The sequence below is a fragment of the Moschus berezovskii genome, chromosome 12 (genome assembly GCF_049115385.1).
Source record: "Moschus berezovskii isolate FMDL1 chromosome 12, NW_MosBer_1.0, whole genome shotgun sequence".
Taxonomy (NCBI): Eukaryota; Metazoa; Chordata; class Mammalia; order Artiodactyla; family Moschidae; genus Moschus; species Moschus berezovskii.
Window position 1 is genome coordinate 67803230 of NC_142471.1, and position 69935 is coordinate 67873164.

General features: G+C 51.9%; 2 protein-coding genes and 1 pseudogene across 3 annotated transcripts; 2 read left to right on the top strand and 1 right to left on the bottom strand.

Moving 5' to 3' along the window:
* Positions 1–10922: 10922 nt before the first annotated feature.
* LOC148776012 (uncharacterized) lies at positions 10923–11841 on the top strand (annotated as a pseudogene).
* A 434-nt stretch (positions 11842–12275) lies between these two features.
* LBX1 (ladybird homeobox 1) lies at positions 12276–16410 on the bottom strand. The gene is made up of 4 exons (XM_055424836.2): positions 16228–16410; positions 15979–16062; positions 14573–15281; positions 12276–13880 (listed from the first exon to the last, which is right to left on the bottom strand). The coding sequence occupies exons 3-4, from the start codon at positions 14895–14897 to the stop codon at positions 13360–13362; spliced, it is 846 nt and encodes a 281-aa protein (XP_055280811.2). The 5' UTR covers positions 14898–15281; positions 15979–16062; positions 16228–16410; the 3' UTR covers positions 12276–13359.
* LOC129555431 (uncharacterized) lies at positions 15229–28336 on the top strand. 2 transcript variants are annotated; one of them, XM_088842274.1, is made up of 4 exons: positions 15229–15873; positions 17639–17869; positions 20984–23174; positions 23398–28336. In XM_088842274.1, the coding sequence occupies exons 1-3, from the start codon at positions 15598–15600 to the stop codon at positions 20999–21001; spliced, it is 525 nt and encodes a 174-aa protein (XP_088698400.1). In that variant the 5' UTR covers positions 15229–15597; the 3' UTR covers positions 21002–23174; positions 23398–28336. The 2 variants fall into 2 exon arrangements, with proteins under 2 accessions (XP_088698400.1, XP_088698401.1); XM_088842275.1 differs by having other exon boundaries at positions 17786–17869.
* Positions 28337–69935: the final 41599 nt, after the last annotated feature.

The following is a 69935-nucleotide window of genomic DNA, read 5'->3' on the forward strand; positions in this document are numbered from 1 at the left end:
TTCCCTGGTGGAGGCCGTTGCGAGGGCCTGAATTTTGGGAGTGAGGAGGGTTCTGAATTTGCTTCCGAAGTCCCGGGTGACGACAATGGAGCACCTGGCTGGAGTAGGAACAGGGACAACTAGGCACTCATATTTCCCCTTAAGGCACTCGCCCAAAAGAAGAAGTAGCCTCTTGCGAAGCCCCAAAATGAAAGTGTGAGTCGCTCGTCGTGTCCGACTCTTTGCGACCCCAGGGACTGTATAGCCCGCCAGGCTCCTCTGTTCATGGGATTCTCCAGACAAGAACACTCGAGTGGATTGCTATTCCCTTCTCCAGAGAATCTTCCCGACCCAGGGATCGAACCAGGGTCTCTGTATTGCAGGCTCTTTATAATGAAGCCACAGTGAAGCCCAAGAAGGACCGTTTTTACGCTCAACGGCCCCCGTACCCCCGGCGCACCAGCAGAGACACGGGTTTGCGCCTTTCTCAGCCCTGCTCCATATCCAATCCCTGAAAGAACGGCCCTGGCATCTGTGGGTTCCAAGGATGTGCCCCTCAGTTGCACCCTTGCTCTTTTCTTGCCGTGGCCCTCTCCTAATGGATCAGTGCCAAAAGTGGAGGTGAAGCGTGCTCAAGTAAGGGCTTATGGTGTGAGGGTGAGACTTTGGGGTTCTAGGTGGGGTAGAGGGAAAAGGGGGGTTGAAGGATGAGGGCTGCTGTTGCACGTCTCCACAGATGCCACTAGGTGGCACTCCAAGCCCGCGTCTCAGAGAAGCGCAAGCTTTTTTGAAGAGCCTGGCTCCAGCGCTCCGGATTTAGGTTGAAGACTAGGGAGGGCTACAGAAAGGAGCCAGCTGAGTCTGAGGGTCCCCCTCACTGCAACAGAAGGACGGACCTGGTATTTTGGGGGGGACTGTGAAGCAACCATATTTCCCAGAAGGGCTTGGAAAGGGCGAGGAGAAGGGAGGGAAGGCATGGCACATATTGTGGGGGATAGAGGGTGAATCCCCCAGACTTTCCTCAGTAGCTGGAGAAGGGTGGGAGGATCCTCAGTTATTTTAATATATCTTCAGATTAAAACCTGTAAAACCTCCAGATTTATAGGTTTTGTTCCGAGACCACTGGGAGAATTGGGGGTTTTAAAATCTGAATTCGGCCTGGGAACTTAAAAAAAAAAAAAAAAAGCCCGATTCTGTCCATTTGTCTGCTTTTCTCCCAGGATTTGCGGGTCTGTTCATCACCTTCTGCCCTGGGCCTTCCATACCCAACCCTGTGCAACCGGAAGCTGGGGAGAGAAATCTCCGGATCTTTGGCCTCTTTGCTCTTCCTTCAGAACCCTCAACGGCTTCTACTCCCTCTAGGAAATCTGCCCCAAGCTTTGAAGACCTGCCGTCTACAGCCCTCCCCCGCCCAGTCCAGGATGAAAGGGGAAGGGGCTGTAACTGCATCTGACTCAGACGCATTCTCTGGGTCAGAATTGGTCTGTCCAGGACACCTCGGAGTCACTTGCCCCTTCCTCTGCTTGAAGTCTTCCCTGAACTGATCCACCGGGCCCCAGTTTAACTTCTCACCAAGACCTGCAAATTACTGAGACACTGATGTCCCAAACTTGGGGATCCTCCCCATATGCCGAGGCTTAACCCAGAGGTCTCATTCCCTCCCGGCTCTAGCACTCCGAGTTCAATCCGCAGCCGGTGTGGAGGGAAAGGAGGACCCGAAGAGGCCGAGGGCACAGTAAGCGTTAATCCCATCCCCGTCGTCTAGGAAATGGAGGTCCGATGAGGTGCTAGAAACCGTCATGCGCTGGCAGCCTCTCCAAGTGCAGAACGAGGCCTGGCCCGGCGAACAGGAAACTCTTAGGTGAGACCCAGACCCACCGGCTTCCTCTCTTAAAGGGGCGGGGCGGGGGGTGGCGGGGAGAGGTTGCGTTCTCCTTAAGGGGAGATAGAAACCTAGGTTCAGAAAGTGCAGAGAGCCGGGACTGGGACGTGGAGCAGTGATGCTTCCCCTGCGACCCAGATCTACCCTCCAAGCTCCAGAAACCTTCGCATCCTCAGAGGCTGCCAGCCTCCTGGGATGGGGTAGGTGGGCTTGAAAATGATGCTCGATCTCCCTTTAGGCCTGCAAAGTCCCCTCGACAGTCTAGGCCCTCACTCTCTGTCCCCACCAGTGGCAGCGTGGTGGGGGCTCCAAGGCCGGAGCGCGGGGATATGGGAAAGTGGGGGCCTGCCAAGTGGGTGGCCTGGGACAAAACGAATCCAGGATTCTGGGAGAAACTAGGAGAAGTGGAGGTTTGGGTGACCGCCGCCCCAAGGTGACCCTTTTCGAAGTACCACGCGCTGCCAGGCCTCCCGGGGAATAGAGCTCTCCCCTGAGAGTCCCCTCCTCCCCAAGACCAGAGGTATTAGTGCTGCTTCATCAGAGCTCATTTCCTGCGAAAATGGAAACATATCCAGAGTCCCTAATAAAGTGAATGACGAGGTTTCGGGTGTAATTGGGCTTCCGGTTGGTGGCTATGTCCTTCAATTGACAGTGGAAAAAATATAAACCCACACCTCCCAGATATAATTGTATGATTGTCAGAAAGAGGTGCAGGATGAATTCGCCCAGACTTGGAGGCAGTACCTGAGAAGTGGGCACAAACCCTCACCCAGGCCAAAGGGCCCAGGAGACCCCGACCCCGACACCGACCCTGCATCCCAGCCCGAGCCTCCGCAAGCTTCTTCGGCCTCTCCTCCCATCCTGAGTTCCGCCCAGCTCTGCCAGCTGAAAACTCCGGATCTTAAGACGCTGGGGCGGGTGGGTCTTTTCCTTCCTCTGAAAGGAGTGTCCTACGGTGCCGGGGGCGGGGTCGGGGGTGGGGGAGGTGACTGAGAGTCCCCGGACCCCTGTCCCGGACCGCGTGCGCCGGCTGCATATTTCTATGCATAATCCAATTTTCTCCGTGACTATCTAGTTAAACTCTTTAACAACAGCTACATAATTAGAATTTGGATTCCCATTAATTTTCCCTGGGCCTCGAACCATTTGCAGCTCACACTGGTAATTAATGCGATACATCACTAACTTTACCCAGCGCCGGCCAGCCGGGCTCAGGTCGCTCAGCCCGCTTCAGGCGCCCTTGTGCGGCGAGTCCCTGACTCCGGACCCGGCTTTCCGAGTGGGGGCCGTTTTCCTCCCTCCAAAGCCAAATGCCTCGGCCCGCGCAACCAAAGCCTTCTTCCCAGGAAATTTCACAATTAAAAATATTTATCGGGAGCAGATTTACGTTTCTGGGTTTCCAGTCTCGGGGCGTCTGGGTAGGCTATTAAGAGTAATTAGCATCTTTTGCGCATGCAGATTTACTTCGCTCATTGCCACATAACTCATCCCTAAAAGCCAGCGTAGTCGAACACTGGCGCCGCCGCCAGAGCTACCGCCCCCGCCTGAGTCTGGCTAGGGCTCCCCGGGTCCCGAGCCCCCCGTGTGCTGCCCGCTCCTAGTTCATTTGGCCCAGAGACTTGCTCCAAGCCCAGGAGGCTGCGCGCCAAGCGAGAAGTTTCCCACCCTGGAGAAGACTGACGCCAGGGCGACCTCAGGCGGCAGGGGAGAAGGCTCAAGCCAGGCTTTTCCCCTGTGCCGGGGCCCACGGTCTGGACCCGAGGCTTGCGACCGTGCGTTTGTGTGAGCAGCGTGTAGGCACGCCTGTGTATGCAAGATAGCGTGCGCGCGAGTGCACGTGCATGCGGTTGCTAGTGCGCGTTCCTGAAAGTGTACGAGGTGCGCGTGGAAAACCAGCGCCTCGACCCCCACCTCTAGCCCAACCCTTCCCAGGACCGCAGCTCAAAGGCCAGTCCTAGGCCACCCAGCTAGGGCACTGAGGTTCAGAGGGAGACTCGGGCCCCTACCTTGCCTTGATTTCCCTTCTACAGAGCCGGCCCCTGCCAGCCAGAGGGCCCGGAACGCGCAGCGCGGGAAGAGAGGGAAAATGGGAGGCCTGACGGCCGCTCACATCAGAGCGCAGTTTGCCTGGTGCTGGCGAGAGGCCGCCAGAGAGAGGGCAGGCGGAGCTGGGAGTCACTGAACTGCGGCTGGCCGGATCTCTGGGGAGGCGCGAGAGGTTGGGGCTAGGTGGGGATCGGGGGTGGAAGGGATGGGAGTGGGGGCGGGCCAAGGTGCAGAGTGGTGGTGGGAGGACGGTGGCCAGGAAGCGCCGGGGCGGCTCCCTAGCTCCCTGCCGAGGCACCCACTCCGGGTTGGTTATTAACGTGCTGGGAAGTCCTCGAGCCGCCCAACTTTCTTCTCTTTAATGAGCCTAGAAGAAGAGGCTGCCCTGAAGGGGTTTGTTCATTAAAGATGTAGCTGGAGGAATATTGTCTCATTAATTATCTGGTTTTAATTACACTCCTACCCTTTGAATCCAGAGATGGGAAAAGTTGATTCAGTGGCGCCGCCCCCTTTAGCTTAAAGAGTCGGGCGGGGCAAGGGGACCAGGAGGGGCCGGTGGGGACTTGGAAAGTGCCTGGGAAGATGGGAGCAGGCCTTGGGTGTATGCGGCTGCCTGTGAATTCCCCATGCAAGAGGGTTCCAAGCCTGGGTATGTGTGTGGATGAGGTCGGCCTGTGGATCTGAAAATGTACGTGTGTCTGTGTGTGAGCATGTGCGCTTGAAAGGCCATGTGGACGTGACTTGGGTGTCTATGTGTGCTTCCCGCCTGTGTGGGGTTCTGTGTTTGGGTGTGTGAGGGAGTAGCTGAGTGTGTCTCTGGATAGGCCCCAGAGTGGGGGTCTAAGTGAACAGGAGTGTGACTGCGCGTGTCTAAGAGGGTGGCTTCCTGCCCATCAGCTCAAGTGACAGTGTCTGACCGTGTCTCAGGGTCTCCACTGTGCCTGTATGTGGCCCCATGTGTATGTGTCGAGGGGGCATGCTTCATGGCTAGAGCATCCCAGGAGCCAGGACCTCTCCAAGGACATAGCTTGGCTTTTGAGGGTCCCCAGAGCTAGGGTATCATCTGGAAACCACGCTTCCTCTGGAAGGGGAGTTATTTAAAGGGGTGCTCTGTCCTGCCTCGTCCCTTGTCAGGCTAGCCCGGCGCTAAAGCGGGGGCCGTTTTCCCTTTAAATCGCGGACACTTTGACAGGGGACATTAAGGACCCGGCTGCTCAGGCTGAGCAGATCATAAAACCGGACAGGCAATTTCTGCTCCCGCCAAATAGCCGGGCAAACTCGTTCTGCATCTTTGGTTTTAATGCACTAAACTGGCAGCTAAGCAGGGAGCGAGCAAAGAGGGGGTGGGGAGCCCCCCACATACACTGGGGCGCACACACCGGCACCTGCACAGGCGCCAACACCCCTTCACACCCTCTTGAACCCACGCCCCGCCCCTGACCCCCCCCACCGGTGGAATTATCAACTAGAATTTGATTAATATGCAAATCGCAGGCAAACAGCTCCATATAATTCTTTCAGTGGAGAGTAATTAATCACCAGTTAAAGCAAATTAATACATATATCAATTTTGTCAGAAACATGCTTAGTTCAATCGCCCGTAAAATTGAAGTTTGAAGTATTAAGAGGCTCTGCAGAAACGCCAGGACTAAAACTTTCAAATTGATCCTATTTAGTAATCAATCAGGCTCTCCCCTCAGGTTAATCTGCCTAATTTTTCATCTCAAATCATACACTTTACTGACACGCCATCTAGCAAACAGTCGATAAAAAGTTAACAAAAATGATAACGACTCCAGCCAGAGCCATTGTGCAGGGCGGGTGGGCGGTGGGCAGCTTTGATTGCATTTCTGGGGTGGTTGGGGACTTGGTTTTCTCCTAGGCCAAGGGCTGGGAGCCCTCCCAGGCAGCCTCGGCCTCCCTGCCCACAACCTTTGTCTGTGACTTGCTCTCCTCAGTCGCTTTTGGACTCTGCTCAGAACAGTCAGAACCCTGGCAGCTTTTCCCCCAAAGTCGCCTAAACCAACTAGCTCCCTCTCCACGCCTTGGTTGCACAGAATGTCTGAAGGCACGTGTGTGCTTGTGGTAACTGTGGGCTGTGCCTCTGTCTGTATTGTGTGTATAACAGTGGGGCTGGTGGAACTCTTTCACAGCAAAGGTTTCTCTGTTTAACTGTTGTGTGTGCTGCTGGCTACCTGTATGTCCATGAATGTGTGGTGACTGCACTGTTTCTGGGCATTCCATATGTCTGTGTCCCTGTGGGTGTGTTTTGGGTTTCTGCATTGGGAGTCTGTGCAACTTAGTGCCTGCCTTGTGTGTTTGCTTTGTTTCTAGGATGTCTCTGTGACAGTGTGTGTCTGTGTTATATGTGCCCTGGATTTGCCATGGCAGGCAGCCATTACCCAACAGCATACAGAGGACACCCCCCCCCCCAACCAAAAACGCAAAGGCTGTGCTTCTAGTGTTTATTCACTGCCTCAACTTCCTTCAGAGCAGACTCAGGCTCAGACTGAGGTTCTCGACTCCTCTCACGTGGGCAAGTGATCCCAGGGTGTCCGCAGGCAACCAGATCAATAAGCACCATCACAGACGTCAGGAGAGAGGGAACGGTCCCTATGACCCAGGCACTTCACTTTGAGCAGCCTCTCAGACATGGGAGGGGTCACTTCTTCTCCACCCTACCCTCCCTCCCAGGCTCTATGTTGAGGGGAAAGATAAGGACGCAGGGAAGGTCTATTTCTTGGCAGAGGAGCCTCCCAGCCCTAGATCCCTCCCCACAGAGCCCTAGAACCCACTGCTTCTGACTTGAGTCCTTGAGTTTTGAGCACATTTGGGTTCAGATGGCACAACCACACCTAGATGTGGTGACATCTCTTCTCATCTCTATCTGTACATGCTGATAACTAAACCCACAGAGGCCCCAGGATACTCACAGGAGGCTATTCTTCCATCCCTGGCACATCCACATTTACTCACAAACAACTAGCCACATCCAGCTCTCCGTGAGGAAGCCTGCACATGTCTACTTGCACACACCAGTGCACAGCAATCCCTGAACACATTACACACACACACACACACACACACACCAGATTCCGAAGCAGGCAGGACTCATTCAGTCCCGACACTGCCAGCAACATCACTTACCACTATACACACACATCCACTATACATCTATTATACAGTCACTATACACACTATACATCCACTATACACACACATCAACATTGCCATTTGTACCCTCCCCATTTGGAACAGGAAGGAGTCCCCACAGGGAGGAGTAACCTAGCTGGGGGACGCTGGGCAACCTGGGACTGGTACAGCCAAAGCCAAATTGCACTAAGGTTCAGCCTGGGGACCAACTTGAGTAGGAGGGGGCAGGCTGTATCCTAGCCATTACCCAACAGCATACAGAAGACATCCCCCCATACCCCCCCCCCGCCCCTGCAACCGAAAAAGCAGAGCCTGTGCGTATAGAGTTTATTCACTGCCTCAACTGCCTTCAGAGCAGACTCAGGCTCAGATGGACGTTCTCCACTCCTCTCATAAGCCTCCCTCCCTTCTGATCATGTGTTCCATTCCTCCCCACCCCCCTCCATAACTCTAAATTTGAGAATTCAAGTAGCCAGCTTGTTAAGCTGTTTGGAGCTAGGATTCTGTTTGTTTGCAGCTTCAGTTCCACATCAGTGTTCATTCTCTCGATTGTCTGCACACACTCGCTCTCTGCACACATCACACACCCAGAGCAGGATCACTCACTCACCCACTGGTCACTCCCTCCCCAGTGACAGCTTTACTTCTTTTCTGTCCATTGTACAAACTTAGTCACACCTAGTCACGCAGCAGCACACACTGTCACCCCCAGCTGCACATGCTCCGCTTCCATCAGTCAACTGTACATGCATGGTCTCTCAGTTGCACACGCTCTCCTGACACACTCACTGACACACCCTGTTGATGCTGGAGAACCTGGCCACACACACACACACACCCACCCCCTCAGCCCCAGGGTCTCCTCCTGGACTGGCAGCTGTTAGTCACCAAGGTGACTTGCTGATGGCAGCCCTGAATCTGGGGGTGCAGAAGTGGGGCCCCAGGGAAACTCAGGTGGGAATTCTCCTCCGTCCCGAGAATCGCTCCCTCCTCAGACACGATGCACAGGCCCAGGACCACCACCTTCCTTTGCTCCAGTCCTGAGCCTCATCTTTGGCAGACACTGTAAACCCACCCAGGATCGAACTCCCAGCTCCCCCAGGTCTGCTGACCTCTCCCCAGGACCTCACTGGCACAGGCGCACAGTCTAGGGAGGCATCCAGTTCCCACACAAACCAACCATCCATAGTTCTATAGTCTAACCATCACCACCCAGCACACCCACAGGCTCCTCCCACAGCCGACCAGGGTCCTCTCCACCTTACTACTGCCGCTTCGGACCTGCTGACCCTCATGACCCCAGTTTGCTCAGATTCCGGGTCCCCTCACCCACATATCCTGCAGCCCCCACCCCTGTCCACTCTGGGCCCCTTACCTAGCCACTCCCCCTACACCTGCGCTCCCTTAGGCCTCTTTCCCAGGTGTGTGTGTGTGTGTGTGTGTGTGTGTGAGGGGAACATCTGTATTCTCAGCACAAACTACTTTCTGCGCCCCAAGAAAGAGGGTTGGTTATCGGGGTAGGGAGCAAAATCAAGGTGCCCCTGGGTTCTAGCTGTTGGAGACATGCAGGGCGGGGTGAGTGGACTTCCCTGGACCTGGAGGCTCAGAAGGGTGGGGAGGAGGGGGTCCCCGCGGCGACTGGCAGGGGCGGAGGGGAGGCGCGCGGCCCCAGCCCGTCCCTTTCAGGGGGGACTCATGCATCAAACTTCAATTTTCCGGACGATTGAATTAGTGATTTTTTTCCTCCTGAACTAAAATACACTTAAGTCTTTGGGATTAATTACCACGTTCTGGTCCCTCAGACTGGAGTATTACTTATCGGAGCTGCGTCTGACACCGGCCCGACACCTCGTAAAATAAGGAACTGCGTCTCCTGGTCTCACCCGGCGCCGCCCGCCGGCCCCCCGGGCCGGGAAGGCGGAGCGGGGAAAGCAGAGCTAACCGGATAGAGCAGAGGGGTCCAGCCGGTCCGCGCGCCGCGGGGTCCCGGGCCGGAGAGCAGAACCTGCCCGCGTCCCGGGACTTGGCAAGTAGGGCCGAGGCCTCAGACCCAGCCGTGAAGGAAGAGGCAAAGCCAGGCCGCTTCTCCAGGGCAGCGGGGAAGCGAAAGTGGGTCTGCAGAGAGGCCAGAATCCTGAGTACGCAGGCCCGCGACGGCCCCGGGCGGTAAAGTAACTCGGGCAACAGGGCTGGCGGCCCGGAGGGTCCCGAACCTTAACGAACCTCGCCCCGAGAATGGGCGCAGGGCCCACAGCTCCTCACACGATCCAGGCCACACTTGCACGTACACTCACTCTCGGAGAATAAACACATAATGCACGCGCCCGGCCCCCACAGAGCGCACACATGCAGTGAACACACCACGCACAGCCGCACCCGAGGCCCGCCGGGCCGGAGCCTGCGAGACCAGGGTCCGCACTTGGGTTGGAGGGCCTCTCGCATCACAGGTTCCCGCTGTAGTGCCCGAAGCTCGGCCAAGGCCATCCCAGCGCCCGGGGCGGCGCGCGGGTAGCTGCTCTCAGCGGAGCCGGGATTGCCTGGGAGAGGGTGAGCTAGAGCCCAGGCCTCCCTGATCCCAGCTCCCCCTCCCGTCCCCAGACAAGTCCCTCAGCCCTTGCCCTCGGTCGCCGCCGCCTCCCTGCGCGATGGGGCCAGGAGACTAGCCCCGCACCACGCCGCCTGGTCGAACAAGTGGGACCTCCAAGGCCACGCGCGCGGTCAGCGAGGCTCCGGAAGCCCACGGGCAGCCTGGCGGAGGCATGGAATCCAGCGCAGCCGAGAAGACTGCGCCAGGGCGGCTTGAATCCGCTCCCCAAACGGTGTGGGACCCTGCACGGCGCGCTCTCCCCGGGCCTCCTTGGGTTCAGCCCAGGGCTCAGCGTTCGCGTCTCTCCCCTTCCCTCCGACGACTGCAGTTTCTCCTTCCGCCCGCCTTCTCTCTGGCCTATAGAAACAACGAATTCCTCCTCGTCTTCCCAGGCCTGGGTCCAAAGCCACCTCCTCCCTGAAGCCCCCTCTACCCGGAGCCCGAAGTCGTTTCTCCGAGCTCTGCAAGAGGCGCTTCCCTGCCCCTCGGCCTAGCCTCCTCTGTCTTCGCTGGGGTACGGCAGGCCCCGTCCGCTAGACTGGGAGTTACTTGAGGGCCGGAACTGGATCTGATTCGTTTTCATTTCCCCAGCCCCCAGCGTGGCCTGGTGCAGAAAAGACGCACAACAAACATTTGCTGAATTGAATGGATTTTCCCCTTTATTTTATTAATCCTTTCCCTTCCTTCTTTCCTCCTTTCTTTTCCTCCTTCCTTCCTCCCTCGTTATTTTTTATTTCTTGGTTATATTCAATTGTCATGTTTTTCAGGCTCATTAAATCCATTTAGAGACAAAAGAATAAAAGGCAGAAGGGGAAGGAGGGGGAGGAGGGAAGGGGGATGGGAGGGGGAGGCCAGGGAAGCAAACAAATAACCCGCTTTAACTAGACGGGCGGATAAATGGCCCCGTTTCTCCTCAGCCCCGATGCGCCTGCTTAGCTGCGCGCCCCGCGGGCCCCGCAGCTCGGGTGGGCTTAGCCCCGGGGCCGCCGCCCCCAGCCCGAAGGGACCCAGCAGCGCCCGGCCCGGGGCCGCGAAGCGGGGAGCGGCCCGAGGTGCCAGGGCCGCTTCATTGGGATTCATGGGCGTGTTGGGCGGGCGGCCTCGGGCTCCGGGCGCGGGGCGGGGGCCGGGCGGGGGCGGGGTGCGCACGGCGGGCGCAGATGCCCGAGTGACCGCCGCGCCGCGGTCCCTGCGCCGTCTTTGTGCCGGGGAGGCGCGCGCGGGGACCTAATCCATCAAATTGTCTACAAATTGTGAAGAAAATTCAAAAACCATATGGTCGCCAGCGCCGGCGCGCTCTGGGCTGCGGAGGGCCGTGGCCGCGCCCGCACCCGGAGCCGCGGGGGGCTGGGCCCGGCTATTGTCGCCTGTCAGCGGCCGCCCGGGTCCATTCGTCCCGGCCTTCATGGTCCGCGCTCCGAATTACAGACCCATCCATCCTGAGAGGGCGATTTATGTCGCCCGGGAGGAAGCGGCCTCACGCCGGCGCGGCTGCCCGGCCGCCTCTTTCCTTCTTTCGCTCTCGCCGCTCCTCTCTTTTCCCCATTCCCCTTTTCTCTCCGTCTCTGTTTCTCTCTGTGTGTGTAGCTTTTCCTCTTTCTCCCCTCGTCTCTGTGGCTTTCCACTTTCTCGATCAGATTTTTGAAGTGTTTTTTTCTGTTCTCCTTTTTCTATTTTTCTCCCTTAATTTTCTCGTGGACTCGCACGTTCCGGATTCAGGCCCCGGGGCCCCAGCGCCTGCCCAAGAACAGATGCGCATTTCTCACATCAATTTTGCTTAGAAAAAGAGACGAGTGGCCTGGAGGCGGGACCTTCCTCTAGTGACAGCGGCCACTCGCCAGCCCAGTGATAACAAAAGCCCAGAGAGAAACCCGGTCCGTTCGGAAAAGTGAAAGCTGCCCCTGTTCCTGCCCCAGCCGCACTCGGGGCGCTGGGACACCCCCCCGACCCCCCGCAGAGTCCTTGGTAGATTTCTCTCTCTGTCCCCAGCAGCGTTCGGGGCCCAGAATTTGTGAGCGTTACCAGAAAACCATCCCAACCCACAGACGCCTCGGGCTCACATCTTCCTGTGCCCATGTCAGCAATTTAGTCTGCCCTCGTGACTTTGGCTTTATTTCTTCCCTCCCCCAAGGCTGAGGCCCTCTGGTGAACCGAAACTTGGGAGCCCTCAGGCTCCACCCCGCTGTGGGACTGAGCTGTACCACCCAAGGCTTAGCCGGTGTCCCGGGGAGCGCAGGAAGAATACCCTTGGGTCCCGGCTGCGATGCACGAACCCCAGGGCAAGTCCCCCCACCCTCAGCCTTTGCCGCACATAAATTAATTTTGCACCCGTGGTGCCCTCAAAGTACGCACAGATTTCCTCCCAGCGTTGTACGCCTCACTTTTTACCCGGACCTGGCGAAGCCCGCTTCTCTCGCCCCCTCACCATTTGGTAGCTGCTGCGTGTTCGTGGGCAACAAGCGCCTCCTCTCTCTCACCACTTCCCCCTCACCCTTCATTCTCACGCCTGCCCCGAAACTCCTCCAAATCGCCAAGGCCTAGGCAGCCCAAGAGCAGGAGCCGAGAGACACCGAGTCTGCCGCGGCTTCACTGAAGAAGGTCCACTCATTCAGACACGGTCACCGCCGGTTCTAGTAAAATGGCAAAGACTTTATTTATCGGAGAAAGAGGCCTTAGGTACAGTCCGGGAGGGAGAGGGCAGGGCAGGAGAAGGGGAGTGGCACGCGGGACCCACCCTCATCCAGCCACCCTTGTCTGGCCAAGACGAGCTAGGAACAGGGCATTGGAGACTGCAAGACAGACCCAGAGCTGTGGAGGAGGTGGGGTGAGGGTTTAGGTGGGCCTCCTCTCAGTCTCTGTCACATGCAAAGAAATTCTAAAAAGAGTAAAAAATAATGCTTGGACTTTGGGTTCCGTTTTCGTTGGTTGATTGGTTGTTGGATTTCCCCCTGCTTTGTCCCTAAGACCCGGACCCCAGTAGTCAATCCAAGGCAACCAAGAGAGGGTGGGAAGGAATCTTTAAAATAACGTTTCTGGGCATTAGGAGGCAGAAATGGCATCGAAAACAGACTTCTCCCCGGGGGTGTTGTGGGGGGAGATTTGATTTGAAACTTTCGAGTCAGGACCCAGTTATCCCCCTCAGTCCCTTCCCACGCGGGGCGGGGGGAAATAAAGGCAGAAAGGAATAAAAGAAATCAACTGCAATAGGTCTAGGGAGGTGAGGAGGGAGAGGACCGGTGCATTCGCCACATGCAGAGAAAAATCAAAAAGTCGGGGCGGCCCCCTCCCCCAGACCTCGAGGTTAAGTGTTTGTTACCCTCGATTCTGCCTCGCCCTCAGCAAAGCCGGCAGCCTGAGCCTTGAAATCAAGGAAATCTCCGAAACTTTAACAAATAAAAGAAAGGAAGAAGTCGGGCTGCGGTGGGAAGAACCCGATATATAGGCTTAAATACTTATACAGAAGCCATACAGAATTGCACGGCGAGGGCTCCCGGGGCGGTGGAGGCCGCGAGCGGCGACCGGCTCCGCCGGCTAGCCCGGGTTTATTGCTTCGAGAGGGAAGAGGCGGCTGCCGGGAGCCGAGTCCGGGCCAAGGACGGGGAGAAGGCGGGAGTTGCAGAGGAGGTCCCAGCTCCCCTCGGCGGTCCGGTCCGGGAGGCGGCGGGCATCCGGCGCTCGGAGCCCGGGGGCGGTGGAAGATGCCGGGCACCGCTCAATCGTCCACGTCGATTTCTTCGTCTTCCTCGTCCTCCGAGCAGTCCTGGCTGCTGGCTGGCTGGTCTGTGAGCGGGGAGGCTGGCGAGAGCTGCAGGGGCCCGGCGCCCGGGGCCTGCGGGGCGCCTGGGGGGAGTGCCGGAGAGCCAGGCCTTGACTTAGCCCTGCCGCAGCCGCCGCCGCCGCCGCCCGCGGCCTCCGAGTTCTGCTCGAGTTCGGCCAGCGCCACGATGTCCATCTGCCCGCTAGGGCCCAGTTTCTTGGCGGACTCCACGTCGGCCTTCATCTCCTCCAGGTCCCGTTTAAGCTTGGCGCGCCGATTCTGGAACCAGGTGATGACCTGAGCATTGGTGAGGCCCAGCTGCTGCGCAATTTGGTCGCGATCGGCGGGGGACAGGTACTTCTGGTAGAGAAAGCGCTTCTCCAACTCATAGATCTGGTGATTGGTGAAGGCTGTGCGCGACTTTCGTCGCTTTTTGGGGGTCTGCCGCTGCCCAAAGATGGTCATCCCGTCGCGGCCTGCGAGGAAACCAGAGTATAGGCTTGCGCCCGGGGAGAGGAGACCCCACCCCGGCCCTTACTCACCCCACCTAGACCCATCCGGCCATCAGTCTGCCGCTGTTCCCTTCTCGGATTAGATTCGGCCACCTGGACTAGGGCAAGCCTAGGCTATGGCAAGCCCCCTTCGTCCATCTCTCGACTACCGGAAGTCCCTAGGAAAAAATGTTTTGATCTCTGCCCCGTCACCTGAGAGTTCGTTTTGAAAGACCCGAAGTCGGTAGAACATAAGAGAGCCATACAGGGACGCTCTGACTGGGTGTGAATGTTGGCTCTCCACCTCGTCGCAATCAACACGACTCAACTGCTACCCAAAAGGTCCCAGCAAAGGCTCTCCATTCCGCACCCAAGGAACAGGGCTAGGAGTTACCAGGCCACTGAGAACGGGAGGGAGCCAGGCAAACTGCGGAGAGATCTTGGGTTCCCACCTCCCCTCCGCGGTCACTCGACTCTAGCTTATCCCGAGGTCCCTAGAAGACAGGGTTTGGGTCCTGTTCCACGCATCTCCACTCCCAGTGGTAGCGGCTTGGGTTGGAGGGCCCTGACGGCCGGCGTGTGGGGTGAGACGGGAAGAGACACAGGGCAGTAAGCGTGGGACACACGGAACAGGGCGCGGGGTGCTGGGCGCGGGGGAACCCAGTGGCGGCGCCTACCTTCGGCTGCCTGCAGGACGCTGACCTCCAGCCCCTTAAAAGTCTTGCTAGCGAGCTCCTCAAGCGCGCACAGCGGCGAGGTCTGAGAGAGCAGCGCGCGGCCCGCCAGGGGCAAGCCGCCCGGCGCGTGCTTGTCCGCGGCCGCCAGCAGGTGCGCCGCCCCGCACAGCGAGTAACTTCTCCGCACAGACGGCTTGTTGAGGATGTCCTCGATGCTGAACGGCGTCAGCGGCTTGTTGGAGTTGGCGGGAGGCGGCAGGTGGTCCAGCGGGCTGCGCCGCCTCTCCTCCCCCGGCGCCGCCTTGCTGTCCTCCTTGGAAGTCATCTCGGCCTCGTTTGGGGGCCCGGCCCGGGCGGCTCGGGCCTCGGGGACCCAGCCCGCGGGCAGCTCGGGCGCCGGACGGCGCGGCGAGGAGCAGGCGGGAAGGAGGCCGCGCCGGGCAGGGCGCGGGCCGGGCTCGGGGCCGATTAGCGCAACGGCAGAGGCGAGCAGAGCCTCACGGGGCCCCAGGAGGAGGGCGCTGACGCGGGCGCTGCCGCCGCCGCGGCTTCCAGCAATCCGAGGCCCGAGCCGGGGCGCGCCGCGCGGGTCTCCAGTTTCGCCAGCCCCGGTGCTATTTAAAGGTGTCAGGTGGCTCCGCGGCGGTTCCTGGCCCAGGGTCCTGGCGGCAGCAGTTGGAAGAGCCGAGGCGAGGGCGCCGATCCCGTACTGCGAGGGGAGGCGGAGAGATGGGGCAATTGAGTATTGCTAACAAGTTAGCCTTGATCGAGGAGTAATCAATTATCTGCAGCGGCACTTCTCTTTCTCCGTCTTTCTCCTCTCTTCTTTCTCTCTCCTCCCGTTCTCTCCCTCCCTCTCTCCCTCCCTCTTCTCTCTTCTCTGCTCCCCCCGTCTCTCTCCTTCTCTCCCTCTCCCTCGTCCTCTCTTCCACTCTCTGTCTGTCCAATGCAGGCGGCTCTAAGTTGGGAAGCTCATTAATTAGCGGGCCTGGGGTAGGAGGAGCCGGCTGGAATTAGCCTGCCTAATGCGCCTGTCAGTCCGGGCGCTGCGCCGCGCTCGGCCCGAGCTGTTTGTAAATTACATTAGCCGCGCCTTTATTGCACCCGAACCTCCGGCGACTGAAAAGCCGCCGCCCCCACCCCAAACTGCGACCTGCGCTCCCGGAGCACCCGCCTCCCGCCGGCCTGGCTGTGATGGCAGCGCTGGCCCGGAGGTCTCGGGCTCTCCAACCCGGGATTTGGCGCCCGAGAAGGGCGACAAGAGCACAGCCGGGGAGGTATGCAGCCGCCGCGCGGGCCAGGTAAGACCGGGAGCCTGGGTGGGCCCCGTCGCCACCCAGAGCAGACTTTGTCGAGCTGAGATCAAGGACGCAGCGCCCCTACCCCTAGACCCACTTACCCCTCACCCACGGCCTTGGGCGACGCGCCTGGCGGAAGGAATCTGCAGCCCTCGGGGTGGCCCGCGGTAGGTCCGAGGAGGTTCTGCAGCCCTGGGTGAGGCGACACAGGACACAGGGGTGAGGGAATCCCAGGGGTTGGGGGAGGAGGCCAGTCCGAGGACACAGCCTTACCCAGCCGAGAGGTGAAGGGGTGGGGGTAGTTCTTGATGGCTCTAGGCACCTCTCCCCTGGCCGGAGCCGAAGCGACAGCCTTACCTCCTCCCGCAATTTTGCACACTCGTTTCCGGCCTCTGCTCTCCGGGCCGACTGGGGCCACGGCCCGTCTAGTGATCGGCGTCCGACCGAGGTAGCCGGGCCGGGTGCCGGGGCTAGGCTCAGGGCCTCCCAGCTGCGCTCTGCCGGGCCCCGGCCGGGGCCCCGCTGCCGGCCCCGCCCAGCCCAGCGCCCGGCTTGAGTGCACCACCAGGCCGACTCCAGCTGTTCCGGATGCGGGGCGGGGGGCCCAGAGGAGGCCGGGTCACGGCTGGGGCTGCGCTCTCAGGAACCCGCAGGGAGCTGGGGTTCGAGTGAGACTGGACACTGGCAACCCTATGGCCCGAACTCTGCGTATCAAGCGAGCATTTGTGTGCATTGGTATTTGAATGTGTTTTTGTGTTCGAATATGTATGTATGTGTGTGGTTCTCCACGGATATATTTGTGTAAACGCATGTGAACTTGTGGGTATTTGGGCATGCCTATGTTTTTCAGTCCCCTGAGGCACCCAAGGGGGTTGTGCCCCTAGTTTGTTTTTTTTTTTTCTCTCTCTCTTGAATCCTTCCTTTGGTTTGTATGCAGCTACTTGCCCTGCCACCCTAGTTTTCTGTTTCTGCCCCTGTAGAAAGGAGGGGAGGAGGTGACTGGCTGCAGCTGAGGGAGGAATAGCTGCTGTCCTCACACACAGCCCCAGCTCTTCCCCTGGCTTTGTTTGTAAACTCCGGGGCAGGCAGCGCAGTCTGGCAGCCCTGCTTGGTCCAGAGACGGCTCCAGAGAGGCCAGTGCAGAGGACCGTGGCCCAGCTCAGAGGCTGGGATGGGAAGAACAGGACCTCTTGGGCTTCTTGCCCTGTCTTACCTGCTCCAGAGAGAAAACCAAGCTGGACTGCGGGGCAGGGGACAGGTTCTTTTCCTGGATGCCTCTAGCATAGGGACCTCTGAGCATCAGAGATCAGTTTCTTTATCTCCCGGTTAGTTGTTTGTTTGGAAAAGGGCTTGTAGCTCTCCAGAGTAAAAAAGGATAGCGTAGGGAGAGAGGATTCTCGTTTGGGACCCCAGTGACTGCCCCAGGCCTGCCTGGCAGTGTTGGGAAGAGCTATTTACCCTCGTCCTGTCTTTGTCCTGCACTTTGGGGAAAGGACAGGTACTTTAGAAGCAGGGATGGTGAGAATGTTCCCCCAGAGATGCAGAACTATCCCCCAGGCAGGCGGGTCTCTGATGCATCAGTGCTACTCTGGGAGCCATGAGGTGAGGTTGGGCCTGGGGTCAGAGTCCAGAGATGGTGAAGAGAGACCCGAAGAAGAGGGCTCTGGGGAGCTGAACCCTGCTGGCTTGGAAGCTCTGAGATGGAAAGGGGTCTTCTCTCTCCTATCACTTCCTGCTCTTAGGATTCCACCTCACCTCTCGCCCACAGCCCATTCCTGCCATAACCCCCAAAGCCATGACCCAGAGCCTCAGGCAAGCCATATCCAGAGGAGGCCCCTTCACATCAGGCAATGGGAACTCTTTGGTCCTCATCCTCTGGAGGAGCTCTCACCCCTACTCTTCCTCCGCAAGACAGGATCGCAAGGACAACCCTGCTCCTCCTGTCTCCCAGTCCCTCAGGACCAGCAGAATTCAGGATTACTGTGAGGTTTCCAGGAAGGTGAGGAATGTGAATTGGGGAGCAGAGGGGTGGCAGCATAGAATGCCTCCCCCTGGAGCCCTGTTTCCCTGGACCTTTGGTCTATGGCCACGTTGTGTGAAAGTGCACAGGACATTCCAAAATCATCTGCTGCGTTACCCCTTCTAACCACCGTCGCCAAATCTTCTTCCTTTCTTGGCAGGTACCTGCTGTCCAATCCCAAGGTTTTGGGGGTTTTGGCCTAATTGGTTGTACTCTCGGCTGGCCAAACAGCTCTGGCCAGCATAGCTGGGGAATCAGGGGGCACATGGTATCACCTGCCCATTTTGTTCAGGGTCCCCTAAATTCATCACCTCATCGAGATTATCTTCAAAAACTAGTCCACTGTTACCCCCCACCAACTCACTCCAGACCTCAACGTGTAGGAGGGTGGAATCTTCTGAACTCACAAGAGCCCAAACCCACCAGGAGAGCCCAAACCCTTCTGCAGAGCTAGGGGCTGTGTTTGGAGTTTGCCCTTAGCCTCATTCCCTCTCCTGCCAGAATGGGAGATCCCTTAGGGCAGGCAGGGTCCATGATGTGGGGGTTGTCCACTTCAGACAGTCACAGGCTAGGCAAGAATGAGGACACCCTCAAGTATTGGTTGAACGAGTTTTTGTCAGGCAAATGGAGTATAGACAATTGTGTAGAGGGGGAAGGCTTGGGCTTTGGTGGTCCCACCTCAGAGGAGTTTTGGAGATCATGAGATTTGGAAAGGGAAGTAACTCAGAGACAGGTAGGGTAGGGGTTGGTTGGAAGGAATATACCATTGCTCCAGGATCTCACCTTCTGCTCAGCCCCCTTCCAGGCATCCAATGCTGGATCTGGAAGGCTTCATAGGGTTCCGCACTTCCCAGTCAGCTGAGCCATTGTCTTCTCCCCTGGAGTTGGTCCCGGAGTCTGTTCCACAGAGGGAATGCCTGTCTTCAGAGCCTGGTCAATACTGCATCCTGACTCCTGAATTCCTGCTTCTGTCTATACCACCAGGGTATTCCAGTCTTATTCCATCTCCACTGCAAGGGGAAGGGATTATTCTGCCCCAGATCTGCTTTTCCCCTAGTTTCCCTCCTCAAACAAAGAGGAGGGAAAGAACATTGCATGAATTGTGAGGATAAGGGGAACTGTAGACTGACACACAAGGAGTTATTCCTTAGCATGGGAGAATAATTCAGATAAATCCCCAAAGGCTCTGTCAGCTTTAATCCAGATTGTTCTGGTAGCCCATTCATTTCCAGATTATTTGTGTAAGCATCATGTTGGCCTTCAGGCCAGAGCTTCCCTGAGAAAAAAAGTTCTGACATTGCTGGAAATGACCACCAAGTGGGATCACTTTTGTCCCCCAGGGACCTGCTACTGTGACACTCCTCATGGAATTCAGAGAGTATTTCTTCTGCTGTCGAAGCAGACTCCTGCCACCCTGGCTGAACCAGAACTGCCCACTTGGTTTTTATTTTCTGCCCTGGGCCACCTTCTGCAGTAACAACAACAATAATAACCATGACAATAAACACCATAAGCCCTTACCATGTGCTTGGCTTCTGGCTAAGAGTTTTATTGATTTCACTTATTACTCACAACACTATGAGATAGTTACTGCTATTACCCTGATTACATATAAGGAAAATGAAGCCCAGAGAAGTTAAGTAACACAGCCAAAGTCACACAGCCTGTTTGGGATTAGTTAGGACTTAAAGACTGTTTTTTGTTTTTTTTTTTCTGACTCAAATCTTAATCCTAGAACCATAAGATTTTTAACTGGAGTTCTTTGAATGGACTTTAGGGGCTCTGCAGATCCCAGACATTGTGTGTAAAATTATGTATATGAGCCCAAGTGTTCATATTTTTCAGGGGCAATATTATGTAACACACTGGATTCTCAAAACGGGTTGGAGATCCAGAAAAGGTTAAGGCCAGAAGCAGACCAATAGGGAAAGGGAGAGAGAAGCTGCCTCTCTGCAGGCCTAGGGAGCAGGGAGCCAGCTGCTCTGAAATTCATGCCAGGCTCCAAGCCTGCTTCTGGACCTGTCCTGCTGTCTCTGACCATGACCAGCTCTCAGGACCTCTTCTGGCAAAGAGAGATGGGGGCAGGCTCTAAGACCAGGGCATTTTTTTGGAGAGCACCCTTCCTTCCTTCTCTCTTCTCACCTCCCCAACTTCTTTCATGAACTGAACTCCTTTAGAGCCTAGTGACTGGTGGTCCCACCACATGAGCCAACCTCTTTCTGGCCCTTTAGTCCTGCATGGGGTAACTGATTGCCCTTTGGAAGTGTAGGGGGATCAACAGACCACTGAGTAACATGGACAGATAGAGATGAGACAAGATGCTCAAGGCCCAAGTGCCCATATTCCTGCAGCCCTCTTTTTGGTCCCAGGCCTTTGCTTCCCTCACCCTGAGGCCAGAAGTAAATCTATTGCTACCCCTCCTGGCACTTTTTTCCCCCCTACACTGCATGCTTATGGGATTTTAGTTCCCTGAGCAGGGATCGAACTTGGGGCCTGACAATGAGAGTGCAAAATCCTAACCACTGGACCACCAAGGAATTCCCTCCTGGCACTTCTTGCTGTTTTTAGTGCTCAACTCATCTTGGGGAAACGTTCCTGCCAGTTCTGTCCTCTGTGCCCCTTCAAACATTCCCCACGGAGATACTGTCAGATTGCCAGGAACTGCTGGTTGTTGTCTGTCCTTCTACCTCTTCACCTGGCTGTGAACTTGGGAACCTGAAACTCCTCTCCATGACCTGTGCCAGCCTGGCATATATGAAGAACTCTCAACGCATTTGTTGAATGAATAAACTAAATGAACAAGAGATAAAAGGGAGAACTAGGCAGGGACCTCTGCCTGTGCCCCCTGAGAAACAAGAAGGGAGTAAGGGAAGGGTAGGTGCATTGCTTTTCCAGCTGCGTGCAGATGTGTGAGGCACTCCTGTGGCTCATACCTCCAATATACATGAAGGGGCACAGAGACCCATTCTTTAATGCTTTTTGGCCATGGTGGGTGGGGAGTGTCCTAAGTTCTGGACCCAGCTGTGGTATGGCCTGACTCAGGAATGGAGTTTGTTAACCTTCTCTCTCTCTTTTTTTTTTTAAAAAAAACAGGCTCCCATCCTATTTTGAGCCCAGAAGCAGAGAGGAAGAACAGACAGAAGGAGGAAAGAGATGGGCCAGGAGTGGCAGGAAATACACCTCCTCCCCAGTAGCCCAGGGGACTATGAAGAGGGTAAAGGACAGGGGCCGGGGGTGGTGGGGTGGGGGAGTAGTGTCTGGTTCTGTCGCACAGGGAGTAGCATTTGAAATGAGCCATGAAAATCCAGAAGCACTGGGGTAGGTGCAGAAGTGAGGACCACTTTCCTGGTAAGCAGAGAAGCTGAGCAGGAGGCCAGAAGTGCCAACCCAAAGGGTGAAAAAGAGTGCCCCTCACTCCCTGGCCTGGGCATCAAGCTGCTGAGGTTGGTTGGTCCCTTGTGCACCCTAAGCAGGTCTGCCTCCTGGGGCATGGGCTGGTGGCTCCTGGTATGGTTGTTTGGGGCTCCAAGGGGGAGTTGGGGACAGGCTGCACCCCAGTCCTTGCCGGTCCTGGGTCCACAATAGGGGTTCCATTCTCTATGCTGCTATGCCATCTACGGAAGCACCAAGAACTGATCTCCTACTAAACCAACTCCTGGGTCCCTGAGCTCCCTAAACCGCTAATGGTGGTCAGGCTACCACAGAGGTCTCTGCCTGTGGGCGGGCGCCAGGCAGAGGAGCCTGGGCCAGGCCAGGTGGATCGGGGGAGGAACCTAAGCGGTGAGGGGGGAGGAGACCTCGGAGCCGGCCAGCGAGCGTGGTTAGGCGGGCTCCAGAAAGGCCTGAGTCAGGCTTCTCATAATAAACTGCACGTGAATAATTCAGCAGCGGCGCGGGGGCTCATTGCATTAGCGCCTCACCTTCCGGCTGAGGGGAAGGGGGGGTCACTAACGCGCTTGACGAGGGAGACAGAAGACTCCTGCCCACTAGCATCCTGGGTTCTGCCCGGCCCAATCCCAGGAGGCTCATCGGTCCCCCAAATCCCTCCGGCCCCACCGGTCGGAGGGTGCCTACTGGGCAGGGCTGTCCCAGCGAAGCCGCTCTTAAGACCCCAGGCAAGAGAAAACAGGCAGCGGGATCAGGGTAGGAATAGGGGAGGAGGGGGCCCGACCTGTGGGCAAGCGAGCTTCGGCAATGCCCAGTGGCACAGAGAACGTGGGCGGGGTGGCTCTGAGCAAAGAGAAGAAGGCGGGCTCCAGTGCTCAGAGCCCGGGGATGCCCAGGGGCTGCTTCGTCTGGGCCGGGATTTTTCTTGTGCTCAGAATGGAGCTCCAGGGAAGCTGCGGGACTTTTCACCCACGGTGGATGCCCAGGTTGTGCTTCTTCCCCCACCCCACCCCCACTGACCCACCGACCCACCCACCCATAGATCCAGTTCTCCAGGCGACAGCCCACCCTCCCACAGCCACCTCGCGTCTGCCTGCGCTGAAGGGAACACGGGAGGCCTCTAGGCCTGTTGTTCTCCGACTCTTTGCGACTCCATGGACTGCAGCACGCCAGGCTTCCCTGTCCTTCACCATCTCCTGGAGCTTGCTCAAACTCATGTCCATTGAGTCGGTGTTGCCATCCAACCATCTCATTCTCTGTCGTCCCCTTCCCCTCCTGCCTTCAGTCTTTCCCAGCATCAGGGTCTTGTCTAAATGCACACCACCTTCAACCTTATTTCGTTTGAGCAAAGCCAACTTCCTCTGACTTTTCCATTTTCCACCAACCCCTGGGCTTCTGATTTTGAGGGTTCGCACTCATCCCATCCAACAGCCACTGCCGCTTGATTCCTCCGGCTCTCCCCCAGAACCGTTCACTTCCAGACAGTCGGCCCCGCCCTCTCTCCAGCAGCCTCTGCACTCCTACGAAGTGAACCTCGGGCCGCCGGAGACCCTCGCGCTGACACCGCTGGCCCTTCGGGGCCGGCGCGACAGAGGCCCCAGTCTGGTCTCCGGAGGTCTTGGGCAGCCCGACGAGAAGTCCGGCCGAAGGAACCTCGCGTCCCTCCTTCCCTGCTCATCCCTCCTCCCACCCCAGCAGAATCCTCGCCTTCTGCTGCTGCCGCCTCCTCTTCCTCCGCCTCTACGCATTTGTCTTTCTTGGTTCGGTGCCTTGGGTTTCCGGAGGCCAGGCCGCTGGGGAGGAGGCAGGCTGGGGTGTCTTTGCAGAGGCAAGTGAGATGGACTGACGGCACCTGGACCCCAGACAGCTCCACCACTGCCCGGCAGTGTGTTCTTGGGTAAGTCTCTTAACCTCTCTGAGCCTTTTCCGGGCAAAGGTCAAGAAATTTAGGGAGACTGATGGATGAGAGATTAAGTTATTCGATTTGTTTGGGAAAAGAGGTTGCCTGCTTTGGGGCCTGAGAAAGTGAGTTTCGGGAGTATACTAGGTCCGAAACGACCATTTATTTTAACGAATATTTCAAGAGCAGTTGGTAGCTGCTTATTTTTCTTTTTTTACAGCTGATGGGTTCCCAGGCATTAGAAACGTCTCCAGTCCTCACCACATCTTGGTTTTACTGAAGAGGAAACTGAGGTTAAGACTGCGTCCCGCTGGTCAACTGCACAGGTGGGATTCCAACCTGCCTCCGTTTAGGAGGCGCTCCTAAATTTGAGCCAGGCAGCCTCCCTTGGACTGGCAAATCGAGCCCTCACAGGGCTGGCCACCACCTGAGCGAGGAGGGGTTGGGCTGAATCGCTAAGCATTCTCCTTTTTTTGTGTGCCGGAAAAGCTTTGAAAATTTTTTCAGGTAAACGATTTTGGCCGCTCCCCGGGAAGGATGGAAGGGACACCCACGGAGGGGACCTCCAGCTTGTTGTGGGAGAGCCCCTAGGGCAGGACAGGGAGGGAAGCTCTTCTCTGAGGCAGAGCCCAGGTTGAAGCCTTCGCACCTGGATTTTTCCTCTTTCGAGTTTATCCATATGCTCAGCCTGTCCTGTGTAGCCCACGTCTTCAGAAGACCAGGTCTTGGGGGGCGGAGGAGAAGGCACAAGGCCCCCTCCAGGGCACAGGTATGGCCAGAGGATGCCCGACTCTTTCACCCCCTCCAGGGGAGCCTCTCTGAGGGAAGGTCCTCCTAGCGGCAGAGGAATTGGCTGGGGCGAGTGGAGAGAGGCAGGTGGGGACCGCTGGCTGGGAAAGGAAGGCTGGAATCCAGATTCCCCAGCGACCCCGTCCCAAGCTCCCGCTGCAAGGTCGCGGCATGGCAGCCCCGACAGGCCACGCGTCCCTCGACACAAGTCCCATTACATTGTATTTATGTTTCACTTTATTGTTTTTTTTTTTTCTCCTCGCTTATTATTGTCTCACTCTGGGGGAGGCAAAGGATATAATATATTCATCTTTATTATACCAAATCTGTGTGAAGCATTTAATAAAACGCTGTTTCCACACAGCCAGGGATTAGTGTGAGCTATTCTTAAGTTAATGCTCGGGTACGGAGGGCGCCTCCGCGGCAACGCCTGCTGCTGGCGGCCGGGGGGAAGCGCAGGCCCTGGATGGTGCGCCCGCGCCCACCCCCAGCACACGGTGCCCTTACCAGACCGCCGTTTCTCAGTGGCCCCTCGGGCCCCAGCCTGGGGGAGGGGCTCCGAAACAAGCTCCCTCCAGCGTTTCTAACTCGCTTCGGGCCTCGGTCTGCGACTATCAAAGTGGGAAGAGAAATCCTATAGCCGCTTGCGTCTCAGGGCTCTGTCTTGGCAGGCTGAAGAAGCCGCGGGGGTAAACTGGACTTTATAAGCTGGAATGGAAAAAGAGGAGGATTTGTCAGGACAGGGGTTGATGAGGGACGGAGAGAAACACGGAGGCCACAGAAAAGTGGTTCTCGGCAAAATAGACCCCCAGGCTGAACCCCAGCCCAGGCTGGGGAGCAGAGTGCAACTCCAGATTGAGCAGAGGCCAGGTTTTGGCCTGCCTGGGCCTCACCCTGAGCCTGATAAACGTGACTGACCGGAATCAGGATCCCCACCCCACCCCCACCCCCCAGCAAGCAAATTGAGACTCAGAAGTTCAAGTGGCTTGTTTGAGGAACCCAGCTGGAAAGTCGCACAGCAGATCGTCCTGCTCAGTAGCTTCCCTGGTGGCTCAGATGGTAAAGAATATGCCTGTAATGCAGGAGACCTGGGTGCAATCCCCCAGGGAAAATCCCTGGGTTTGGAAGATTCCCTGGAGAAGGAAATGACAACCCACTCCAGTATTCTTTCCTGGAGAATTCCATGGACAGAGGTACCTGGTGGGCTACAGTCTGTGGGGTCACAAAGAGTCGGTCACGACCTAGTGACTTTCACTGCTCAATGTACTTTAGAACCCGCTTGCCTTGTGTGTGTTTTTCTGGCACAGATTTGGGCACACCAGCCTTCCTTTAGTCCCTTGTTCCCTTGTTCCAGGGCTGTGGGAAAGAGTTGGGGGCAACCAGGCCAGGCCAAAAGGAGGTGTTGCGCAGGAAAGGATTGGGATGGGCAGATAAGTCCCCCTAGTTAGAACTAACACCCTCCTAGAATTCTCAGTCCCCATCTGCCCCTATCACCCCCTCCTGTAGGCTGCTGGTAGGAGCTTCTTTGGAGGCTAAGGGTACTTGAGAAATCTGACAGTTCCCAGCCTGGGGCTGGCTGGGGAAGGGTACCCACTCACTGTGTGGTAGGCCTGGGACTAGGATGAGGCAAATAAGGCACTTAGGGAACACAGTTTAAGGAAGTACTTGTTCTCAGTGTTGTGTACAACCCCTGAAATTTTGTGCTTGGGCATATCACTTGTCTCATCCTAGTCCCAGGCTCTTTGTGGCCCCAGAGAATGATTTCACCTTACCCTTATGAATGAATATGTAGAAGTGTAAACAATGGAATGAACTGCTGGGCGTGGGGGTGGGGGTGCGGGGGGAGGGCAGTGAGCTTTCTCAACAGGTAGAGTATGCATAGAACCAGCTGGAAGGCTAAAAATCTGTCTTATTGCCATCATCGTATTCTTCATCATTTTATTGGGTTGGCCAAAAAGTTCATCCCAGTTTTCCCATAACATCTTATGGAAAAACCCCAACAAACTTTTTGGCCAACTCAGTTCCTCATGTATTTTGTGCCAAGTAAGAGCTTTACCCACATTATCTCAAGCAATGTATTAAATGTCTTTTGGCTGAGGATGGGTGTTAAAGTCTCTGACCTTCTGGATCCTTTCCATCTCTGACAGTCTATTGTTGCATAAGATAAAGGATACTTCTGTTGATTTTGGTTAGTTAATTATAGTTCAAATTATAGTTATTATTTGAACTTGTGGCCTTTCCTAATGAGTAAGCTCATTGAGGGCAGGCACTATGTCTAATCTCATGTTTTTTTTTTTTTACTCTTCCTTCTCCTCTATGATCCACACAGGACTAAGCATGTAGCACGTGTTTAATAAATGTGTACTAAAAAAAAAAACACATGAATGATCAAAAGCTGTCTGTCTACCTGGCCATTCACTTTCCATGCTGTGCCCATCAGAGCTATGAGGTGGCCCCTGGGAGAGCCAGTACCACCTCTGCAGTCATTGTTCCCCTTTCCCTGCAGCTGTGCTGAGTTCAGGCTGGCACTTATAAAGCCTCCTCCTCACTCACGCTTCCAGCTCTATTCTAGTCTGTGGGCAAGACAAAGGCCAGCCCAGCTTCCACCTGTGCAGAGGAATCCAGTCTCATACTGAACAAGCCTTGGAAGAAACCATTTGGGTTGGGGAGGAGGCCTCTGGAAGATCAGAGCAGGCAGGGGACCTGTAGCCAGAGAAGTCTGCCTGGCAGAGCTGGGACTCGAGTTCAGTCTCGGAAGATGGGAAGGACTGAGAGGTTAGAGGGAAGAAATCGAGTATTCCAGGTTAGAGGGAGGGGAAGCAGGGGCAAAAGGACAGAGGCAGGCGGGACTGCTCATAAAAGTTTTGGGAGACAGTAAGCTGGCCTGGCTAGGGTACCAGAGGACTATAAGTGGAAAAGATGTCTGTGGAGTGCCTTGAGTGTCCTGATCCAAAGTCAGAGACCAGAAGTTGGGGTTCAGAAATCAGAGTCTAGAATTCTAAGCCCAAAGCCACAGTCCAGAACTCAGCCTTGAACAGAACTGTCTTCTAGGTTGACGTAAGATGCCATCATGGGTTCCAGACTCAAGAGGCATGAGTGTCCTGGGTCACAAGATGGACTCTTCTGATTGGCTTGGCCCAGGAAATGCAAGGCCTGGTGTGGGCCCAGAGCCAGCCTAGGCCCACCTGAAGCCCCATGCCCTAGGCCTGGCATGAGTAGCTGTACTGGGTTCTCCCAAATCAGACCTTAAGTCTGGCATCATCTGCCACCCAGGAGCCCTGAGCTGGGGCCAAGAGTCACCCACCAGTATACACCCTTCCACCCGTCCCCTTTCCTTCCCTCCATCCTCTGATATAGGTGGAATCTAGGGCTTCTAGGTTGGACCCAGCTGGGCTAGGCCGCTGGGGGGTGGAGCCGTGATGCCAGCCAGCGTGTAGGCGTTGCTGTGCCGGCCTGTCATGGAGCACAAGCCTGCCAAGGAGCCGGAGCGCTGTGCCGCGTGGAGGGTGTCAGGGGTGGTATTGTCGGCGCACAAATGCTCAACTTTATGTACTTTTAACTAGAGGTGTAACAGATGGCCCCGTTTCTGTCCAAGCCAGGGAGACTGGTGCCCATTCCGGCTGCAGCCAATCAATCCCGCCACTCTGGGGGGAGCTACAAGCTGGGCTGGGAGGCCTGGAGCCAGCAATCGCGCAAGGCTGTCTGCTTGGGCTGGCCCAGTCCTGCCTCTGCCAGCCGCTCAGCCGTGGGCCTGGGGAGGTAGGAGGGCAGGAGAGTGGCAGCCATGCCTGGGAGCCCAGTCAGAGGCCTGTCTGGGAGAGAGTCTGGATCCACCCATCAGGACCCAAATGGCCAGTGAAGACATTCAAGTACCCAGCCCACCCCACTTTGTCCTCATTCTCCTGTGGTTCCTGCTTCGTCCCTAAGCCCCAAATCTCTAACCCCAAAACACTCCAGACTCTTAACCCTGCCGTGTCCTGCCTTGTAGACACCAGATGTCGCTTGGGACTGTGGGTAGATAGAAATGCCTTTGGGAGAAACAGTTCACAGAATTGCAGATGATGTCAAGATATCCAGGGAAGAAGAGAAAACAGGATCCATCTGGAAGAAACTGTTACCCTGTTCATACATTCAACCAGTCAACACTTGATGAAAGCCTACTATGTGCCAGATCCTTTTCTAGACACTCGGGGCACAATGATAAATAGGACAAAATTCCTGTCCTTGAGACCTTCTTGGGGAAAGACACACAAGTACATGGGTAACTGGAGTGATGAGCCTTGGCTCATAAAAGTCTCCACAAGGACCATAGAAGCACAGAGCAGGAGCATTTAACCCTATCTATCTGGGAGATCCACGGAAGATGCCAGCAGGAGGCCAGCTCTGAACTGAGTGTTAAAAGACTGGTAGGGGCTGGCGTGCGGGGATGACCCAGAGGGAGGATGAAGGGAGGAGGGAGATGGGAGGGGGGTTCAGGAGGGGGAACTTATGTAAACCCGGGGCAAATTCATATCAATGTATGGCAAAACCAACCAATATAATATTGTAAAATAATTTGCCTCCAATAAAAAATAAATTAATTACCTAAAAAAAAATAAAAAATAAAAGACTGGTAGGAGTCTGGTTGAGGTACAGGCAGGGAAGGGTATCTGAGAGGGCAGGAACAGCATGTACAATGACATAGTAAGAAAGAGCATGGTAAGGGAAGGGTCAGAATAGATTTGAGTGTACGGGGTAGGGAGGGGAGGGGATAAGGCTGGTAGGTGATGCCTTGGCCCTGTTTCAGCAGACTGGCAACCTGACCCAATGACTCTCTTCCCCAGTTGCCCCTCCTGTGATCCCACAACTCCTCCTTCTGGGCCCAGAGGGAGTGAGGAAAGGAAGAGGCCAGGCCTAGCAGCATGCAGGCAAGACAGGAACTCAGTGAGGGCATCCTGCAGCATCAGTCCTCCAGAGTGATCCTGGTCCTGGCCTGCCTTCTTCCCTAGATTGAGGGTTGAGTTCATGAACCAGGGGGCTGACTCTCCCCCAGATGTGTATCCCTGGCGTTTCTAAGTCCCTAAAGAACAGCTTTTTTTGTAGGTTCCTTCGAGATGACTTGGAATCTTATTCGTTTGTTCACCAAGCATTGACCATGAGTTGTGTTCAAGGCCCAGGCAGGAGTATCATCGAAGACTGTGAGGAGCTCAAGTCCAGACCGAGAAAAAGACAGGAGTCTGGGCAGGGGTCCTTCTGTTTACAAGAAACAGATTCTCTCAAGTAATCACAAGAAAACGGAAGGTCTTTCTGTGGAAGCACATGGCCCCAGGCAGCTCTTGGCACTGACTTCTCCCTCATGGTAAGGTGAAAAGGCACCCCACTGGGTCTTCTTTTATCTGTTTGTCTCTCCTCATTAATGTTCATTAAACTGTTGTTACAGGAGGAGAAGGAATGACAGCTAACAAATTCTGAATGCTTACTGAAAGCCAGACAGATTGGTTTTCTTTCTTAATCCTCTTAAGAACTGTGTGTCAGCTAATCTCGTTATCCCCATTTTACATGTGAGAACACTGAGGTTCAAGGAGGTTAGGTGCTTTGCCCCAAGTTCAAGCCAGGAAGTGGAAGAATCAGGATTCCCACTCAGGTTGGCCCCCAGGGCCCCAGCTCATAACTGCTTCTGACCCCCGTGCAGCATCAAGAGCTTCCTGGGTATCCTCATAATTTCTCATAACTGTGACTTGCATTTGACCAGCCGGCCTCTCTGAGTCTCTCTCTACATCACCTCTGCTAACTGCTCTAGTCTCTCTGTATTTCATAGTTCAAATTCCCAGGAGAGGATGTCGGATTGGCCCAGCTCATCTTTTAATGCCAGGCCACACTGTAAGCAGCTGCCCAGCCAAAGAGCTGGTCGGGAGTGAAGCCACGTGCAGCCACTGTTCGGCATTTTTGATAGAGCCAAGAGTAGGAATAATATTCTATGAAGGAGGAAATGCAAAGTGCTACAGGAGAGGTGCAAGAAGAGGATGAGGGGAGACTTCGTGGAGGGTCATTTATGATTTCAGTCTTAAAACGAATAGGATTGGGGGGGCAGGGTTAAAGGCAAGGATTTCTGGACAGCAGAACAGGAACACAGGCATGTGACTGGGATGGCATGAGTCATGGTCAAGGGCCAGTGAGTAGTTCTTATTAGAAGAAGGGTGTGCATGAGGCAGAGGCTGGAAATGTAGGACTTGAATGCTAGCATGAATCTAAATTCAGTGAGATTTATGGAAGGTCTTTGAGCAAGAGAGGAGTGTGGTCAGATGGGTAAGATGATCATGTACCCAGGGCAGTTCCAATTCATGCCTGTTGTCCAATTGTCATTGCTATTTTTATTCTTAAGTTTTCACTGTTGCCATTGTTATTATTATTTTACAGAGCCCCCTTTGACTCTCAAAAGCATCCTAGTTTGGATAATAAAGTCTATGGTTGCCCCAGCTGTAGGGGCTATAGGCTGTTGCTCTGCTAGGATTGGGTGAATGGGGCAGGATGAAAGGCAGGATGGTCTTGGATGAGGATGTTGCCATAGTCCAGGTAAAGAAAGTCAGAACCAGATGGGGGCAGAAAAGAAAACAAAAGGCTGTGAGCAAGAGAAAGGGCTAGTGTAGAATTTCCCAGACCTGACCAGTGAATGGATTTGGAAGATATGGAAGAGGGAGTGTAGAGTCCAAGTGACTTTCAGATATTCAGCTTGTTTGAAAGAATAGTAGAGGTTTGAAGGTAGCGTTTGTCAGGGATAGGGGACAGAGAATATGACTGTAGTTACAGTGAGTTTGAGGTGCTCTGGAACATCCACTCAGAGATGCTCAGCAGGAAGTTGGATATTCTAGATGAGAATGCAGAAGCTGTAAGTTAGGGATTCTTCCAAAGAGATGGCTAGTGGAAGCCAGGGGAGTGGTGAGCTTGCCTGCGATGGGGCAGGAGGTGGTGTAAGATAAGATGAAAACTATTGGGTTGGTCAAAAAGTTTGTTTGGGTTTTCCCATACCATCTTATAGAAAAACCAGAAAGAACTTCTTGGCCAACCTGATAAATCCCAGGAGATTCCTGTACTTAGAAAGTTGAAGGAGAGAAAGAAATCAGAAGAGACTAAAAGGAATAGTCAGAAAGTTAGGAGAAAAACAAAAAGAGTTAGTGGCCTGGAGATGACAGAAGTTTCTAGGAAAGAAATTGGTATTAAATCCTGAAGCGTGATCAGTGAGGAAGACAGAGTCAGTGGCCAATGGGTTTGGATATTCTCAGGTCACAGTTAACCACAAGTGACTACAGAGTGGTGGGATATTGCAGGAAGAGTTAATGACAAAGAACTAGAAGTAATGAGGGTGATTCTCATTCATAAAGTTTATCCAGGAAAAAGAGGAAAGATGGAGAGCCAAAATGGACAAGATGTGGAAGATGCTCAATGGAGAAAACTCTAGGAAGAGGCTGGGGTGATTGGGTCCTCGGTAAGGAGAAGGAGAGAAGAAAAAGGATGAGTGATTATCCAGGAAATTTCTAGGGTGGACTGGTGGGTTTGGGGGTAGGTGGAGAGGGGAATATTATTTGAAGAATGGGCTTTGTATTCTTGGTAATACGAAGTATTCTTGGTAAGTTAGAGTGGAAATCTTGCAGAGAAATTTGTAATACTTGTGGAAATGTAATGAGTTAATTATAGATAAAGAGAAATTTTTTTGTTCTGTTTTGAACATACTGGTGTAGGATGAGTTGAGGCCACATGAATGGGCTGGGTTTTTTCTCCACCTGCTCCAGAGTGTCCAGGAGTAGGAGCCAGAAAAGTAGATGGTCAGTGCAGCTTAAGGCTGAAGATGGGTAAGCAGGATAGCAGGAAGCATGTTGTTCAAATAATTGATATGGAGCCAGGGTAGGAAAGGAGCAAGAAAGGCCAGACTGGGGGCAGTGGAGTGGGAGAAGGTGGAGGACTTAAGGGACCAGAGAATGAGCTAGTAGGAATGGGGGGAATGAGTGAGGTTGGAGCATAAGAGATTGGGATCAAAGAAGAGAATTTCAGATCCTGAAATTCTGGAGTTTCCAGAGGTGAGGGGTGGTCATGCCGATTAGATTTAGAAGTAAAGGAAACTGTCCATAATGGCTGAGTTCAAGACCTTCAGAGGACTAAGGAGACTGGGTGGGTTCACTGGGAATTGAGCTGCTCTCAGAGTCCCCAGGGACACTTCAGGTTTGACCTTGTTTTATTTCACCAGTTGGTACATGTTCCTTTATTAAAAAAAAAAAAAGAGATCTGAGGATCTAATGCACAGCGTGGTGATTATAATCAGTACTCTATTGTATATTTGAAAATTGCTACTGGAGTAGATCGTAAATGTGAGAATAAAAAGGAAATGGTAATTGTGTGATGTGGTGGAGGTAGAGCTAAAGTTGCATGCAGTGTATCCGTATATCAGATCAATGCATTGTACATCGTGAATAATGTTATATGTCAATATAACATCAATAAAGCTGAAAAAAACATTCAAATGATCAAAATTAAAAGTGCTCATAATCCCACCCCTCAGATATAACTAAGGTTACCATGTTGGTGCTTATTCTCTAGACCTTGATATATACACTATGTTTTTAAATTCAAGTATAGTTGATTTACAATATTGTGTTAGTTTCAGGTACACAGCAAAGTGATTCAGTTATGTATATATATTTTCAGATTATGAAGTTATTGAATATAGATCCCTGTGCTTTACCTTAAATGCTTATTGCTTATCTCTTTTATTGACATATATATTAAAAAAAAACAAACTAGAGGATCACATTATATATATCTAATGCTTTCCTAAATAAACTTTTAATTCTGGAGTAATTTTAGATTTACAGAAAACTTGTAGAGATAGTACAGAGAGTTTCAATATGTCTCTTATCCTGTTTCCTCTAATGCTAACATCTCAACATTACCATGGTACATTTTCCAGGACTAGGAAAGCAGCTTTGGTTCAATGTTATTAACCTAACTCTAGACTTTATTTGGCTTTCACTAGTTTTCCCACTAACGTCTTTTACTTACTCCAGGATCCCATCCAGGCTCTCACGTCGTGTTTAGTACGCATACTGTTTTGCAACCTGCTTGTTTTACTTACCATTATGTGTGAACACCTTTCAATGATGCTAAACATTCTTCCACACCATCATTTTAATGGCTGCGTGGTTTTCTGTTGATGGCTGTGCCATTGCCAATCCCTACTGTGGGATGTTTAGGTTGTTTCCAATTTTTCACTCTTATGAACCAGGCTGGGATGAGCCCCTTGAAGCTAAATTGTCTGGACTATGCCTGCTTATTTCCTCCTGATACATTCATAAACATGGCATTGCAGGGCAAAAGGCATACATTCTGTAGAGGCTGTGGATACATCTTACCCAACTGGCCTACTGAATGGTGGTACCAGTTTACCCTCACAGCAGCATCACTCAGCCTTTTTTTTTTTTTTAAGTTCATGACGGGGAGGGGGCAGATACAGAAGACCTTTAAGATGTGCTGTCCCTCAATGCCATACCCCTCTCTCTCTGCCCAGCTCTTCTCTAGGCCACAGGGTACACATTGGCCCTGAATGCAGCTAGCAGCTGGGGTGGGGGTGGGGTGTGGCCAGGCTATGGCCCCTGGGCTCTGGGGACACCTCCTGTGCAGGGAACTGAGGAGGGGGCCTGCGTGGCTGCCTGGGCTTTGTTCTTTTGCCAAGAGCTGAGCTGGCAGGGAGGAAAGGATGAGGAGAGGCTGTAAGGGGAGAGGGAGCCCTCCTCTCCCCCTATGAAAGCTGAGAGGCAGGAGGGCAGCTCCCTGAGCCAGCCAGGGGGGCAGCAGACGGATTGGGAAAACGTAACCTCCTCGAGACGCATGCTCCAGTTCAAGCAGGAGGCATTAAGGATGAAATATCTCCCGAGCAACAATTCATCTCTAACTGGGAGGAGAGGGACTCGCTGACATTTAGCTGTGATCAGGGGCTGCACATGCCTGTCTCCAGAAGCCTAACAGGAGCGTGGCTGCCTGTGTGTGCGAGAGAGTGTGTGTGTGTGTGTGTGAGAGAGAGAGAGAGACAGGGTGTGAGGGACTCTGCAACTATAGTGAAGCCATAGGTATATGGGTGACGGTGTGAGAGAAATCATGTGTGTAACAGGTGAAGGATGGTGGGTGACTGTAGTGAGACTGTATCTGTACATGTGGCTGTTCAAGTGTGAGAGTTTGTGTGTGACTGTGAGGGCTCTTTAAGTGTGTGTCAAAGTCAAGTCTGTAATGAGGTGTTGGAGCCCCTGTGAGCCTGTGTGTGATGGTGCAAGTGTAGGCTAGGGTACTGTGCACTCTGTGAACATGACATTGAGATTGGCCTTGAGACATCATGAGATTGAAAATGAGGTAATAGATGTGAAACTGACCCCCAGATTAGGTTAGTCTCGGGCCACTGCCAGCCCCTGAAGTGTGTTTGTGAGAGCTGGGAAAAGCTGCCCTCTCCTCCAGAAGACACAGCCCCCAACCATGCTGCTCTGCAGCTCTCCTGAGCAGGGTGCCGACTGCAGTTCTCCAAGTGGGGGCCCACTCTCTTTTCTTATTGTCCAGTGGAATTTTGTCTTATTTCACTTATTATTATGTAATGTCTTTACCATGTTTGTCAAAGTGTGCGCCTTTCCCCAGCTAGACGGGAAGCTCTGTACAGGTAAGGACCACTTGTTTCAATCTTTCTTGTTTTTTGTCCTAACGCCAGCATCTAGCCCAGTGCCTGGGACAGAGGAGTTACCCTATAAATGTTTCCTGGATGACTAAAGAAATAACCAGGATGGGGAGTGTGTTCACATGTGTAAATCAGCCTGCAGAAGTGCAGGCCTGAGCCAGGTGTATGCCTCTACTGGGTGAGCATCATTGTCATTCCCAGAAGGCTTTTCTCCTCTCTTCTAAACCTCACTCCCAAATTGGCCAAGGACAGGAGTGGCCTGGAGACAGAAGGACACTTGAAGAGGAGCCCCACTTCTGCACTGTGTGTGGGCCAGGGTGAAGGGAGCAGCAGGAATGGGCTCATTGGCTAGAGGGACAGCAAGGGTCAAAGCCTAACCCATGCCCTTGGATGCTCTCCTGCCTCATCTTCCAGGCCCCTTTGAGGCTCAAGAAATCTTCCCAGGGCTGGACTCAGAAAAAACCGCCACCCAGGCTGTGCAAGCCCCCGTCCCCGGTCAGCCCTTGACATACCATATACCCCACCCTGGGGTTCAGACCACCAGCCCTGCTTTGGTCCCCACATGACTTACTCAAGTGACACAGGACTCTTTTGCCTCCTGAAGGCAACAGAGTGGCTAGTGTCACACTAGCCTCACCCACTAGGGCATGGCCTAGGTCCTGAGAAGAAGCCAGTGACTCCATATTTGAGGGAGGTGTGCACAGGGCCGGGTCTAGAGCTGAAAACGGTCAAGGTGGGTGGATTGGGAGAGGCTGGCCAAAGAGCAGAGAGAATGAGGTCAGAAGGCATGAAGGGGCAGAAACTCATAAGTTCTAGTGGGCTGAAAAGATTGGGCCAAGAGGAGGTGAATGGCTCAGGACAGAGGTCCAGGAGTGTCCTTGTGGAGGGCAGGCAGGGGGTAGAAGACGCAGGGTGCCTAGAGCTCACCAGAGTCCAGGTGGCCATCAGCACAGCTAACCCCACCCCTGCCCCTAAAATCTGAAATGGTTCCCAAGGTCCAGTCACACTGGCACCCTCAGGACAGAGGAGGGGACTTGCTCAGCTGAGGATCTGTGCTCAGAGTCCCCTGGAGGAGAGATGCTGTGTGTCAGAGCAGCAGGAGAGACCGCCAGGCAATCCAACAGAAGAGACCCGAGCTGGTGGTTGTCCTTACGTGACCAGAGCCTTAAGTCTCCTCTAAATGACAGAGGATGACCATATGCTCTGCCAGGGTTTCTCCAGCTCAGATTGTGCCAAAGGGACTCTGGTTATGTGGCCAGATCTCAGGGCTGTACTCACTGGTCTCAGGGCTGTCTCTGGCCTCTACTTTTCCAGCAAAGGCTCAGACACAATGTCCCAGGGCTGCCTGTTAGACCCTAGAGGCCCCTCCTCTAGACCATGAGGACCCTAACTTTTTATCCTTCTTTCCTGCCTCCACGTCCAACTTTTCAGAGTCTGGAAAGGCAGATAGCTTGCTGTTTGCTCTGGAATCTGACCTCAGGAGCAGACCATCCCCTGCCTCTGACCTCTGCCCTCTCTCCTAGGACCCTCAGTGCTTCTTCCACTGGGAGCAGTTTCCAACCTGTACAGAGACCAACCTAGCCAGGAGATGAGGTAAAAGGTATTTGCTCTGCACTGGCCCTAGGAGACCACAACCTGCTTCTCCCTGGAGGCAGGGATCAGAACAGACTAGGGCCTGCTCTCCCCCTTTACTATTCTCCCCCCATTTTCAAAGCTGCTTGGCTTCATGGTGACTAGAACCAATTAACGGGATATTTCCCTGTCAGGGCATAGCTACACTTGTCCATTGCCTGATGGAATCTCACCCACTGCCCTCTCAGGGGCACCAGCTCAGACATGTGGTTGACCCTTGATGAGCTGGAAAGGACAGGGACATGTTTTTCCTTCCTCTCTTTTCATGGAGGAAAAACCCATGACTATGGGTTCCTTAACATTAAGAACCAAGTCTTGTTTATCTTTGTGTCTCCAAGGTCCAGCTCAGTGATCAGCACATAGTAATTGGTCAATAAAAAAGTAGAACAGATGAATGAATGAAAGAGTGGAGAATGAATTCCCCCTTTTCTCCGTCAATAATAATGGAGAGGAGGTTTTGTTTATTACCTGTGTTTATTATCTCCATAGGGTCTACTTGTAGTGGCAAAGAGCTACTGCTTCTTTCCCTCATACCTGGCCACCTCCCTGAGTCACTTCACAATCCATTTCCCCGGCATCTGGGGAGGGAGGGTGTCACTTTAATGAGCATTTGGGCTGTCTTCAAAGTGTAGGTGGCCTTGCTCACATGCCTTGGAGCCACCAACCCACTCTCTCTGCAGGCAAGCAGTAAATCAATTGCCTTTGCCCTGGGCAAAGCCCTATGCCAGGCCTTGGGGAGGGGTTTGGCCTCAAAATGTATAAAACAAGGATTTAGTTCCCTCTTTCTTGGTTCCCTCTGATCAATGACATTCAGATTTAGAGATTGAAAATCCATTCCTTTTGGGTACATGATCAGAGCAAGAGATTCACTTCAGAGTCAGAACGCAATCCAGGTGCTCATCTTTTCTATCCCCATGAACCACATGTGAGTGGAAGGGTTGACTGCTTGCTTTAGAAAACCCAGGTACCTGCGGCTCCCTGGTTGTGTTAAGAGTGCAACTAGAGTGAGTAGCCAGAATGCAGGGGTGGGCAGAGGTGAGAGCTCTTGCTGCCTCCAATAGGGCCACCACCATCAGTAATACCAGAGGAGGCCCCTCTTCCCAAATGCTGCAGACCCACGATCTCACTGTCCGTGGAAGAGACGTGGGATGTCCAGGGTCTTTATCTCCAGCAGCTTTCCATAGAAGAACAGTATTCCTGTTATTTCTGGGGTCAACCAGAGAAACATAGGAGGACAATGGTCATGCTGTGCTCTCTATTAAACAAACCAGGGAGAGCAAAGAGCTTGTCCCCTCCCCCCAACTTTTTCTCCTTCCTCTGACATTTTTTATATACCAGGTTTCCCTGTTGGTAAGTCCTGCCAAGAAATACCCTTTCTCAGCTTCCTCTGGGCGTGGGAGTCACCAAACCAGCCTTTAGGGACCAACTCTACAAATCCAGTCTGTTTTCACTCAGCAGAAATCCAAGAAAAGATGTTGGCAGGATATTGGTCCCCTGAGAGCATGCCAATACCCAGGCCTGGCCAGAAGACCTCTGTAACTGATGGCAGAATGCCCAGGGTTAAGTGGCCATGAGTTAGAGATAAACCAGGGCTCCAAAAGCCAGGGAATCCAAGTAGGCAGAAAGGCACTTCAGGTTTCAATGGACAGGGCGGGGAGGCAAGAGTCCAAAATCCAAAAGGTCAAATAAGGGTAATGAATACTTGGCCCTGAGGCAAGAATTGTTGAGTCATGGGGATGCTGGGACCCAGTGCCTACAAGAGGTTATTTTGAAGAGGTGGGAATTCACGGTACACTCTGAGGACTTCTAGATAGGACAAGGAGAGCTTGGGGCGACTTTATAAAATGAGGTAAAGGACATGTTGGAGGCTCCAATACTTGTGGTGGTGATGGCAGAAGTGGTTGTTATAGTGAGGTTGATGATTATAGCATTTGTATGATTACGGTAATAGCAGGAATGGACTGATGAGTGTTTATGATGTTATTATGATTTGTTAGTGATCACTGCCGTGGTGATAAAGGGAGTAAGTGATGGAAATTGTTTTCATGATGAAATAAGTGTTGATATTGAAGCTCATAGTAACAGGAGCAATAATTTGGAGGGTGATGGTAGTATTGGTAGATGATGGTGACAGTAATTAGGGTCACAAGTGAAGAAGACAATGCTAGAGTTGTTGAATTGTTATCCAGATGAGAGAGTTTGTAGTAAGGATTATTTGATAAATATGGGCTCTTCATGTGGCATTGTTCTTGCCTTAATCCCAGTAAGTGTATGAAGTGAGCCTGACCCTGTACACAAGCTAAGGAGGGACACATCATGGCCCCCAGTCTCCCTGAGCTGGGATGGAGAACTTCCTTCTCCAAATGCCTCTGTAATCAGACAAGCACTGTCTTTCCTGTTCCACTCCATTCTGATTACAGACAGAGTAGAGGTTGGAGGGTAAGCCACACTCTACCTTTCCCTTCCCTTTCTTCATCTTCCTAGGTTTCTACTTGTTTCCAAAGATAACCCTTCTCCAGAGTCCAATATAGAAACTAACTCACAGAGGTTTTTCCTTGTGGGCTGGAGCTAGAGCGTGATGGGTGTGCCAGACATCTGGCTGGAGATGAGATAATGGCCAAAAGGCCCTCCTTGCAGCAGGAGGGGCAGTGGTTACTGTAGCTGCTATATTTAATTCAGAGCTGGTCCTCAGTCCCGAACCAGTTCAGCCTCCAACAGCTCTCGTGACCCTCTCCTTGTCAGTCCTGTTGCTTCCTGCCAAGTGTGACTGCTGAGCACTTGAAAGACAGCTAGTCCAACTGAGATGGGCATGTAAATACACATTGGGTTTTGAAAACTTAGAAAAAGAATGGAAACTATCTCTTTAATAATTGTCTATATTGATCACATGTTGAAATAGCATTTTGGAAATACTGGGTTAAATAAAAGATATTATTAAAATTAATTTCCTCTGTTTCTTTTAATTTTTTTTACATGTATCTACTACAAAATTTTAAATAACACATGTAGTTCACATTATGGTGGACAGTACTGCCTTAGATCGTTGCTTTTCCTTTGTTCAGGAAAGCAAGAGGAAAGAAACAAAAAGCAAATTACAAAATAACAGTGGGTTAGGCACATAATGGACATGGGTTTGAGTGAACTCCAGGAGTTGGTGATGGACAGGGAGGCCTGGCGTGCTGTGATTCATGGGGTCGCAAAGAGTCGGACACGACTGAGCGACTGAACTGAACTGAAGGCACATAATGAGTTTGTTTCTCTCTCCCATAAAGTCTAAGCAGAGCAGATATGGCAGCTCTGTCAAGGCTTCTGTCTGCTTCTTTATTATTGCTTCACCATCCTTAACACATAGCTTCCATCCTGAACTCTAAGATGGATGCTCTAGTTCCCATGTCCATTTCACACCCATGAAAAGAGGAAAAGAGGATGTGGAGGGTCAGCTTCTCCTTTTTAAGGGCAGAGTCCAGAAAATATCACATTATTTCTGCTTGTATCTCTTTGGTCAGAATCTACTTAACTGGACACAGCTAGCTGCAAGGGAGTCAGGGGAACATGGTTCTAAACTGTGTGGTTAGGTTCCAGCTAAAACTTGGGTAGGGGGTGGTTATTATTTTTAAAATGGGAGGGTGGATATTGGAGGCCAACCAGCAGTCTCTGCTATACCCAGAAAGGGGTTGTACCACCAGGTTCACACATTCTATTGGTCTGAGGAGCCTAGCACCACTGAGCTAGAGCCTTGGGCAGCAGGAGAAAGGAGCTTGTAACCTCCAAGAAAAACCTGCTTCTTTGAAAGAAATGCTTTTGATAAAGGCAGCCCAGGTCCCAGCACATTGCTGGATGTTCCTGGGTCAGAAAGGTTTTAAGAGAGGGAAGGAAGAGGACAGTTTGACAAGAAAGAGAAACTGGGAGGAGTATTCTGCGTGGCTGACAATGATTATTTAAATTCTACGCTCTCTTGCCTGGGACAGTGCCTATGATTCCAATTATTTGGATATTTATACTCAAAGTCTTCACTGGTCATATGACATAGGAACAATGGTTGCAAATGTTTGGTAAGTTGGCTCAGTTTATTCAGAGCCTGCTTGCCCTCTTTCCTTCCACCTATTATGACTTCCACCTCTATCAGATGCCCAGAGCTGGCAAGGAGGTGGACCCAGGAGATACACAAGACCTGTATTTAAGGGAGCGATCTGAAAGTGTGTTAGTCACTCAGTTAGGTTTGTGACCCCATGGTCCGTCCATGGAATTCTCTAGGCAAGAATACTGGAGTATTGCCCTTCCCTTTTCCAGAAGAATCTTCCCAATCCAGGGACTCAAACCAGGGTCTCCTTCATTGCAGACATATTTTTTTACCATCTGAGCTACCAGGGAAACCCGGTCTGAATGGGGTGTCAAAATAATCAAGGACCACCATCCAAACAACCAAGGAGTGAGCACAGGCTGCAATGGGACACTGGATTTCTTTTTTTTTTTCCAGGTCTTCTTAGTAAAAAGATATTCAAGAAAAGTAAACTAGGTCTCTAGGAAGGGAGGGTCTAGGTATTCTTTCCTGGCAACTGAGGTAGTCCTGTAGCTTGGCACAGACTAAAAGTTTGATAAGTGTTGTGTTACATGGATGAGCACTGGGGTCGAGTTCAGTCTGGAGTCACGTCCAGAGTTGAGCTGTGAGGAGAGCCTGGGAGAACATTGGATTTTGAGGCTGGGGACTCCACAGCTGCCCCCCACTCTGGACACATCCCCATCTTTCTCAGTGACCCTGTCTCTGGCCCATCATCCTTCCTGGGATCTTCCTTTTGTGACTGTTGAACTGATGGCTCAAGCTCAGGGCTGCTCACTGGAAACTGGGCATGTTAGGCAGAGACAGGACAGGTGTGGGCTGTTCCTAGGAGGCCTGCTCTGCCTCAGAACCCACCTCCCTTTGTCCTTGGCTTTAGACAGGGCTTCCATGACTGCTGTCTCCTCTGGGCAGCTATTTTCTCCCTCAGCGCAGGTCAGATAAGGAGACCACAGTCAGTCCTAGGAGAAGGCCTGGCTGGCTGGAGGGGCCCATACTTTGGACTTCCCCCTCCTCCCATACATCTTGTTGTCAAACACATTTTATTTCCTCACGTCTGGGGACTCAGGGGCTTCCCCTCCAGGATTACTTCCTCCTCTGGTTTGTTTTCCAGCTGGAGACTCTAGGAGCCCCGCGGCAGGGGGGCGGCTCCTCTGCTATGGCCCAGGAGGCTTCAAAGGACCCAGAGCGGAATGCCAGCTGGGGAGACTGCCAGCCTGGGGGGAGGAGCCCAAGGTGTGGGGCTCTGGATGGGGTCCCCACTCATTTCCCAATCCCCTACCACTGACTGAGGGGCTGTATCTATGGGAGAAGGTAACTTCAAAGGTTTGGGATGGGGGACTCCTGTCACCCCCTTCCCTGGGGCTCAGAGCAGGGGCAGGAAACTTGCCCCCCCGCCATGATGGATTAGGTGCCTAAGAGCCATGGCAAGCTCATGGCTGGGGAGACCTTCTCCCTTTTCATGGGGCTCAGATTTCACGATTTTGGGAGGGAGGAGGGGGTGAAATAATTAGTAATTTGTGATTAAGTCTTTTCATGGATATTTTGTTTCTTTGTTCTGTGATGTCGCCTGGAGCCATTTAAAAAATGACTTAATGACAAAAAAAAATAATTGCTCTTTGTAACTAATGACTGTGTCAGAGCTTAGAAATCACCAAAGCCTCAGAAAGTAGAAACCGAGACACAGAGAGGGGCGGGTGTGCTTGTCCTCCAAGGAATCCGATCAGCTATCATAAAGTGGCCAGGGATCTGTTTGTAGCCAGGCGGCCCCCTTCTCTCAAGCCAGCCAGCACCCCATGCTCACCATTAGCCCAAGGGCTTCAGGCCTAGGATCCCCTAGGAGGCTTTGTTGCTGGGTCCAGAGGAATGGACAGAATGCTTGAGGTCAGCCCAGACTGTCCCAGCAGGCCTAGTCTTGGAGTCCCTCCTTCCTCCATAAAACCCTCTAGGAGGGAGACTTTCCCTTGTGTGGGGGATGAAGGGGTAGTCAAGCCCTCTCCTCATCACCCCAGCATCCCAGACAGAGCCCCACCATTGCCCTCGGATTCAGAACTTGGGTCTTGTCTTTGGGGTGGATACGCTAACCACAACAGCTCTTCCGTGGGCTGGGGCCCTACAGAGCTCCAGCCACCTGAGAGGGGATGTGCCAGGGCCTGAGCCCCAAGGACTCAGTGCAGCCCAGCTTCCTTCTGCCGCCCCCAGCCGCCTCCCGGGGAGCCCCTGGGGAGTGGGCTGAAGCCGGTGAATTGCTCACGCAGCAGATTCTGCTCCTGTTCCCTTCCCAGCCCTCGCTCTGATCTCTCCCAGGGGAAATGCTGAGGGGGAAAAACCCGTTAACTTGTGCCTTCTATTTGGTTTTCCTCTGGTTATTGTTTAAAATGCAGAGATTATGAGGTCAAACTCTCCCAGCCAATATTTTTCTAATGAAAAATGTAGTAAGGCACGACTGAGTAATCTAATCTATAAGTTAAGCGTTCCACACAGCAGCGATTTTCACCGACAGAACTTCAATAAATCTTGTTTTGAGAAAAATGATATGAGGCTGATGTTCTATTTTTGTCAATTTGAATGGACTCCCCTGCCCTCCCCCAGTCCCCAGAAACTGCATTGCACCCAGTCCATCTCCTTCCCTCCCCCAGAACTGGCTGCATGGAAAGGGGGGACAAGAACAGTCAGGTGGGAGACTTGAGTTCTGGTCCAGCCAGGCTCCAGAGGTCTGGGGCCAGAGGCATCTGCTTCAGCACTCCTGGCCTCTGTGGCTCTCCTCCTGGTGAGGGGGTAGGTGAAGGGGCTGGTGGTCTTGAAAGGAGAGGTAGCCCAGTCTAGGAGATTCTGTCTTCCCTAGCCACAGGGTCAGGTTTACCAGGTCAACCTGTCTCTTCTGCCTCAAGGCTGAGCAAAGAGTGAATGACAGGTCTCACACCTTTCCTCAACCCCCAACAAGCCATTGATAGATTTGGCAAGAAAGATCTTGTCTCAGGCTGAATTCTTCAGATCCATCCTTGAAGTCGCTACTCCGACATAGTCTGACTTGAACAGAGAGGGCGAAACAGAATGTGGTGACCCCCCTCAAATTGTGGTCTGTGTGTATGTGTGTGTGTGTGTGCGCACACACACACACGTGTATACCTGTGAGCACCTGTGTGAGGGCTCTGGGAGGCAGGCTTTCCTGATGAACATGTGGGTCATAAGCCTGTCATGGATGAGGGCTGCCAAGAAAAATATCAAGAAAGATATCTTGAGTCCAAGGGATATGTGGGAGGCCACGAGAATGGGTATGGAGAGGCTGTTTTAAGAAACTGGAGAAGCGGGGAGGGCAGCCAGAAAGGATTACAGCACCTCATCAGAGAGAAATCAATTAGGAGAGGTTTCAAAATGAGGAGCTCCTTCCTCCCTCCTCCCAGTGACAATCCACTGAAGGGAATGTACTGAGACCAGCAAATGCCAGGACAGAGAAAGGGTTTCTGAGTGAAGACTCGGCAGCATGTAGGTTGCAAAGAGCCAGAGCCTGCCTCCGTCTGAAGTCTGCAGGCGTGGAAAGACAAGACAAGGAACTTGATCTCTCAGGAGAGCTGAGCAGAGAGGAAGGAGGCCTCGGTGGGGTGGGGGAGGAGGGTGGTCCACTGATCAGAGGGCCTAAGTTCTGATATTCCTAACAGTCTGACCTCAGGCCTCAGTGTTTTCATCTGTAAGTGAGGAAAATAAGACCAGTCCTACTTACCTGATAGCAGTGTAAGCAGACTGAATGAGAGGATGTATGTGGCCGTGCCCAGTTTAAAGTACCGCGTGAAGGGAGCTATTGATAGAATTTTTTTACCAGGCTGGTCAGGGGGAGAAGACCCAGGGACAACTCTCAGCATCTCAGCATTTTGTGATGCTGCTGAACCAGGTTACATTAAGCCTGAGGCAGGGGATCTGTCACTGGACCTGCCTCTGGAGTTTGGGCTTCAAGACTCCCTCATGGAGGAGAAAGCTTGTGCTGGTCCTTCGCTGCCCCAGTGTGCCAAGGCTCCACAATGTGGAGGGATCCTGGGAGAGCCTTTGGACTGGTAGGGATGTAGTCAGGACAGGGACCTGGGGGGCTGGGAGGAGGGCCTGGGAGAGGAGTCATCTCTCAAGGGGAGGGGAAGGGCAGGGACCCCTTGTCCCTGCTGGATCAAGTTCAGGCACCAAGAACAGTCCATTTCTCCCCAGGCCTTACCAAACCCTCTGCCCCCTGGTGTCACTGCAGGGCCATTCTGAGGCTCCTGGACACTTTCCAGGTGTGGGTGGTGTAGCTCTAAATGCCAAATATTGGCTCCAGGTCCTCTTTTGTTTTCTGATCCTCACCCACAATTCCTTTCCACTCAACCTCCCACTGAGTGTTCTCAGGAGAAGGAAGCCCAGGCCTGAGGCTGCCTGAACCCAGGGGAAGTGGGGAGGTGCTTTGAGATTGTTGAAGCTGTTCAGAGTGACCAGGAGCTGCCTGCACCCTCAGAAGCCCTGGACACTCACTTCTAAGGGAAATAGGAGGTGAGGGGAGACAGAGTATTGACTTCAAGCATGACTAGGGTTGAGGGCGAGCCCAAAGCAAAATTTCCTCACCAATTCTCTGTGCCTGGTGTGTGTGAGGAGTGGTAAGTGGGTTTGGCAGGGTCCAGAGCTAAAGGGATCTGCCCCCAGGAGGGGTCTGAGAATCCCTGTGACCCAGCCTAGTCCTCTTCTTGCCCCCAGAGAGGTCCCAAGCCCCTTCCTAGAAAAGTTACCACAGTTATAACTGCACAGACCATGTATTACAACCTCTTGAAAACTGGGGAGTGGAGAGGGGATTATGGTTGGAGGAGATAGGAGCTTGTAGACTTTATGCTAATCCATACCCACTAAAATCAGATTTTCAAGGAACTTTAAATCACACAAAGAATATTCACAGGAGATGATGATAAGCAAAAAATAGAATATAAAGTATTAGGTACAGAATGATCCCATTTATGCTGCAAAAAAAATTTATAGATTAAACAAAATGATGAGAATAAAACAAGCAAAAGTAGAAATGGTGATGGTTTCTAGGTGGTAAGAATACGTGTGATTTGATTTTCTTTATATTTCTCCATAGTTTCCAAATTTCTACCACCAACATATACATTTATAATTCAGAAGTTATGAAAAAAATTAAGAAGATGACTCTGAAGTCAAGCTGGCACCCCAAATGCAGACCCAGAACTTTGGCAGCCCTTTGCCTGCTTCCTGGGTCTTCTTTGGTGATCCTGGGCCAGCTTCCTTTATGGCAGCCCATGGGGGAGGGGCTGAGGCCCAGCAGCTGGGAGTCAGCTGTGCTTGGAGACAATCCCGTGTCCAATGGGATGGGGTGGGGGGGGAAGGGGGGCTCATTTCCGAGCTGGACAGGAGCCAGGTTTTAGGGACCAAACTTGCCAATCAGCTACCTGAGGCACCAGTAATTCATAACTCCTTTTCAGCCTTTGCCCAAGGGTCTCCACTCCCTACCCCAGTGCCTGGCTTTCAGCTATATGAGAAGGGATTAAAGGAGCCTCACCTTTGGTTCTGAGGTTCAGTGAGAACCCAGATTTATGGACATACATTCAGGCCTATATTCACCCCTTTCCCTGGCTTCAGCTCCCTCCTGCTTCTGGATTCCCAAGGCCATGGACTCTGTCTGGGGAAGAGAATGGCTGGTTAAAGCTGGGAGGGGGCCCCACAGAATCTGGCCAAGGGGTTTTGGACCAAGAAGCCTCAGTTAATCCAAGCCTGGGGGATTAGTAAAAATATGGCTAAGAAATTCTAGCCTACCTTCAACTATTCAGTTGTGTTAAAGAAAAAAAAACCCCACATAAAAAAGGCTTTTTAGACCATTTATTTATGAGCATGTGTCAAAGTTTTATTTCAGTCTTGCTGCAAGTGAGGAGAACTTTAAGAGGCTGATTCAAGGATTACCTCTTGGTAGACATATTTAGAGGAAAGAAGAGTGGTTAGCATCATTGTTTAAATGGACATACAAAAATGATGTCTTGGATAAAATGCATCAAACTGTCACTGACAACCGTAGCGGTAGATGGGAAACTGACTTCTAAGAATAAATTTGCATCTGCTTAAGATTTATCAGAAAATTAAGTGTTTTTATTCAGAATGCTGTTTTCTTCCCCCCCCCCCCAAATGGATTATATTGAGCAAAAAGGCTCTCTTACAGAAAGGTTTGGTATCCTTTCATCTTATAGTTGGAAACATTGGCTTGGCTCCTTCTTCAAGGCTGGAGGCTCAAGCATGAAGCAATCAGTACGGAAACTCTGTGTTCCTATGTGCCCGGCCCATGCCAGGCACCAAGGTGAGAACAAGACAGTGGGCAGGATTGCAGGGAGGCTGAATTCTCTCCATACCAGGAAATATTTCCAGACAAAAGGATCTGTCCAGGTAAGTATCTCTGGAAGTGCATGAAGCTCCCTCATGCTGGAGGTAAGCAAAAGGGCAGAGGAAGCAACCAGCCTCATGATAGAGATATTCTAGAGCTGTTTCCGCAAGTGCAGAAAAGTGGACCTCTGGTGGAATGCCAGGTGCTTTCAATGGTGCATTGACAAGACATTAAATCATACTGAATCACATAGTAAGAGAGTTACTTTCTTTTCCTCTCTTTTCCATTAGACCCTGGGTTCACGGAACTGGGTTAATCACATTCCTCTGTTCATGACACAATCTCATCTTGGTCCTTGCATAGACCACCATATTATATATATTTAGTTAGTATTTTTAATTAGTTGCTTTTAAATAATATCAAAGACACCCCATGCATTTTTCACTCAAAACAAAATCTCAAACCTTGACAATACTAACTAAATGGTCCCTGTGTTCCCTTCCCTGCCTCTGACCTGAGGCAAATGACATTCTGAATCTCATATTCATCATTTCTTGCTTTTCTTTTAATATAGTAAATATAGTTTAATATATTTATACCTAAATGTATTCCTGAAAAGTATATTTAAATTTTTAACTGTTTTTAACTTTATTAAAAAATAGTATCAGACTATAATAGTATATAATTTTCTTGGACCATCTTACATATTGTATTGAGTGAGTCATCTATACCAACTGTTTCATGTCACTTAAGTTCCTTTGTTTTGACTACAGTATAATATTCTACTCTCTGTGGGAATTTCTTGAGGGTCCAGTGGTTAAGACTTGGTGCTTTCACTGCCCTGGGCCCAGGTTCGATTCCTGGTCAAGGAACTAAGATCCCACAAGTCATGCAGTACAGGCAAAAAAGTTAAAAAATAATAACATTTCATTATGTGAGGATACTATAGACTATTGTGAAGATATCACTCTCCTTATAGCCATGTTCTTAATGGTAATGTTTTGGCAATTCCCTGGCAGTCCATTGGTTAGAACTCCTCACTCTCGTTGCCAAGGGCCTGGGTTTGATCCCTGGTTGGGGAACTAAAATCCCATAAACTGTGCTGTGCAGGCAAAACAAAAAAAACAAAGTAATGCTTTATGTTATGTACATTTCACCACATACACACAAAGATATTGTTTTCCCATTTATGGACATTTGGGTTGTCTGATTATTCCAGTTTTATCAAAGAGAAAGTCTCAGTTTGGTGCTAGTGTGTCTTCAATACCTCTGTGACATATGTTTCTCTCCCTTTCCTTTTTAACAAAGAGAGAGGAGACCCTAGGCTTAAGAGTTCTCATCAGGCAGTGGTAGCCAGCTAGAATTGAATTTCATTGTTTTTTATTTTACTAATTTTTATAATTACTTTCTATTTTTGACAACTAATGGTTGGTTTTCCAGTTTTATAGTGCTTTAGGGTTGTTGTTTTTTTTTAATAAACATACTCAAGTGAAAAAATCAGAAATTGATTTAAAGAAAAATATCAAGTAAATAACATTATTGGGGGTATATGGATATGGAATGAATTGTGAAGCTGGTACTTGAATGCTGAAGCTTGGAAAATATGATTTTAGAGGTTGATCAGAGTTTGGTTGAACCTGTGATCTCTGTGGCCCGTCTAAGGCTGACAGTTTCTGATATTCTGGATATACAGAGTATAGGCCATGGGAGCTCAGTGAGAGTTGGAATGGTCAGGGAAGGCTTTGTGTAAGAACTGGGATGTGATCTTGGCCTTTAAAAATGAGTAACATTTAAGTGAAGATTAAGAAGAAATGACAGGCTACTGAGTTTGCTTGGTAGAAGCAAAGAATGGTGATAGAAAATAAAGACAATAAATTAGGATTGAGTGGAGGAGGCTAGATTATCAAAGTCTGAGAAATCCAAAGAGGACTTTAGACTTAGTTAATAGGGAGCCACAGAAAGTAATAGGGAGCCACAGAAATTTCTTGAGTGGGTAAGTGACATGATGACATGACTCAGACCCTGAGCAGGTACCACCAGATTTTTGGTGAAACTTTTTTGTCCATCCAGAGACTGCTGATTGAGTCATTTATACCTCAAATATTTATCAAAGGCCTCTCATGCACCCGATACCACCCTGTGGATTCAGTGATACACAGAAACATATTCTTTATTCTCCAGAGTTCTAGTGGGTGATCCAGACATTGAAGAAATAATCACATAAATAAATGTAAAATTAAAAATGTAGTTAATCCAACGAAGCAGGTGTTCCTCATGTACATGTAGTGGGGGAAGGCTTACCTAGTTTAAGAGGCAGGGCAAGGCTGTTTGGAGGAAGTGGTATCTGAGTTGATGCTGGAAGGATGAGAAGGAGTTGAATAGGTAAAGAGAAAAGGGAAAAACACTTCAGACAGAGTAAGCAACATGTCTGAAGCCCTGTGGCTTGCAGAGGAAGCCTGGAGAGTCCCAGGAGTGGAAAGCTCATGAGGAAGGTCATTGTGGCAGGGTCTCAGGGTGAGGAGAACATGCTGAAGAGGAAGATGAGAGGCCAAGAGAGGCCAGGCTATGTCAGAGCCCAGCAGCCTTTAGGATGACTTGGGGCCTTTATCCTAGAAGAATAGGGAGCCATCGGCAGGGCTGTGACATGATCGCATCGGTGTTTTCTTTTTTCTTAAAAAAGGAAAGAAAATCAAACATTCTGGAACATGTGAGGAAGACAGGCTGACTGTGAGTGGCTCTCTCTGAGCCAGCCCCAGAGCCCTCCAGCCCCAGGTGTTTGGGAAGCTCGTGTAAGGAGAGCTGCAGGAGGCTGAGGGGAACCCGGGTTGGTGGTGAAGGAGTAGCAAGGGGGAGGCAGTGACCGTGAGGATCAAATGGAGATAAGTCCGGGAGGGACCAAAGGACACCTGCCTGATTGGGGCAGGGCTGCATGGAGAGGGCGGGGAAGCCAGTGAGTGGAGAGGCCCGAGCTTGGCTAAAGTCACCCTCAGAGGCGGAAAGCTGCTGCAGTGACTAAGTTTGCCCAGGAGAGGGCTCCACCTTGGGAAAATGGCTGCATCTCCATGGTTCCGAGGATCTCTGAGGCTCCCTGGGGAAGACTGTTCAAGGGCAGGGAGAGGGGGTCCCTTGTCTCAGTTGGAGGAATGGGAGCCAGGGACGGTGGTTGGGAGCTGGCCGGCTGGTGATGGTTGAGCCTAACCTAACCACATTAGAAGCAAGGAAGGGAACAGGAAGAGCACAGAGACACAGTGGCCAGGATTCATGAGTGGGGACAGAAAGGTGGCTCCAAGCAGTGTGAGCAATCAGTAAGCCTGGGGGGCTCTGGGGGCTGTGGGCTTGCCAGTCCTCAGAGGGCAGAGGATGTTGTGTTTTGGCTTTTGCTTTCTCCTAGATGTGAATGGGGCAGGAAGTGGAGGTGGAAGGCAGGTGGAAGCAGGGATCACAGCAGTGGTAGAGCTGACCTGAAGTGAGACCCCTTCATCTTAATCCCCCATCCCATCATCCTTTCTAAGCCTCCCTGAATTGCAGAAAAACAGGGAAACTGAGGAGAAAACTTCTCTCTAAAAGGAGCCAGACTTTAGGTGAGGGAAGGAGAAAAGGAAACCTGAACAAGAGCCCCATGATTCTTGTCAAGATTTTTAAGAAGATGGGGAATAAAGTAAGTGTGGGGAATTCAAGGCTAGGGTGCCCGTGCATGCATGTACACATGTGTATACACTCGCTCACTCACTTGCACATTCATTCACACATACACACACATCCCTTCCCCCTTCTTCCCCACCACACACAGGAGGACCCCAGGCAGCTGGGGTGTGTGTCACCAGCACCCGTGAGCACAAGTGAATGCCTTCATTGTGTGTGGTGTGCGTGTTGTAAGTAAAAGATGCAACTCAAGAGGAGTGATGGTGGGTAAGGATGGGGGATATTCCAAATGTGATCTGTGTTTCTGAGGGGGTGAATGTAGTGATATATGCATTCATTTATTTATCATTTATTCATTCAGTCAGTCACTCACTCAACAAGGCTATGAGGGAGCCATCATGTTTCCCAAGCAGTGTGCTTGCTTAATAATAAGCCACAGATGCTACTCCTGCTCACAGTCTAATGGGCTTCGGAGAAGACAGGCCTCAGGACAGAGGCAGTAAATGCCATGATGAGGGCATACAGTGTACTATGGGAGCTGGAAGAGGAGAGCTGACCCAGAGCACTTCCAGAGAATGGGGTGGGTACCTTATTGGGGTGAATATAGATGCTGGTCAGGGGAGTGTCTCCCGGAAGTGAGCTGCTCATCCACAGCTTGGCATGTGTTTGGGTGGGTATGTGGATTGGGAGGTGTGGGGTGTGCTATGTGCATGTGTATATGGATGGCAATGTGTGCGTATGGGGAGGTGTGAGGTGTGTATCATTATCAGAATTATCAGAGCACACCAGCTCTTTATTACATGTATAATTTCCCCACATCCCATCAGGTCCCTCTGTGCAGGGAGCTGGAGTGGAACTAAACCAAATAGGGGATTAGCAACTTCGAGGGGCTGTGGCAAAGCTGCAAGTGCTGCTGGTGGATGGTGTTGGCAGGAGGGGAGGGGAGCGGGTATCCAGCAATGGAGAGAATGGAGGAGGAGTAGAGGGGAGTACTGGTAGGGGAGAAGAGGGTATCAGGGGAAGGGGAGTCAGCCATCTGGGAGGGTGGGAGACTCAGGCAATGTGGACTGGACAGGGGACAGGGACCAGTGCCTATCTTTAGGGAGGAGGTCTTGGGACAAGCCCAAAGACTGGCAGTTCTCTGCAATAAGATGGAGGAGGAGACTAGATGGGGGAGGGAATATACCCAGTCCAGGCCAGTCCTGCTTGGGGTGGGGGAGCCAGGCCTGAGGGCCCGGCCATCCAGCATCCTCTCTTTTAGAGGTATTTCCTGCATCTCATACGTGGAATATAGCCTGGAAGGTTAGTGGAAAGAAGTCATCTCAACACTGGATTCAAATCTCAAACTTTAAAGTAGGACCTTGGGCAAGTTACTTCTCAGAATGGTGTTAAAAACTGGGGTAATAATATTTACCTTGCAGGGTGGTGGTGATGATGATTAGTACAATATATAAAAACTCTGGGACCTAGTAAGCACTCAGTGAATAATGACTTTTTATTAAAGATGTGGATTTGTTTGTAGAGCTGAGTTATCTACATGCCAATCAATCTAAACCTCTCCTACTCTTTAAGGTTCAAACACAACCTCCTTCTGTATTCAAGCCTCTGAGCTGAGCCAGGCCTACAGAGGCAGCCCCTTCTCCTTGCTCTCAGGCTGGAAAAATGTTACTAAGTAAGAGTGTTTGTTTCTCTGGATGCCCCTTCAAGCATATTTCTGTTACAGGTTCCTTTTTTCTTCCCTGTTTCACTTAACTTTTTCTCTGCTTGGCCAAGTAATCCATGCTTATTGTGGAAAGTCAACGTAAAGAAACAAGAGTAAGAAAACCTTTAATCCCACCATCAGAAGCAATTATACAAACCACTAACGTTTCTCCAGTGCTGCTATATATCAGGCCTTATACCAATTGCTTTGGATGCTTTATTTCATTTCATCTTCACAATAACTCCGGGCAACAGGCACAATTATTGTCCCCACTGCCTAGAAGGAGCCAAGTCACAGAAGGTAACTGGTTCAAGATTACACCACTGGTAAGTGATACACGAAGAATGCAAACTCAGGCAAACTTCACCTTCCTTCTACTCTTTTCCGTTTTCTGAGGACATTTCTGCAGTCTTCATTGAACCAGACTCTGGCCTTCACTTTACGAATGTTTTACTCATCTTCTCCATATCTGGCACGGTGCTGGGGTCTGCTGGAAGGCAGGAGACAGCACAGAGGAGCATTTTTTAGGCCCAGCTTCCAGCAGTCCCACAGGACAAAGGCCAGAGCTCAGTGTTCTGGGCCGAGTGGCAAAGGAATACAGAGTAAGGAGGAGCAGATGCCCCAGCAGGGGCTTGGGGAGGAGGACTCTGCCTCAGCTGAGCCATCTCTTCATGCCCACTCCTCCTGACTCCCATCACCACACAGTGGCTCCTCTCAGGGCAGAGCCCTGCCACCTGAAGGGCAGAACCCCACATCCCTTGGGGCCGCAGCAGGCCCACAGCCCACTTTGCCAGGACACCCTGCCTCTCTCCCTCCATTCAGTCAGTCCACTTGTGGTCAGATGAACCTTGTTGAAGCACACTTCGTTAAGTCCCTTACTGTTCAAACACTGTGGTGCCCAGTTAGGTACAAAGCTCTCGGTTGGCATTCAGGGAGGGTCTTGCTGATCTAATCTCAAAGGGCCTGTGCAGCCTTCCTCCTCCAGCTCACCCTTCACACGAGAACATCCCAACTGGAAAAATGTCTTATTTTCAACAGCTCTTTCCTTCTCCACCTACCAAGGCACCATCTTTTCTTCAAGTCCCAAAATATATGCTTCTTCTTACACATATTTCCTGACTGCCTTCCTAAGCACGATGACCATTGGATCTGTCTCCTCCTTTGAGTTCCATAGTCCTTTTTATTCCTCTTAAGACATTGATCTTAGGCAGCCTGACAGCATAATTATTTTTAATTAAAGTCTAACTTATATACAGTCAAGGGTAGTAATCTTAAGTGAATTTTAAATGAATTTTTACATACACACACCCAAACAAATACACACACGTAAACTTTAAGATCAAGATATAGCACATTTCTAGCACTCCAAAGGAATCCTTTGTGCCCCATTCCCTAGTACTTCCTATCCTAAATTCTATCATCCTAGAATAATTTTGTTTGTTGTTAAACCTTATTTAACTGAACTGTACATCATAAACTCTTTTGTGTCCAACTTACTCAGTATTGTACCTGTGAGGTTTATCTACATCTGTCAATGTTTCAGTAATCTGTTCTTTTTCCTTGCTTTGTAGTATTCCATTGTGTGATGGTGTCAAATTTATTTACCTATTCTCTTGTGGATGGACATTTGGGTTGTTCCCATTTGGGACAAAATCAGCTGCTGTGAACATTCATGGACATAACATTTACATAACATAGCATTTATTTCTCAAGGGCATACACCCAAGAGTAGATTTGCAGAGTTGTAGGATATACATCCCTTGGACTTGGATTTCATCCCTTGAACTGCAAGGAGTTCCAACCAGTCAATCCTAAAGGAAATCAGTCCTGAATATTCATTGGAAGGACTGATCTGAAGCTGAAACTCCAATACTTTGGCCACCTGATGCAAAGAACTGACTCGTTGGAAAAGACCCTGATGCTGAGAAAGATTGAAGGCAGGAGGAGAAGGGGACAACAGAGGACAAGATGGTTGGATGGCATCACCAACTTGATGGTCATGAATTTGAGTAAGCTCTGGGAGTTGGTGATGGGCAGGGAAGCCTGGCGTGCTGCAGTCCATCGGGTTGCAAAAAGTCGGACACTACTGAGTGACTGAACTGACTGAGGATATACACAGCTTCAGCAGGTACTGTCAAACATCAGTCCAAAGTGATTTTACCAACTTACACTCCCAACAATGCGTGTGAGTTTTAGTTGCTCTAGGATTGTCAACATTTTTAATTATAGCTATTCAGGCAGTTATTATACTTATTTTTTATATTTAAAATAATAGTAATCATATTTACCATCTATTGATTAGATAGCACAACTAGGAACAACTCTAGAAAGCTGGTATTATTATCACTATTTTACAGATGACGCTCTGAGTGGCTTAGGAGTTGAACAAAATGACAGGGATGATCCATAGTAGAAACAGAATACAAATGTACAACTATCTGACACCAAAGTCCCTGCAGTCCAGATACATCATGTTGATTCTCTTCTGCCACATAATAGAGAGCAAGACTCTTGTCTTATTCCTCTTGAGATGTGCTCTGTAGTGCCTGAGTAAGAGCTTAATAAAGGATTGTTAAATTAAAGGCACTGATGTGCAGGAAGAGGCTGGAGCTCTTGCATCAGGGAAGACCCATCTCGGTGTTCTAAATTCCAGTGACTGACCGGATTCTGTTGGAATCTGACAGGCTGCCCTTGGAATCAGGAAACCTAGTTCCCTGATAAAAGAGAGAGACAGAGAAAGAAGGAGAGAAGAAGGGAGGGAGAGAGGAAGGAAGAGAGAGAGGGAAAAGGAAGGAAGGAAAGAAGCAAAGGAAAGAGGGAAGAAGGAAGGAGAAATCACTACCTTTAATCAACTTGGGCCACAGTTTCCTCTGTATAAAGTGGAGATAATAATATTGCTCTGGTTAGTGAGAGAACAAGAGGTAGGGTTTTGTATTTGTAAACTGCAATGTTAAAAATTGATAGAATTTTAAAATTATAGCCATCATCTATGGGGCTTTATAAAATACATGGATTCTTAGGATTCAACTGTGGAGATGCTTGATCCAGGGTGGAGGCTGGGCACATACATTTTTTTAAGAGCTTCTCTGGGTGACACCAGGGCTTGACTAAGGATAAAAATTGCTAGGGTAAAGTTATGCATTATTATTATTATCATTATTCTCTTTTGGGGGGGGGTGGAAATGGGGAGACTCTTTTCAGAAGTGTCTTCTGTAAAGCACAGTGATCCATTTTAAGTCCTTAGATGAGGAACACTGTCAGTGTCTTTATACCCTGGCCATCTCTCGTCTGGAGTCTTAAAGGCAGGTTTGTGAGGGTGTATATTAGGGTGTGCATGTGTTTTCAAGACTATATGCCTGGAAAGGGCAATAAGGAGAAAACCAATCATGCAGGATTTCTATATTGAGAGGAGGGCACTAGGGACAGGAAGAAGAATCAGTCAAGTTCAGGGGGGCTCAAGCCCATGGACTTTTATCCTTAAGAAACAAGCAAAAATGACCCCAGGCTTGGCTCATGGAGGAGCATGGTTGTTCCTGTCACCCTGATTTGGCCACAGCTGGGGTCTGAGTGTCACCCTGTTTGGCCACAGTGTCAGCCCAGCCTGCCCCTGACCGCTGAGCTGGGGAGGCCTGGAATCTAGCCTGGAATCCAGCAGCCATCCTTCTCCCTGTTAGTCCTCTGCATATCCTGTGCACCCAGCATATTGTCCATCCTTGAGCGGTAAGAGAGGGTCAGAGCAGGGCGAAAACCACCTCTCCTACTCTGCTCCTGCCCAGGACCCTCAGTCCCATTGACCTGTTCCCTGTCTAAGGCAAGCAGTCCACGTTTTGGGTTTCTTCCACTATTTATACTCGGGAGAGGGACCCTGGGGACCCCATAGGCCCAAGCTACTGCCCCTGCTCATCCTGGGGTGGGAGGGAGGGGAGGTCCTGCTTAGGCTCAGAGAAGGATGTGGGAGAGAAAAGAGGAAATAAAACAGAGGGCAAGATTAATGAAGTGGCTTCAAGAGCTAATAGTGCATTTACCAACATCTCCTCCTCTGACTCCCATCCAAGAGGAAACTGGCCACAGCCCTGAGGCAGGCTGTCCAGCTCCCAGTCCACCTCTTAGGGATCCCAATGCTGGAAAGAGGCAGACAGCCTCTCAGATGACAGAGACAATCTCTCTTCTCTTACACCCAATTTCTGGAAATGAGATTGGGGTCTCAGCCCCTCCTGTGCAGTACAGGTCCTTCCCCAGAACTACCAGCTTCCAAGTAGCCAGGGGGAGGTACATTATTTGGCAGTGTTTGGGGGATCCTGCCCCCTACTCCAGCATCCAACCACAGGGATACAGCCCTGGACACCTTCAATAGTCTCTCTCAGCCTGTACCCATCCCATGCCCTCCTCTCTCCCAGGCCTCCTCCCCAGAAGCTGACCTGGAGCTGGATTCCCAAATAAACAGTAACTAATTGGATTAGGAGCTGATAATATTGTTGACCTTTCTTAATGTCTGCTAGCAGTCTTTCCACCACACTGAGGCTTAATTGTATGGGGTGGGGGGAGGGTGGGGGACTTCCAGGAGTGAAATGTGACCCCTGTTAACCTCAGATAAAATGGGCTCAGCGTCTTCCCAACTGCCTGTCATCCCCCATGGAGCAGGAACACACACATGCTCCCACTCTCATCAAATAATTACACAGATGATACACATATGCATAGGCATGCATGCAGAGATGCAAACACACCCAGAGGCACACAGGCATCTCACCCAAATCCACACCTGACTTTGAACATGGATCCTACATGTACACAAGCCATACAAAACATGTGTGCCTGCAACATCACATATATGACAAATATATGCAATCCACATACACAGTCACAAATACAAGCACAGTTACATTTAGGCAAGTATAATTGCTTATTTGATGCATAATAGGTTAATAGACATACTCATGAATGCATACAGATGCACACACATACACTGACATGTGCACATATACTCAGACATGATGCTGAATAAAATGAGCATGCACAGTACATGACACGTGTCCACATGCCTCCATAATGTGCACATACCTTTGCCCACGGACAAGACAGCCCCCGCCGGCGCTCCACATAGATAGTCTGGCCCACCCCACACCCCATCTCTTTCACAATCTCTATTACTTCCACTTTCTACTTGTTCCTGGGCTTCCTGGTTGTGTTTCTGGGACCCTGTGTTTATGGGTCTCTTGGAGCCCGGCCCCGCCTCTCTGAGTGTCTCCATCGCTCAGAACCTCTGGGGCCCTGCCATTGCCTGGATCTCTCTCTGGTCCTGGGATGCCGAAGTTGAAAAGGGCCTGGCTGGCAGAGTGGTGGGGAGAACGTGTAGAGAGAAGAGATTAGAAGAACAGGGTATGGGCAAGGAGGCCAGAGAGGGTGGAGAAGAGGGTCAAGGGGAGAGGACCCGGAAAGGGGAGCGGCGAGGGAAGGGGAGCGCGGGCGGGGGAGGGGCGCCTGCCTGCGCACAGCAGATGTTGCCGCTCCTCGGATGGAGCTGTTAATGTAAGTGGAGTTTGTGCAATGGTAATTAGGAGGGCCCTCATTACCCTGGCGGAGCCGGCTGAGAGCCGATAAAGCCGAGGGGGAGAGGGGCCGACATCAGGGTAATGGGGGAGCGGGGCCGTTGAGGAGCTGGAGCCGAGCCGGGACCGCTCCACGCGCAGCTGGAGCCCGGCGACAGGGCCGGGGAGGGGGGCGCGGACCGGGCCTGGAGCCCCCGGGAGGAGCAGGGGTGTGAGCGGGCGAGTGTTGCGCGCGGCTGCCTCTGCGCTGGCCTTGGTACCGCCGCGCGGGAGAGGGTGTCCTGGAGCGCGAGTTGCGAGGACTGGAGCTGCCCTGTCTGCAAGGGGCAGGTGGCGAGAAGGGTACCAGGCCGGAGTGTCCGCCTCAAGTGCAGCCCTGGGACGGGGGGGTGCGGGTGGGGGACATCCCCAGAGGCCTATGCACCTATATTCTGAGACCCCTGGTGGCCGGACAGCGGTGAGGCCACAGGGCGGGAACAGGAAAGGACACCCTTCTCCTCTAGTGCCTCGGGATCTAGGACTCATCCCAAGTGACCAAGACATGGTCTCTGGAAGAGAACAGCCAGGATGAGAATTAACATCTAGAAGGAAGGTTCCAGAATGTTAGGTCACAGACTGGAGGAGACCATAAAGCATTCAGGAGATCAGCATTCAGAGTTAGGGAGGAGTATAAACCCTAACTCTTGCCTCCTGGGAGTGGGGGGAGGTCAGTCCCCCCCAACCTGGTCCTCTCACAAGTCCTCTTTCCCTCCTTTCCTCTCTCCTACCCTTCCTGGCAACCTCCCCTCCCCTGCCAACCCTAGGGGAGGGCCCCAAGCCATGAGAATGTTGAAAGCGGAGCAGAGCCCCAGCATCCCTAACTAAGCACCTTACTTCCCTTGGGCTTTGCAGGAAGGGGAACAGAGGCAAGGGAGCAGTGAAGCACTTGTACCTCTGCTCCTCAGCTGGGAACCTGGGAGCCCTTCCCAGACCTCCAGAACGGGCTCCAGGTGAGCCCATTTTGCTATTTACCATCCAGGGATGTCCAGGATGAGCCCCTAGTGCTTTTCAGACTAAAAAGGGAGCAAGCCCAGTCTTCCTAGCTGACTGAGAGCCATCTTTACAGAACGGGTCATTTTCACAGAACAGGCCAAGTCCCCTTCTCCTCCTGCTCCCCCAGCCCAAGGCCAGACAACCCTGGGAAGACTTCCAGGAGGCAAGGAATCTGCCACCATGGCAGGGAGAGGGGAACTGTGGGGGCTCTTTGAGACCTTGCTTTCTCCATCGGAGGGTCCATCATCCCCTTTTAAAATCCCTTTTTCACACAGCCCCCACCTGCAGGTGCTTTCAGAAGCCCAAGGTCATTGACTCCTGCCACTTGGTTTACTGACTTCCCAAGGAGTGTATAAAGCACCCTCCCTCCTCGCCCCCATTATGGAAAGAGTGGAACAGAGAGGGGGATTTTTTTCCCTTCAGGCTTTGAGGAAGGGAAAGGAAGGACCTGCCACTACCAAACCCAGAGGGAACCACGTCTCCCAGAGAACCAACAGGGACATGTTATCTCTGAATAGACCTGGGCTGAGGGGAGACCCCGGATGCTCCTCCCCTCTTCAGCAGCGTGGCAGAGTAGGGGTTAACAGGGAGAGGCTGCAAGATTCGAGCAGGCTGTGGCTCCCGCCTCCCCCCCCCCCCCCAAGAGTTGCTGACTCTTCCTTTTTGTTCGGCTGACAGCGAGCACCTGGTGTGCTCCTGCAACAATATTGTTCCTGCCTCCCTCCCCCCAGGCCCCAGGCTCCCCTCTCTCTCCCCCTCCCCACCCGCAGGCAGCCTGCCCCTCCGTCTCCTCTTCCCCCAGCCCCTCCTGCCAGTGGCCTCCTAGGAGCACCCCCCCAACACAACCACAAGCACGGACCCTGCGGTGTCAATAAACACAACATATGCTGCCATTAATGTGAAAATCGTGCCCTCTACTCCATTCATCCCCTCAGCCTGCCCGCCCGCTGGGGGCAGGGGTAGGGGGGTTGGGGAAAGAAAGGTCAAGTGGGAAACATTAACTACCCTCTTTTTTTGATCTGCTTACCCCTCACCAGAGAGGGAGAGGAATTGGAGGAGCGTGGATGGGAGAGGGATAGCGGTGTTCTGAGAGCTGTGTTCTCCCCCAGAGTCTCCCAGATGGAAACAGGTGAGCACCCTCCTCCAGCCCACGAGCCTCCTGAGCTTCAGGGGGACAGGAGTAAGGCCGCAGTCAGCCCTCCCACAAATGGCCACAGTTGCTGACAGACTTCTCCTGGGGGCAGACATGGTCAAGGCGGTTTTGTTCTCTTGCAAGTCCAGCAATCATCTCAGCTCCTGGCAACCTTCTGTCTGTCTACCTGAATTATAAAAGACAAACCAGAAGGGTTCTCCAAGAGGGCTGGGCTTCAGAAAGCCCTTGTGAAAGGAGCCAAATACCTCAGGTGGCTAAGGGAGTGGCCTGGCCTCAGTCTCCTCAACTAAATCACCAGTGCCAAGGCAGCAGGGGATAATAAAGATAAAAATAATACAATAACAACAGCTAACATGTATTGAAGGCTTATTTATGTACCAGACATTGTGCTAAGCACTTTACAGGCTTTATCTAATTTGTTCCCCAGAAGGCCTCTATAGGGAAGTTACAACTGATATCCCCATTTTACAGCTGAGGAAAACAGGCTTGCTTAGGACAGCTAGCATGTACTGAGTACTCACTGTCCTCCAGGCCCTGGTTGGAGTTTTCTACATATCATGTCAATGACCCTCTGAGCTTAGCAACACTATTGGTGCCACTTTACCGAGGAGGAAACTGAGGCTCAGAGAGGTTCAGTAACTTGCCAAAGTGTCACAGGCAGCAAGCAGAACTTGGCCAGGAATTCAGGTCTGTCTGACAGCAAAGCTTATACTCTTGGCCCCTACACTTTGCCGCCTCCTTTCTCTTCTGTATTTTTCTCCATCTCCAGTAGCACCCACAGCACATACAACTCCCTCCCCCACCGAAGCTCACTCCCAAGATCAGACACATAGTAGGACAATGGCTTCCCAGTGGCTCTAGTAGTAAAGACACAGGTTCCATCCCTGGGTCAGGAAGATCCCCTGGAGGAGGGCACAGCAGCCCACTCCAGTATTCCTGCCGGGAGAATCCCATGGACAGAGGAGTCTGGCGGGCTGCGCTCCGTAGGGTTGCACAGAGCTGGAGGCGGCTGAAGTGATTGAACATGAACACACGCACAGGACAGTGGGGAAAGAAAAGCCAGAGCTGAGACTCTCATTCTCTGCCCAGGCCCTCACCCTTTCCACTGTCACTCCCTGCTGAACCCGTCCAGCCTGTGTGCTCACTGTCCCCTCACCCCCACGGCCAGCCTCATTCTGAGGAGACGCTGTGTACAGGCAAAGCGCCCCTTTAGGCTCCCAGAGCACATAGATATTGTGCTTGGCTCTGCAGCTCCTCACTTCTGAGACTCCAGTTGCTTTATTGATACTAACTTAACACATCCCCCACTTCCCCACCCGACCCGGCCCAGTCTGACGGGCAGAAATCTGCTGCCTGGGCACCACCCTGACCTCTCTTTTCCTCTTTCATTATCCTCTCTGGGCACCAGGGAGCCAGCACCAAAATTAAAACAATAACTAAGCCCGAAGTGGACCCAGCAGCCCCCACTCCCACCCAAGGGAGGGAAAAAAGCCACAAAAACACCTGGAGAGGAGAATAATCAATGGAAGGGGAGGGGTGACCCACTCCCAGGCCAGCAGGCCCCCACCCGCCTTAACCCTTTATCCCCTGCACTGAACCAGGATTCCCAGACCCCATCCTATAAAGAAGCAGCAGCTCCTAGCAACTGTTCAGTCATTTAATGCTTTGGGGTTTGAATAAAGAAATCTGGGACAGTGAGGTGCCCAGAAGCCCACAGTTAAGAAGGACTAAGAACCCTAGAAGCCAGTGTTACCATAAACAAGAAGTACCTTCTTGGGCAAATTGCTGGAGAATTGGTTGATCACTTATTTAGTGGTGTGTGTCAAATGCTTTATAAAGTGCACTACCTTATTTGATCCTCACAACAACCACACCTGTAGGCACTTTTGCTCCTATTTTTCAGATGAAGAAACTGAGACTAAAATGAAATGACTTGCCCAAGTTTATCTCAGCTAGTAAGTGGCAGAATCAAGCTTCAAACTTCTACTCCAGACTCTGTTTTCAGAGCCTACAACTTAACCATCTGGCTGAGCTTTCTGCCTGGACCTTTTCCCTGTGCTACTGGAGTCTGGGTAGGCAAGTAGGCTCAGTTCAGGAATCTTCTGGTTTCAATCTCACTGAAAGGCATGGAAGGAATGGAGATCAGTGAAGGCAGGACCCAGGTCTAGCCCTGCTGAGGCCAGCAGAGGGGGCTGCTGTAGTTGAGGTCAAGTGCAGGAGAGGGAAGCTGGAAGTGCCTATCCCAGGAAAGCAAAAGTGTTCCACAGGGCTCCCCATGCACCCTGCCCCCTGCAATGTCTATGGGCCAGCTGCTTCAGCGCAGGGTGCCCTTCCCAGGGGAGGAGGAGAGGCAGAGTTAGCCCTGCTGAACTGTCCTAACTGTGGAGCTCTACACAGAGGACCTCCCCTCCTCATCTTTCTGCCCTACGAGTCTTCCAGAAAGAGTATCTCAGCTACTCCATCCACCCCACAGCAGGATACCCATATCCCCTAACAGGCCCCACTGCCCCACCCCAACACACTCCAGCTTCTCGGCATCTTCTTTTTTAAAAAATATGTGTTTATTTATTTAGCTGCACTGGGTCTTAGTCGCAACAAGTGGGATCTTCAGTCTTCATTGCAGCATGTGAACTCAGTTGCTTGGCATATGGGATCTTGTTTCCTGACCAAGGATTGAACTTGGACCCCCTGCATTGGGAACTTGGAGTCTCAGCCACTGGACTACCAAGGAAGTCCCTCTCAGAGTCTTTTGACTGTCCACTTACGTTGTCATTTTTCACTTTAATTCTGCTGACATAAGAACAGAACTTTTCCAAAGGCACTATACCAGAAAACTGAAAGAAAGATGAGAAAAACTAACTCTTATGTTTAGGCATTGTTCTAAGGACTTTGCCTAAAACTTGCACAACAATCCTTAGAGATAGGTACCTACCCCTGTTCTACAGACGGAGGGAAGGAGGGCCTGGGAACTCATAAACTGAAGCTGGGAAATGACATAGCTGGGATTTGAATCTAGGTAATTTGCCCTTTTGTAACACTACTTTTTTCCCCCAAAAAAGAAAATCTTCAAATTCTTTATTCTGCATTGGATTGTAAGTTCCCTAAGGGCATTCTTGCCCATCTTTGCATTCTTATAATAGGGTAAAACATAGGGTACATGTGCGTGCTCATGCTCAGTCATGTCCAACTGTTTGTGACCCAATGGACTGTAGCCCATCAGGCTCCTCTGTCTATGGAATTTTCCAGGCAAGAATACTGGAGCGGGGTGCCATTTCCTATTCCAGGGGATCTTCAAACCTGTGTCTCTTATGTCTCCTGGATTGGCAGGCGGATTCTTTTCCCCTAGGGTCACCCAGGAAGCCCTAAACATACTGGGACCTCCACAAAAGTGCACCCAAGGAATTCTAAGAAAATTAAAGGCCATGAGGGCTGCCTGTCACACCCCACAGGGAGATAGCCTAATGCTCTCAACCTTGGCTGTCCTGGGTGCTAGATCAATCATGCTGACTTCCCAGTCAGAAGTAGGCTGAGCCAATTAGGAGAGCCAGGTCTGATGAGGTCTTCAGGCCTTTCCATAACTCTTCCCATTGCCTCACTGGTCTCCCTTGACTCTCTGGGTACTGAACTAGTCTTGGCATCTAAGTCCTCACAGTCCCCCAGATTCCTGCCTCTACCTCCCTCCAAAGACTAGTCGTGAGGACCCTTCATGGCCCTGACCTTCAGAAGTTTTGGCTCCCTTTGCCCAGTTCTCTCCATTCCGCCTTTGGTCCTGGAGCATATTTGTGGTGAGGGTTGGCTCTGCCCTTGGGAAGCTTAGCTCCCTCACACCGTAACCTGGTTTCAAGCTGTCCTAAGGACAGATGCCCTGGTCCCAGGAGTCCATCCGCTGCACACCTGCCCCCTGCCCACAGCTGACCAAAGACTTTCCTTTGCTACCCCCTCAACACAGCCCTCTTTTGCTCTGTTCCTGACGTGTTCCTCCAAATCCCCACACTGCCTCCCGTGACCCACTTAGAATCCTAACTCTCCAGACTTAAAATAGAAAACACTCAACAGAAGCTTTTACACTTCCCGCTACCAGCTGAATAAAGGCTATGTCCTTAGCAAAAACAATAACCGCCTATTACTAACAATAGTTACCCACCAATTCAGCACCTATGGCCGTTCATTTGCTCAGCTCTCCCCAAGGCACTTCCTACCTGTATTCAGACTGTGTAAGTGCCTGGGTGTCTCTCTGGGTGTGGGACTTGTGTGTGACATTGTTCTGGGAATGGCTATTGTGTACTATGCTTTCTCTTCTCCTTGGGAAAATCTCTGAAGTGGCTGCTGGCCCTGGACTCATCTGTAATCTGGGGCATTGATCGGGGTTCATTGATAGCTGATTGTTTTCACATGTGACTCAGTCACATTCCTCTAATCTCCATCCTTCTGCTCAGTTTGCATGACAAGAAGCGGCCTCAGTGGGGAGAGGTCGCTCACCTCTGACCAGGATATAATTGGAAAAAGAAGGTCATTGCTGCCTTTGCTTCTGGGGCAGATCAGCTTCGTTCCATTTGTGTCATGAGCTCTTGCCAGCACACACTCTCAATGACATGGAGACAATGGCTGTGCCCCACAATGGAGCCCACAGAGATGTGCTCAACACAAATCACGAGACCCACGCTTGCTCTCATCAGGACAGGCATGTACGACAACACACACACAACAGGGGCTCTCAACCTGAGGATAACATCAATGACACACAGGACAACACGTGACATCTACACATAGAGGACACGCAAAGAGATGCATAAAACAATGCTTACTGATGACACAGGTACCCAATGACATATACACACAGTGAGACACATATTGACATTTTGATGAGGGCAAAGAGCCCAGGCTGAGCTACCATACCAAACAGGAAAAAAATGTTCAATAGTCATTCCTTTCTTTGGGCAATGCCCATATGGGAATATGTCAGAATTACCTGGAGAGCTTTGAGAAAGTGCATGTTTCCAGGAACCCCAGCAGGCCCATACACACCCTTTACAATATGAATGCATGTGGATCGACAGGTTTGTGTTGAAAAGCTCCCTCAAGTAATTCTGATATGCCCCCAGGTTTAGAACCATTGAACCAGGCTCCCCTCTACTGGGTGGCAGAATTTGCCAGTAGGGGTGTAGGGCTGTATTTTATTTTCTCAGTTTGGGAAGGGACAGGCAGGAGCTGAGAAAAGGATTCGCCTACAGCCGGAAGATTAGGGGCTAAACAGTGGCCAGGCATCGAAAGAGTTAAAACTGGGCATTGATCCCGGCGACCTTGGCTGGCCTCGTTAGCGCCCGCACAGCACACACAGAAGGACCCTTCGCGCGGGGACTGTCCCAGAGACTCGCCTGCGCTGCGCCGTTGGGTTGCGAAGGCCCAAAAATCCCACACCGCTTCCGAAGTCAGCTGCAGCCTTGGGTATCTTTGGGGAACCCTGGTTAGCCCCTGGTCCGGTGATCCAGCCCCCGAGGCACTTCCCCGTGCCATGCTGGGCACTGTAAAAATCAGAAAGTTGCTTCTGTTCGGGGCCCCGGGAGGGGCCGAGCTGCCCTACTCCCAACCCGGCCTCGCAGGGAGGCCTCCGGGAAAGGACAGAGGGCACCGCGCGGGGACCGTGCGTCGGAGGCGGCGGGTCATTTGAGCCCCAGCGAGGTGGCGCGGAGATCTGCGGGGACAGCACAGGGTCGCGCCGCCCCCTGGCGGCTCAGTGGCAGAGTTGAGGCTGGGGGCGGGCGGCAGCGGGGGTCTGGCCGCTCCGGGACAGGTTCCTTGTTCCCAGAGACGAGCGGGGGAAGGATGTTGAAAAGACGCCCCCACGAAGACTGTCCCGTCCCCCCTCACTTCCGCTCTCCCTCTGTCCCTTTCTCGATTTTATCTCTCTTCCTTCTCCCCCCATCTCGCCCACTCTTCCTGCCCTTCCCCCTCCCGTCCTCACTCCCTCTCCTACCCACCCCCCTTCCTTTCTCTCGTCCTTCGCCCGCCTCCTCCCGCCCCCGCGGGGCAGCGCCTGGGTGCGCCCGCTTGGCAGTTAGCCCATTAGATCTCGTACTATTGATCCGCTTCTGAGCTGAAGCTGACAGCCCCCCACCCCCTTCCCGTTCTCTCCTCGACCCCATTCCTGTCCGCCCCCCCATCTCCAGGCGTTCCTGCCCTGTGCCTTCCCCCCTACTCAAACCCCCACGCGGGCTGAGCCGAAGTCTCGCCCTCACGAAGGACAAGAACAAATGTAATTAATGCGACTAGCGAGGGGGGTGAGCCCCTACCCGCACAGGCTCGAGCCGGGGTCCCAGCGGTCCGCCCCCTGCCCGCCGCCTCCCTCCCGCCCCCACGCTCCCCGCCCCCTGGAGCGGGAGCATTTGGGTTGAGCTGCGCCTGCCCTATAAATCCACATATAATTCTCGCCTTTCCTGTTCAGCTAAGGAAAATAAACGTGTAAGGCTGTTTCTGGGAGCCCAGCTCAGGGACCGCTCTAAATTCTCCTCTTATTGAGTCCGGGTTGGAAATCATTCAGTTCGGCGGCGCGCCCCCACCCTCCGCACCCTCTAGCCCGCCGCAAGCCCGCTCCCGCGCCCGCCGCGCACACGCACGCGCGCACACGGGAGGCAAGAGCCGGGTATATAAATATCTCCAGCTCTCCCCATAGCCGGGCAGATTTATTCCGCTGCCAAGCCTGCAGAAAATTGACTTGTTCATGGAGGCGGCTATTGACACATCACCGGGGGGAGGGTTAGGGGAGAAAGCAGTGGAGCCGGCGCCCCTCCATTATACGTTAATGTAATCAGCAGTGTGCGAAATGACTGCGCGGAAAATAGCATCACTGACATTTATATTAGAGGATATTGATGGCAGGAGCTGTGACCGCATCACTCTGCCTCCCGTTTCCACGGATTGACACAGGAGCCTCTTGTTGGCTCCATCCACGCTCGCCTCCCCTCCCCCCGCCCCCTCCCTCGCCTTCTCTCCCTCTCTCCACCCACTGTCTCTCTCCTCGCCTCTCCCCCACCCTCCCACTTCACTCTTCCAGACGCTCATTTTCCAAATAATTCTTGAGCACCTACTGGGTGCCACGTGCAGGGTCTCTCCCGCGCGCCCGTCTCTAGGTTTCTCCCTTTCTTCCCAACCATGCCCTTGCCCTCTTTCTCCCTTCTCCCCAGCTTTGCCTCCCCCTCCCCCTTCCCTGGCTCGGTGGTTGGACCGCTGCTGTCAGAGCAGATAGATAATTGAAAAATGGGCCTCACCTTTGCAGCCAGCAGGAGTGGTTCAGGCAGTTACGGCCGGGGTTACCTACTCCATCTCAGGCCCAGACTCCAAAAGAGATTCTGAGGAAATTGGATTTTACATGGATGTTTTATTCGGGCAGAGGCTTTAGTGTATATAAATACAGCCGAGGAGGCCTTGACGGCAAGGATGAGTGAGGCGAGACAATCCCGCATGGGACCTGGAGGCTCAGGGGAGGCAGACAGGCCATGTGCTCAGCTCTGGGTCCCAGACCTGGACATCGGCGCATTTCCTCCTCAGCATCTGAGACTAAAAGAGGTTACTGCCTCTGAACAGCTCCTCAAAAGCTGCCTTGGGAATTTTAAAAGTGTGTGATTGTTGACAGGACCATGTACTGAGAAAAGGAGGAAATATACTCAAGAAGTTTGAGGACTGATTCAGTAAATATTTATTGAACCCTTAAATTGCGAGGTATTGTGTTTGGGGCACATGAGTATGTTAGACACGGCTGCTGATTTCAAGGACAATTTGGAGAATGATAACCTGGGGTTTCGGGTTAGGGACAAGGAAGGGGAAAGGTGTAGAAGTGGGTACTGAGATCACTTCTCTGATCATCCAATCACCTGAGAAGCCTGGATGAAGAAGCAGAAGGGAAGCGGGTCAAGCTGGGGGATGGAGAGTCCTACCAGCTCTCCAGTCTCTCTGTCCTGGGCTGGTCAGCAGAGCTTCTGGGAACATTTTAGACAACTGTAGTCACCAAATCTATAGGCAAGGTCACATCCAAAATGTTTGCAGGGAATCTGATGAAACCCTTCGGAGGGCTTGGGTGTTAGATCATCAAGGAGCAAGGTGAGGCCTTCCATAGAGACCAGCTGCAAGGCATGAAGAGGGCCTGAGTGAGAAACCCTTAGTGGGAGACCTAAATTGAAGGTACGTGAGCCAGTGGGGGGCCATCAGACAACAAGGGAGGTGAGCTGTGGGTGTGGGAAGGAGGGAGTAGATGTTTGGGGGCCTAGAATAAGGAATCCTCCAGTGTTTGAATGCCCTGGTCCCTATAGGAAGGCCCCTGTTTCAGTCTTTTCTGTGCCTGGTCTGATCTCTGATTAGAGTCTATGTGGTTGACAGCTGTAGCCCAAATCATTTTCGTTTCTTGAAAGAAGAGCTCATGAGCCAACCCATGATTGAAGGACTGGTATTAAGGTGAGTATAACCAGGCTGAATGATCACCGAAGGGCCAGGGGATCCTTCTGGGCTCAGAGCAGAGACGACAGCTGCCTTATCCCAGCCACATCGCTGAGAACTGGACCAGTCCTCCCCCAGATTCCAAAGCCCCCCTTCTTCTCCACAGCCACATTGTTCTACTGTTACATCATCAGCCTGCAGGGGCAGGACAGGTGCTGGATAGATCATGGCCATCCCTCCAGCTGCCCCACACACATCCCAGACACTTCCACGTGGCATCTGGGAGCTCCAGTCCAACTCTAGGATGGGAATACTCTGGGGTAACTGCACTTCCTGTCTGACTTCTATTAGCATCTTTCCTCTCTCCTGTGGATTACATTCACTCTGACAGCCTTGAGTCAGACACCCTTCCCAGCTATCAGGAAGCCAGGCCGCTCCCACTCACCAGCATTACTTATACCTCCTCCTCACCTCTGCTCTCAGAGAACCACACGAACTCATGTCTCCACCCCTCAGGTCTGATCCTGGTTTTGTCTTCCCTTCCTTGTGACTCATTTGACAAAAGATTCTGTGTCCTGAGATTCTGGTCTTATGCCTAGTCTAGAAACCTTGAATAGGTTGGTGATGAGAATATGAGTGTGTGTGTGTGTGTGTGTGCATGTACCTGCGCTCACTTGGGCATTGCATGCCCATGGCACAGGGGACATCATTCGTGGAGCAGGACTTGGTCCCACCCTGCCTTCCAAATTAGGGAACTGACATGCAGAAGGAAAATGAAGGAGCAACCGGGGAAGTAATCTTCCACAGCAGGAATGGGATTCTGGGAAGTCATTCTTCCACGATCATTTGCTCAGTAAGCTATCAGAGAGGATCCAGTGACATGCGCGGGGGGAGAAGGTACTGGAAACAGCCATGTAAGACTCAGCCATTCATTGTGATTCAGAGCCTGTCTATTCCTTCTCCCTATGTGAGAAGGCAGCTGGAAACAGGGCTCAAAGGAGAAAGGACCTTTGAAAGATAGAAAGCCTGTTTCCAGGAGGCAAAGGAAGCCATTAGGAGCTGGAAGGAGGAGGTCTGGTTTGAGAAGCCAGGCTTCACAAAAGTGCATTTCCAGTCTTAGCAACAAAGCCAGTGTTAGCGATGCAACTATGGTGAGAATCAGCTAAACCCTCTGGAATTCAGATCTCTCATTGGTTAAAAAAAAAAATGGGGGTGTCCTTTTCAGCTCTAATTTCTGATTCTAAACTGGTGAATGAATATGTTTGGAGAGCCCAACTTGGGATGAAAGAAGGAAGTTTACAGTTAAAGATTGAGACTTACAAAAGGGATAAAGAAAGATAATTGTGGGGCCAGTGGTCTGAAATGTCTCAGAAAACTCTTTGGGGGTTGAGAACCTGTTGGAGCCAGGACAAGTACAGAGCAGGAAAGTGGACCAGGTTTGGGCAGAGGGGAGGCAGGGATAGATCCAGAAAGCAGTGCCCCCTAAATTTGTCTCAAGCCGATTCTCTGCTTAGAATTCAGCTGGTACAACCCAGAGATCCAAGTAACCTGGAAGCTATTAATTCAAATGACAGGAATCTGTGCATTCTTCTATGTTTTGTACTTCGGAGAGTAAGGGGTTAGTTTGTTTCTCTGGAGTTACACAGTCTCTCTGAAACTATGAAGTTTCCTAGTTGAAAAATGTTGTTATAGCATCACGGTAAAGAACCCGCCGGCCAACGCATGATACACAGGAGATGCGGGTTCGATCCCCG

Coding starts and splice junctions, on each gene's coding strand:
- LBX1 (XM_055424836.2), bottom strand. CDS start 14,897: ATGACTTCCAAGGAGGACAGCAAGGCGGCGCCGGGGGAGGAGAGGCGG. Junction 13,881..14,572: donor CGTCCTGCAGGCAGCCGAAG/GTAGGCGCCGCC, acceptor GTTTCCTCGCAG/GCCGCGACGGGATGACCATC.
- LOC129555431 (XM_088842274.1), top strand. CDS start 15,598: ATGCGCCTGTCAGTCCGGGCGCTGCGCCGCGCTCGGCCCGAGCTGTTT. Junction 15,874..17,638: donor GCAGCCGCCGCGCGGGCCAG/GTAAGACCGGGA, acceptor TCTCGCCCACAG/CCCATTCCTGCCATAACCCC.